The sequence below is a fragment of the Copadichromis virginalis genome, linkage group LG9, assembly GCF_057382275.1.
Source record: "Copadichromis virginalis isolate Kocher_CV1m ecotype Utaka linkage group LG9, C_Virginalis_male_GT1.1, whole genome shotgun sequence".
Taxonomy (NCBI): Eukaryota; Metazoa; Chordata; class Actinopteri; order Cichliformes; family Cichlidae; genus Copadichromis; species Copadichromis virginalis.
The window spans coordinates 31,754,866-31,812,771 of NC_140626.1; the positions used below are offsets into that span (position 1 = coordinate 31,754,866).

General features: G+C 44.1%; 3 protein-coding genes, 2 long non-coding RNA genes and 1 pseudogene across 8 annotated transcripts; 1 reads left to right on the forward strand and 5 right to left on the reverse strand.

Annotated features, from left to right (window-relative positions):
* Positions 1–700: 700 nt before the first annotated feature.
* Positions 701–3,940, reverse strand: LOC146702233 (uncharacterized). The gene is made up of 4 exons (XR_014922326.1): positions 3,339–3,940; positions 2,491–2,596; positions 1,511–2,093; positions 701–1,147 (listed from the first exon to the last, which is right to left on the reverse strand). It is a non-coding gene; the product is annotated as an uncharacterized LOC146702233 (long non-coding RNA).
* A 4,962-nt stretch (positions 3,941–8,902) lies between these two features.
* LOC146702234 (uncharacterized) lies at positions 8,903–10,802 on the forward strand (annotated as a pseudogene). Its single transcript, XR_014922317.1, has 2 exons — positions 8,903–9,689; positions 10,045–10,802. The product of XR_014922317.1 is annotated as an uncharacterized LOC146702234 (transcript).
* Positions 10,803–15,978: 5,176 nt separating this feature from the next.
* On the reverse strand, positions 15,979–20,852 carry LOC146702235 (uncharacterized). 3 transcript variants are annotated; one of them, XM_085468931.1, is made up of 4 exons: positions 20,124–20,852; positions 19,097–19,202; positions 16,377–18,819; positions 15,979–16,023 (listed from the first exon to the last, which is right to left on the reverse strand). In XM_085468931.1, exons 2-3 carry the CDS (start codon positions 19,112–19,114, stop codon positions 16,378–16,380), a joined length of 2,460 nt encoding a protein of 819 aa, XP_085325057.1. In that variant the 5' UTR covers positions 19,115–19,202; positions 20,124–20,852; the 3' UTR covers positions 15,979–16,023; position 16,377. The 3 variants fall into 3 exon arrangements, with proteins under 3 accessions (XP_085325057.1, XP_085325056.1, XP_085325058.1); XM_085468930.1 differs by having other exon boundaries at positions 15,982–16,026; positions 20,124–20,851; XM_085468932.1 differs by lacking the exon at positions 19,097–19,202 and having other exon boundaries at positions 15,982–16,026; positions 20,124–20,195.
* A 7,702-nt stretch (positions 20,853–28,554) lies between these two features.
* On the reverse strand, positions 28,555–56,589 carry LOC146702236 (uncharacterized). The gene is made up of 9 exons (XM_085468917.1): positions 56,420–56,589; positions 54,989–55,361; positions 50,688–50,790; positions 49,907–50,517; positions 48,500–49,822; positions 43,978–44,011; positions 35,482–35,553; positions 29,344–30,694; positions 28,555–28,993 (listed from the first exon to the last, which is right to left on the reverse strand). Exons 3-8 carry the CDS (start codon positions 50,700–50,702, stop codon positions 29,345–29,347), a joined length of 3,405 nt encoding a protein of 1,134 aa, XP_085325043.1. The 5' UTR covers positions 50,703–50,790; positions 54,989–55,361; positions 56,420–56,589; the 3' UTR covers positions 28,555–28,993; position 29,344.
* Positions 30,898–35,471, reverse strand: LOC146702237 (uncharacterized). The gene is made up of 2 exons (XM_085469028.1): positions 34,626–35,471; positions 30,898–30,989 (listed from the first exon to the last, which is right to left on the reverse strand). Exons 1-2 carry the CDS (start codon positions 35,098–35,100, stop codon positions 30,898–30,900), a joined length of 567 nt encoding a protein of 188 aa, XP_085325154.1. The 5' UTR covers positions 35,101–35,471.
* On the reverse strand, positions 46,058–47,079 carry LOC146702238 (uncharacterized). Its single transcript, XR_014922331.1, has 2 exons — positions 46,629–47,079; positions 46,058–46,392 (listed from the first exon to the last, which is right to left on the reverse strand). It is a non-coding gene; the product is annotated as an uncharacterized LOC146702238 (long non-coding RNA).
* Positions 56,590–57,906: the final 1,317 nt, after the last annotated feature.

The window sequence follows — 57,906 nt, forward strand, 5'->3', positions numbered from 1 at the left end:
TTTCATGTTTAGGTCAGTTATATTTCTTTGTGCAGTCATTTGGTTTGTTAAGTTTGCAGTTCTTTGCCTGAGTTCAGTTTTGTTTCTTTGACCTTTTTTATGAGCTCAACATTAATTACTTTTGTAAACATAATTTTTGGGTTAAATGAATAAAAACCCTGTTTTTCTAATAATTCTTGTGACTCCTGCTTTTCCAACTCGGTCCATCACACAGACCTAAATATTTGTTTAATGTCCTGGTCAAATATTACTCCAAGGTGTGACTGGAGGCCAAGGTAATGCAATCCAGAGCAAGTATCTGGTTAGATACCACATTTCTAGGTATTTTAGGGCCACGTATAATCAGCGGCAGAAAGTTGGTTGTTACCCAGGTCTTTATATCAAGCTCTGCTGTGTTCAAGCTATTAATTACTGCGCGCAGGAGAACCACAACACACATCAAACATTAAGGTTCAGTTATGCCAGCTTTACCCTTGGGATGCCTCAGCTTCTCCTTTATCCCCCCACACACAACTCTCTGGCACTGGTCATCCTGGGAGTTTCATCCTTCTACGCCCTAACAGTTAGCAGATAACATAGTGAAGCAGCGCCAAGCAGTTTTCACAAGGTCATGCTGACACATAATTTGACTATGACTTTAAACATTGGTAACTTCAGGTGTTGCTCTGATATACAGGAAATGACATCACGGCTCAAACTCTTTGTCAGTAAACCATTTCTTTATTTAACATGTAAAATTTTGGTTTAACTGTTGCAGGATCTCATATCACAAACAAGCTGAAAAAAAAAAACTGCAGAAAACATGGATCGATGCATTCATTAAAAACATGATAACAGGAAACAGATTTTTGATTCAACTGCTGGAACAAAGCTAACCACTCAACATGAACACTACAGTAGAACAGTTTAGAAAGCTTAAAATGTAACGAGGCACATTTTCATTCATATTGTTTGAAGTCCTTTGAAGTGGTGAAGCCTCTCCCACATTCTTTACAGTAGTTCAGTTTGTCTCCAGTGTGTCTACGTTGATGTATTTTAGGGTCTTTTGATGACTGAAAGTTTTTCCACAAAGGTTGCAAAAAAAGTCTTTCCCACCACCACAGTGATGACAGGGTTGAGAACTGGATCCATCTGTGTCGCTCTGCTTCTAAACAAAGACACAAACACAGTGTAAGTCAGTCCTTCAACATTTTCACCCTGAACGTTGCCTGAAATAAAGAGCATCTCTGCCAAAGTCCAATTACATTTTACTGTTTACATTATCACACTCAGCTCAATTTAATGTGCTATAAAAACGATAATAGTAAAAACATTAAATTAATACTAGTTTAATGCTACAATAACAATAATACAATCCTCAAACACTATCACTAAAAACCTGTGATTAGAGTCTGAATAATCATTCAGAGGTGTTTTTCCATGCAGTAAAATTGCTAACATGCTAACACAACTTGATAGGCAGAGTTGTTTCAAACAGTCAGGCTGACAAGATAACAATATAAATACATACCTCACAGTAACTGCACTTGTAGAGTCTTTCTGGTGTGGATCTTTTGGTGTGCTTTCAGGGAACGTGGAGATTTAAGTCTTCTCACATAGATCACATTTATAAGGTTGTTCCTCAGAGTGGGTAAACATGTGTTGTTGTAACTGTGTGTTTATAGCAAAGTGTTTGACACACTGACCACAGCTGTACACATGTCTGGTGTGAATGCGTAGGTGTGTATTTAGGCCGTCTATCCGGCTGAAAGTTTTGCCACAGATGTCACAGCTGTATGCCTTAATTCCAGAGTGGGTAACTAGATGACTCTGTAACTGGTTACTGTGGCTCTGCCACACTGATCACAGCTGTACGCTTTAACTCCACTGTGGATGAGTTGGTGTTTGTTTAAGCTTCCAGACACAGTAAAAGACCTTCCACACTCGTCACAGCTGAACGGTCTCTCTCCAGTGTGGATGAGCTGATGCATTTTTAGGGAAGCTTTTACGGTAAAATCTTTCCCACACTCGTCACAGGTGTGTTTCTCCTCTCTCTTTCTTCTGTGAGGTTTGTCGGCCTCCTGAGAGCGCTGACTTCTCGCTCCACGTTGGTCCTGCAGTGACAGAGATACAAACAGAGGCAGTGAGTTGTGGGAAACACATTCTTCTAACTGGGCTTTTATTAGTGGTACTTTGTGCAAAGCTTGTGTTAAATAAGTAGTTATACTCATTTTCATACACACATTGCAAATGTGCTCATGAGAGATGGCATTGAGTCTTTTGAGGGTCAAACACGCTTCCAGACAAAGATAAATATTCAACTTGTTTCTAGGGCAACGATTAGAGACATTTGGCCTGCAAAGTGCCCGTACACCTGTTCAGTGAGATGAGCACAGGAACACACACACACACACACACACACACACACACACACTTTCACCTCTGACATGGCTTTAAACTACATTAATTGACGTGACTGATTATTTGGTGAAACTGTGATATTTTCCTCACCTCCTGTGTTGAGCTCATTGTTTCCTCTGTAGTGACTCAGCTGAGTCCAGATGGCTGAAAATGTTCCTCTGCTGCTCCGTCAGACTCTTCTCCTCCTGCTGATCAGCTGGGACACAAAACAGATCTTTGTTAGGCTCCACACTGCACTGAAGAGTCAAAGTGTCTCATATGTTCATCTGACAACACAAAGTACAAATTTCACTCTGATTGCTTGTAGAAATCTTGTGAGACGTGTTGTGCTGCAAAGTGAGGAAACTCTCTCACTCACTTATACTTCAGGAGGAACTTTGTGACATTGGCTCTAATATTCTAAGCAGCCCTTTACTATGACAGGGCCAGAAAGTCCTATTTGAAGGTTTGGGAGAAGGACCATGTTAAAGGTGGATTGGGGTTTATACACTTTGTTATGATACAGGTAAGGCTGTAAGAGCCTGAGAAGGTGTCCTGAATGAACCTCTAAAACCAGTTTTCAGCTAACAACTCTGCTTCAGTCTGGAAAACAGCAACTACAAGTTTAAAGACTCCAACAATTCACACCCAGCAACAGCCTGAACAGCTCCTCCTGTGGTTTCCACAAACAGGGACAGACCTGTTACTCCCCCACCCCACACTTTCAACTCCTTCAGGCCCCCAGTCCCACCACCTCCACCATGTAAACAGACTCTTTAACATACAGACCCCAACAAAGCAGCTGAACCAGACTCAGGGTCTCCATCATAAACCATACAGTTGGTTTACACAGCTTTGTGTATGTATGTGTAATGTATATATAGACACGTGTGTGTGTGTGTGTGTGTGTGTGTGTGTGTGTGTGTGTGTGTGTGTGTGTGTGTGTTTGTTTGTTTTACATTGCTGTGCTTGAGAGCCTCCATCTACCGGAACCAAATTCCTTGCACAAGCTCCTCCAGTCCTCCTGTCAGGCCTGAGCCACTATGCTGCCCATTTTTCAACCCTGCAAACAAACGAGCTGAAAGCTGAACTCTACAGCTTGTTGTGGTCTCCTGTGGCTTTAGGTGCTGACAAGCCTTCCATCTGTTCTCCAGAATTTTCATTTACAGCCGTAAAATATTTCCACATGATGCTCCTCTTTCTCTCTCTCTCTGCAGCCCAAATGCGTTTTCTGGACATAGCTGAGTCACGTGACAGCACAGTAACAAATCCCAGCAGGGCAGGAAGAAGGGGGCGGAGCAAAGTGAGTCTGCCGCATAAGAAGCGGTGTTCAAACAGACAGCTGCTTCTTCATCCGCAGCGAGTAAAATAGTGAACTCGGAGGAGTATCGATCGTAAACCACTACCAACGTCCTGATCGATATCTGCATCGATCTGCCCACCCTTGTCTCCTGGATCGTAGCTGAGATCAGCGTGAACCACGTGGGTCTCTGCTCCCTGATCTGTTTCCTGTGTTTGGAAAGAGTTCCAGCTTCATCACGGAGTTTCTCTCGGTTTGTGGGCTCATCTAAAGGTAAGCACCGAGCTACTGTGAGTTCAGTTCATGTTGAGTTTAGCTCCTGAATGAGGTCTTCTGCTGCTCTCCTCGGTGTCTGTTGTTGAGTATTGCAGCATCGACAGCGATCAACTCGAAGGAAAATGATGACGGAGGCAAAAATGTCCTTAATATTTTATGAACTTTATTCCTCTTCAACACGCGGCAAAACTTTTCTCATAGGTGCCGTATCTATTTTCTTCTTCTGTTTTAGGAGCGCGATGATGCAACATCCGTGCTCTTACAATGAAACAGTGCCTCATTGTGGTGACAACTAAAATACTGTCTCTGTTAAACCACAGTAACCATAATGCTGTTAAACAATGTACAACATGAGTACACACAATGAATATCTTAACATCTGCTCACAGTTTATTGTGAACACGTTGAGAGAAGAGTGAGAGAGTGTTTGGAGAAAAACACCAGCTAATCATTAGCTCAACATGCTGGGAGAAGTTGGAGCAGAAAAGTCTTTTCATTGTCCCTGCAGCTGTTTTTCTGCCTGCACCAAACCTCTACAGCCTCGTTTCTATTTGAAGTGATAACAGGAAATGGATGAGAGCGATCTGCTGCAGTATCAGGGTCACAATAAACTTTATTGTCCAGCTGCTGTGGATGAACACATGAGAGGAAGTGAACTCCTACAAAGTCTCATTTTAATGAGTGTGGCTGCTGTAAAGTGATGCACAGGAAGATGTTAACAAAACCTAATGAAACAGAGATGAAAGTAAACAGTGTTCATATTTGAAAGCACAGAGAATAAAATATATTGTGGTGGTTAATGTGCAGCTCTTGGTGATTTGGGAGAATCATGTTTTTAATCATGTTGTGGATTGAATGTTGGGTTTTATTTATTTTGTTTACAGAAGTTTTTCCCACCTGTGATCGTTCAGATTGATTTGTTGGGTTGAGTTGAATCATGTAAAGGTTTAAAGCTGCACTTCCCCCAAAAAGAATAAAGTATAATATTGAAGAAATTAATAATGTCTTCCTGTGTCAAACACAGCTGCAGTCAAAGCAGGAAGGAAAGCTGGTTAAAACTGTTGAATGTGTAAGTTTAAAGGCCCCATCATTAAAGCACAGGTAGATCTGAGTATAATTACAATTCTTCTTTCTATGAAATGAATGTTCAGCATCGAGTGAATTCAGATGTTCTGTTCAGTTTTCTTTCTATAGTGAAAGTTCACAGCAACAATCGTCTTAAACTGCTTCATATTGTGATCCCCCTGTATGGTTTATGATGGAGACCCTGAGTCTGGTTCAGCTACTTTTTTTGAGATCTGTATGTTAAAGACGCTTTTTGCATCTTACTCCAAGATGGCGCCGCGTATGGATGCCCTGGTGCTTCAGTGCGTTACTTTTGTCTTGTTTTTGTGCATTTCTTCTGTGTCTGGGCACTCCTCTGGATATTCTTACACCAGAGAAGAGCTCCTTAACTGCAGGACTACAACGCCTGTGGATTTATTTCCAATATTTGTCGCATCTGCGGCAGATTTACTGCTGACTCTGATCAGGAAAGTGAGACGTCGAAAGAGAGGTAAGCGAGCCGGCGTACTCGTGCGTTTGAGGAAACGCGGACTGAGAACGGCCCTTCCTGGGATCTTCCTTTCTAATGTACGCTCACTCTGGAATAAGATAGACGAACTGGCCCTGATGAGAAGCATGAACAGAGACTTTGCCTCCTCCTGTGTCTTATGTTTTACGGAGTCGTGGCTCAGTGAGGACATCCCGGACTGCGCGCTCAAGCTGGAGGGCTTTCATCTGCTGCGCGCGGACCGGCAGGCCGCTCTCTCCGGTAAAACCAAAGGTGGAGGTGTCTGCTTCTACATCAATAGTGGCTGGTGCACAGATGTAACAGTGATTGCCCAGCACTGCTCTCCCTCTCTGGAATATATTTTTATTCACTGCAAACCGTTTTATTCTCCGCGGGAGTTTGCTTCATTCATCCTGGCCGCTGTTTACATCCCGCCAGACGCGGATGCGCAAGCAGCTCAGTGCGCACTCGCAGAGCAGATTCTCCACACGGAGCGGACATACCCGGACTCTCTCATCATTGCTCTTGGGGACTTTAACAAAGCCAATCTGAGCCATGAGCTTCCGAAATACAAACAGTATATTAAATGCCCGACCAGAGAGGAGAGGACATTGGATCACTGCTACAGCACGATCAGCGGGGCCTATCGCGCGGTGCCGCGCGCTTCACTCGGACTTTCTGACCACGTCATGATCCACCTAATCCCCGCGTACAGACAGAGGCTGAAGCTCTCCAAACCTGTCGTGAGGACCAAAAAACTGTGGAGCAACGAGGCTGTGGAGGAGCTTCGCACGTGTTTGGAGACCACAGACTGGGACACAATGAAGGCTGCTTCTAACAGCTTGGACGAGTTTACGGACACTGTCACCTCCTATATCCACTTCTGTGAGGACAGCATTGTGCCATCACGCACCAGGGTGAGTTATAACAACGACAAACCCTGGTTTACTCCTAAACTCAAAAAGCTGTGGCTGGAAAAGAGTAAGGCGTTCAGAAGCGGAGACAGGGACTGCTACAGAGAGGCCAAGTACAGGTTCACTAAGGAAGTGGACATTGCCAAACATCAGCACTCTGAGAAGATGCAGCAGCAGATCTCAGAGAATGACTCGGCCTCTGTGTGGAAAGGTTTTAGGAATATTACAAACTACAAGCCTAAAACCCCCCACTCCACTGATGACTTGCTCTTAGCCAACACCCTGAACGACTTCTACTGTCGTTTTGACGAGCCATCAGGCAGCCTTCACACCTCCAACGACCCCAACAATAGAGGCACTTTGGACACTCATTCCCCCACCTCTCCCCCCTCCATAGAGCCATCACCACCTTCAAACTGTTTACCTGCAACACCCGCCCCCTCACCCCACACAAAAGAGGATTTCACACCACCTCCTCCGACCACAACTCTTCATATTCATGAAGCAGATGTGAGGAAGCAGTTTAGGAGTCTGAATGCTCGGAAAGCTCCCGGCCCAGACGGTGTGTCTCCTGCCACCCTCAGACACTGTGCAAACGAGCTGGCCCCAGTGTTTTCTGGCATCTTCAACTCCTCACTGCAGGCATGTCATGTGCCTGCCTGCTTCAAGTCCTCTACCATAATCCCTGTCCCCAAGAAACCTAGGATCACTGGACTAAATGACTACAGACCCGTGGCTCTGACATCTGTGGTCATGAAGTCATTTGAGCGCCTAGTTCTCTCCCATCTCAAGACCCTCACGGCCCCCCTCCTGGACCCCCTGCAGTTTGCATATAGAGCCAACAGGTCTGTAGACGACGCCATCAACATGGCCCTACACTTCATCCTGCAGCATCTGGACTCCCCAGGAACCTACGCCAGGATCCTGTTTGTGGACTTCAGCTCTGCCTTCAACACCATCCTTCCAGACCATCTCCGAGGCAAGCTTTCCCAGATGAATGTGCCTGATCCCATCTGCCGGTGGATCACTGACTTCCTGACGGACAGGAAGCAGCACGTGAGGCTGGGAAAGAATGTCTCGGACTCCCGGACCATCAGCACCGGCTCCCCTCAGGGCTGTGTTCTTTCTCCTCTGCTCTTCTCCCTGTACACCAACTGCTGCACCTCCACCCACCAGTCTGTCAAGCTAATCAAGTTTGCAGATGACACCACCGTCATTGGGCTCATCTCTGACGGGGATGAGTCTGCCTACAGGAGGGAGGTTGAACGTCTGGTGTCTTGGTGCAGCCACAACAACCTGGTGCTGAATGCCCAGAAGACAGTGGAGATTATTGTGGACTTCAGGAAGCACACAGCCCCACTCCCCCCCATCATCCTGACTGACACCCCCATCACCTCTGTGGACTCATTCCGCTTCCTGGGTACCACCATCACCCAGGACCTGAAGTGGGAGCCCACCATCACCTCCGTCATCAAGAAAGCCCAGCAGAGGATGTACTTCCTGAGGCAGCTGAAGAAATTCAACCTGCCAACACGGACGATGATGCAATTCTACACTGCAATCATCGAGTCCATCCTCACCTCCTCCATCACCGTGTGGTACGCTGGAGCCACTATCAGGGACAAACAGAGACTGCAGCGTGTTGTGCGCTCTGCTGAGAAGGTGATTGGCTGCAGACTCCCATCTCTGCAGGACCTGTACACCTCCAGGACTCTGCGGCGTGCAGCCCGGATCTCAGCTGACCCTTCTCACCCTGGACACAGTCTGTTTGACCTGCTCCCCTCAGGCAGGAGGCTCCGGTCCATTCGCACCAGAACCTCTCGCCACAAGAACAGTTTCTTCCCCTCTGCTGTTGGACACATGAACAATAACCACATGACTGTCCCCGCCACTAACACATGACCCTACGCTGTGTCACTGCATCATTTCATGTCTGGCACTGATCACCACCTGCACTCATGTATATATCTTTCTACGTAGCACTCATAATTCTTATTCTCATGTATATATCTCATGTATATCTCATGCACATATCTTTCTTTCTACATAGCACTTTAATTCTTATTGTCTGCACTGAAGCACCGCAGCAATTTCCTAATGTTGTAAACCTCAACATCTGGCAATAAACCCATTCTGATTCTGATTCTGATTCTGATCTCTACTCTCCAGTATGGAGGGAGGCATAATGGGTCGTGGAGACACTAATGAAGTGGTGATCAGGTCCAGGCTATTTTGAATGGTGGAGGTGGTGGGTCTTAGGGGGCTGAAGATGTTGAAGCGGGTGGGGTCGGGGGGGAGATTATTTATCTCCTTGTGACAGAAGCCAGGTTGTCTCATTCGCTACAAAGAATCGAGTTTAAGGTTGAGTTTGTTCCACGACTGCATTTCACTCACTGCCTCTGTATCTTTGATACTGCAGGACCAGCGTGGAGCGAGAAGTCAGCGCTCTCAGGAGGCCGACAAATTTGTTGAAGATTGAAAGAGAGGAAAAAATATAGCTGTGACGAGTGTGGGAAAGATTTTACTGTGAAAGCTTTACTAAAAATGCGTCAGGTCATCCACACTCGAGAGAGACCATTCAGCTGTGATGACTGTGGAAAGTCTTATACGCAGATGTCAAAGTTAAAAAGACACCAACTCATCCACACTGGAGAGAGACCATTCAGCTGTGGCGACTGTGGAAAGTCTTTTACTCAGTCTGGAAGCTTAAAAAGACACCAACTCATCCACACTGGAGAGAGACCATTCAGCTGTGGCGACTGTGGAAAGTCTTTTACTCAGTCTGGAAGCTTAAAAACACACCAACTCATCCACACTGGAGAGAGACCGTTCAAGTGTGATATTTGTGGAAGGTCTTTCTCCTCAGCTTCATACTTAAAAAAACACCAGGTCATCCACAGTGGAGTTAAAGCGTACAGCTGTGATCAGTGTGGCAGAGCTTTTACTCAGCGTAAGAGCTTACAGAGTCATCTAGTTACCCACTCTGGAATTAAAGCATACAGCTGTGACATTTGTGGAAAAACCTTCAGCCTGAAACGGAGCCGAAATACACACCTACGCATTCACACCAGACATGATGTGTACAGCTGTAGTCAGTGTGGTAAACTATGTTTAACAGGCGCACACTTACAACAACACGTTTACCCACTCTGAGGAGACACCTTATAAATGTGACCTGTGTGCGAAGACTTTCAGATCTCCACGTTACCTGAGACGACACCAAAAGATCCACACCAGAAAGAGACTCTCCAAGTGCAGTTACTGTGAGGTATGTATTTATATTTTTATCTTGTGATTGTAGCCTGACTGTTTGAAACAACTCTGCTCATCAAGTTGTGCTAGCAATTCTATTGCATTGAAAAGCACCTCTGAGTGATTATTCAGACTCTAATCACAGTTTTTAGTGATAGTGAGAATTATATTGCTGTTATTGTAGTATTAAATTAGTATTAATTTAAGGTTTTTACTCTTATCATTTTTGTAGCATATTAAACTGACCTGAGTGTTATAATGTAAACAGTAAAATGTAATTGGACGTCTGCAGAGATGCTCTTTATTTCAAGCGACGTTCAGGATGAAAATGTTGAAGGACTGACTTACACTGTGTTTGTGTCTTTGTTCAGAAGCAGAGCGACACAGATGGATCCAGTTCTCAACCCTGTCATCACTGTGGTGGTGGGAAAGTTTTTTGTGACCTTTGTGGAAAAACTTTCAGTCATCCAAACACCCTAAAACTACATCAACGTAGACACACTGGAGACAAAATGAACTACTGCAAAGAATGTGGGAGAGGCTTCCCCAAACCAAGTATCTTAAAAAAACATGAACGTATTCACAGTGGCGTTAAAACACATCTCTGTGATCAGTGTGGGTCATCCTACATATCTGCATTTGAGCTCAAAGTGCATAGACGAGTCCACACAGGAGAGAAACCATACAAGTGCAGACACTGTGACAAAAGCTTCTCACATACAGATAGTCATAACTGTCATGAACGTACACACATGGAAGGAAACTACAGCTGTGACCAGTGTGACAAGAGCTTCAGGATTCTCAGTTCATACTCCAAACACAAACGATCCCACGTTACTAATAAACTGTTTCACTGTTACCAATGTGCCAAAATATTCACCACATTGTCTTCTCTATGCAAACATCAGCGTGATCACTCCCATCTCTGTGAATCTGCAGAGACAGAAAGATCCTCTTCTGGTTTCAGGGTCAGACTCAAAGCCCTTGAGATCAGGCTCCACAGAGTTCAGATGGAATCTCCTGTAAAGATCTGATGAGGCAGCTATGAATGAAAATGTGCCTCTCGTTACATTTTAAGCTTTCTAAACTGTTCTACTGTAGTGTTGGTGTTGAGTGGTTAGCTTTGTTCCAGCAGTTGAATAAAAGAAAAATCTGTTTTGTTGGGTTTTTTTTTTGTTTGTTCAGGCTGTTTGTGTTATGAAATCCTTCAACAGTTAAACCAAAATTTGAAATGTTAAATAAAGAAATAGTTTAATGACAAAGAGTTTGATCCATGATGTCATTTCCTGTATATCAAACCAAAAGCTGATGTGACAAATGTTCTCAGTGACACAGATGGAGGTTTATCAGAGGAGACTTGGCTGTTCTGACACTGAACAGGGTTCCTGCAGCTTACTGAAAATTCTGACCTGAAATTTATGAAAAAATAAGATCTTTAAAATCTTTTGTATTTTAACAAAGTTGCTGTAGGTATCAAAAATTCTGATTTGTGTTTGAGAAATAAAAAGATTAATTTTGGAAAATGATCTTTTAAAGTTGTGGTTTGATTTGCACAGCTTATCAGAGTTTCCTTTGTTGGCACTGCCTCTCAGAAGTTGTTGGTCTATATTGATATGACAGCTGATTTTTCAGCTGGACGTCCATGATGTGAATCTTATTTCACCACATCCCAAAGGTGCTCTATTGGACTGAGTCTCAGGTAGGCTGTGGTCTGTAAATGATGTCAGTTGGTACTAAGGGACCCAAATTGTGCCAACCAAACATCTCCACGCTATTACACCAGCAGCAGGATGGATCCATGCTTTATGTTGTTTAAGACAAATTCTGCCCCTAAAATCTGAAAGTTGCAGAGATTGAAAAAAGTTGCCTGGACTGATGGGTCTCAATCTTTTCTTGTCCACTTTTGTTGATCTCGAATGTAAAAGAGCCCACCCATCACGTTAATCACACTCTAGAATGGAAAGAAGCCAGGGAACACACACCAATTAATTAAATTGCTGAAATGTCTTAAAGATATAAAGACCTGGGTGATGTCTAACTTTCTGCTGCTGATTGTAGTTTGCCCTTAAAATTCTAGAAATATGTTATCTAACCAGCTCTGGGTGGCTACCTTGGCCCAAACATCGCAAAATATCCTGACGCTGAAAATCTACTTCATGCATTTATTATTTCTAGACTAGACTTCTTCACAGCGACGCGATGAAGGCTGTCCCAATTTAAAGGCTGCTCGAAATGCAGCCCTCAAAATCAATCTATCTATCTATCTATCTATCTATCTATCTATCTATCTATCTATCTCATAATGATCTGACAACACATATAATATTGACTATATTATATTTACATTACCACAGTGAGATGCTTTTAGTCTCAACAACATTAACTAATTGTTAGCACAGAAATGAAGCCCAACAATCATGTTTTACAGTCCCGTGGTCTCAGCCTCAGATACTCAACTAATCAGAGTGATGTCATGACTAAAACGAATGACTAACAAAACATTTTTCTCCTTCATTTCTGTCAAACAAAGCTGTATGTAACGTTTCTCGTAGTGAGTATCATGGTTGCTAGGCAACCTGAACAGCGCGACGAAGGCTAGACCGTCCCATTTCACAAGCCTCTCACTTCCGCACTTCTCGTTCTTATAGTACGCACCATATGTAGTACACGTAGTGCGCGTACTTCAAGCGAGCGGTCTCTTGATTGGGACACAGCCGTAGTTTTCCAGAGGCCTGGTAATGAGCTAATCATGTGATACAGGTGTGTTGACCCAGGGTGCGATCTAAAACCTGCAGGGACACTGGACTGAGATTGGGGACCCCTGCAGTAGATGCTATGCAGATGACAGTGAGCTTTGTCTATCCATAAAACCAGGTAACACACACCAATTAATTAAATTGCTGAAATGTTTTAAAGATATAAAGACCTGGGTGATGTCTAACTTTCTGCTGCTGATTGTACGTGGCCCTGGAATTCCTAGAAATATAATATCTAACCAGATACTTGCTCTGGATGGAATTACCGTGGCCTCCAGTATCACTGTCAGAATCTTGGAGTAATATTTGACCAGGACATTATACAAATATGTAGAGCTGCTTTATTTCATATGTGCAATATCTCTAAACATCTCAAAATATCCCGTCTCAGAGTGATGCTGTTCATTAATTTATTACTTCTAGACTGGACTACTGTAATTTGCTATTATCAAGATGTCCTAAAAACTTGCTTAGACGCCTTCAGTTAATCCAAAATGCTGCAGCAAGAGTACTGACAGGGCTTACTTCTTGTTCCTTGAGTATTTAAAAGTAGAATGGGAGGAAGAGCCTTGAGTTTTCAGGGCCCTCTACCACGGAACCAGCTTATTAGTTGGGATTGGTGAGGAAGACACTATCTCTAATTTTAAGATTAGGCTTGAAACATTCCCTTTTGATAAAACATACAGTTAGGGCTGGATCAGGTGGCTCCGAATTCTTCCTTATTTATGCTGCATTAGGTGTAGGCAGCAGGGGAATTTCCCATGATGTGTTGAGTATTTCTTCCTCAGTCACCTTTCTCACTCACTATGTGTTAATAGACCTCTCTGCATTGAATCATACTTGTTATTAATCTCTGGTTCCCTTCCACAGCATGTCTGTTGTCTTGTCTTCCTTCTCTCACCCCTGCCCGGTTGTGGCAGATGGTCGCCCCTCCCTGAGCCTGGTTCTTTGAGAGCTCTGCTTTCCTGTTAAAAGGGAGATTTTCCTGCCGTTTTCATCAGATTCCACTACACTGCATTTTCGCAGGAAATGCAACCTTTTCTAGTTTTTAACATTTAATTAACAATATATATTTTTGAATTTAAGCTAGAACAAGACTTGGCATTATTTAAAGGATATGCTTATGTCTGTGACGTTACCCCAAATAAATTGGACTCACGTCTTGAAAGTTGGTCTGCTAAAGGATTACCTACATTTGATAGTCTGATTAAAGTTGGGAATTTAATTAGTGTTGATACATTGAAACAAAAATACAATCTGGAAAGACAGGATTCATGCCGATACTTGCAAATAAGGCACTATATAAAGACGACAATTAGAGTGGCGACACTAATGTAGATTTGATAGCAACGCTCAAAAAGGCATATAGTGGCGAAGTCAACAAAAAACACATTTCCTCTTTGTATACATTTTTACAAATAAGATATTATGGGAGAAGGAGGGAGGAGTGTGCATAACACAGGATGAATGGACTCAAATATGGAAACAACAATGGAAATGCACTACCTCACAAAGATGGAGGGAATTTGGATAAAATTTTTTGATTAGGTTCTTTATCACCTCTTACCAAAAGACTCATTATGATGGGAATCCCCCGTATGCTGGAGAAAATATGGACACAGACGAGTACACCTCTGACATTTGCAGGCAGAATTTTAAACCTTGTGTGAAATGGGGTCAATGCAGTTCTTAAGCATGCATGCAAAGGTTCATTAGTCAGCTGTGAGCGAGTTTTCCCCATTCATCTTTAAATGCCAGATTTTCACTTCAGGAAGCACACAGCCCCACCCCACTGACGACTTGCTGTTGGCCAACACCCTCAACAACTTTTACTGTCGGTTTGATGATCCATCAAGCAGCTTTCACACCTCAATAGAGACACTTTGGTCCATCATCCCCCCACCTTCCCCGCTCCCCCCACAAAAGAGCCATCTACACTATCAAAGACTTCACCCACAGGAGCCCCCTCCTCACTTCACACCTATGAGGATTTCAAACCACCTTCTCCCACTACAGCCCTTCATATTCATGAAGCAGATGTGAGGACACAGTTTAACCCCTCTAGACCTACTAAAGAACCAATTCAATTCAATTTTTATCTATATAGCGCCAAATCACAACAAAAGTTGCCTCAAGGCACTTAATATTGTACAGTAGATACAGAGAAAAGCCCAACAATCATATGACCCCCCATGAGCAAGCACTTTGGCGACAGTGGGAAGGAAAAACTCCCTTTTAACAGAAAGAACCCTCCGGCAGAACCAGGCTCAGGGAGGGGCGGGGCCATCTGCTGCGACCGGTTGGGGTGAGAGAAGGAAAACAGGATAAAGACAAACCAGACTGTACTGCCATGTTTGTTGTTTACAATTGTGTTTTGTTTAGTTACTCCTCGTGTGTCATAGTGGTCTGATCAGACTTTATATATACCCTTCTGTGTCAGTTCATGTTTAGGTCAGTTATATTTCTTTGTGCAGTCATTTGGTTTGTTAAGTTTGCAGTTCTTTGCCCGAGTTCAGTTTTGTTTCTTTGACCTTTTTTATGAGCTCAACATTAATTACTTTGGTAAATATAATTTTTGGGTTAAATGAATAAAAACCCTGTTTTTCTAATAATTCCTGTGACTCCTGCTTTTTCCAACTCGGCCGATCACACAGCCCTAAATATTTCTTTAATGTCCTGGTCAAATATTACTCCAAGGTGTTACTGGAGGCCAAGGTAATGCAATCCAGAGCAAGTATCTGGTTAGATACCACATTTCTAGGTATTTTAGGGCCACGTATAATCAGCGGCAGAAAGCTAGTTGTCACCCAGGTCTTTATATCAAGCTCTGCTGTGTTCAAGCTATTAATTACTGCGCGCAGGAGAACCACAACACACATCAAACATTAAGGTTCAGTTATGCCAGCTTTAACTTTGGGATGCCTCAGCTTCTCCTTTATCCCCCCCACACACAACTCTCTGCATCAGGAAGGTCCTGGCACTGGTCATCCTGGGATTTTCATCCTTCTACGCCCTAACAGTTAGCAGATAACATAGTGAAGCAGCGCCAAGCAGTTTTCACAAGGTCATGCTGACACATAATTTGACTATGACTTTAAACATTGGTAACTTCAGGTGTTGCTCTGATATACAGGAAATGACATCACGGCTCAAACTCTTTGTCAGTAAACCATTTCTTTATTTAACATGTAAAATTTTGGTTTAACTGTTGCAGGATCTCATATCACAAACAAGCTGAAAAAAAAAACTGCAGAAAACATGGATCGATGCATTCATTAAAAACATGATAACAGGAAACAGATTTTTGATTCAACTGCTGGAACAAAGCTAACCACTCAACATGAACACTACAGTAGAACAGTTTAGAAAGCTTAAAATGTAACGAGGCACATTTTCATTCATATTGTTTGAAGTCCGTTGAAGTGGTGAAGCCTCTCCCACATTCTTTACAGTAGTTCAGTTTGTCTCCAGTGTGTCTACGTTGATGTATTTTTAGGGTCTTTTGATGACTGAAAGTTTTTCCGCAAAGGTCGCAAAAAAGTCTTTCCCACAGCGATGATAGGGTTGAGAACTGGATCCATCTGTGTCGCTCTGCTTCTAAACAAAGACACAAACACAGTGTAAGTCAGTCCTTCAACATTTTCACCCTGAACGTTGCCTGAAATAAAGAGCATCTCTGCCAAAGTCCAATTACATTTTACTGTTTACATTATCACACTCGGCTCAATTTAAATTGCTATAAAAACGATAAGAGTAAAACCATTAAATTAATACTAGTTTAATGCTACAATAACAATAATACAATTCTCAAACACTATCACTAAAAACCTGTGATTAGAGTCTGAATAATCACTCAGAGGTGTTTTTCCATGCAGTAAAATTGCTAACATGCTAATACAAGTTGTTTCAAACAGTTGGGTTGACAAGATAAAAATATAGATACATACCTCACAGTAACTGCACTTGTAGAGTCTTTCTTGTGTGGATCTTTTGGTGTGCTTTCAGGTCATATGGAGATTTAAAAGTCTTGTCACACAAGTCACATTTATAAGGTCTCTCCTCAGAGTGGGTAAACATGTGGCGTTGTAACTGTGTGCCTGTTAAACATAGTTTACCACACTGATCACAGCTGTACACATCATGTCTGGTGTGAATGCGTAGGTGTGTATTTCGGTGCTGTTTCAGGCTGAAGGTTTTTCCACAAACGTCACAGCTGTATGCTTTAATCCCAGAGTGGGTAACTAGATGACTCTGTAAGCTGCTACTCTGAGTAAAAGCTCTGCCACACTGATCACAGCTGTACGCTTTAACTCCACTGTGGATGAGTTGATGTGATTTTAAGCTTCCAGACTGAGTAAAAGACTTTCCACAGTCGCCACAGCTGAACGGTCTCTCTCCAGTGTGGATGAGTTTGTGTGTTTTTAAGTGTCCAGACTGAGTAAACGACTTTCCACAGTCATCACAGCTGAACGGTCTCTCTCCAGTGTGGATGAGTTGGTGTTTTTTAAAGGTTCCAGACTCGGTAAAAGACTTTCCACAGTCTCCACAGCTGAACGGTCTCTCTCCAGTGTGGATGAGTTGGTGTTTTTTAAAGGTTCCAGACTCTGTAAAAGACTTTCCACAGTCTCCACAGCTGAACGGTCTCTCTCCAGTGTGGATGAGTTTGTGGTTTTTTAAGCTTCTAGGCTGAGTAAACGACTTTCCACAGTCTCCACAGCTGAACGGTCTCTCTCCAGTGTGGATGAGTTGGTGGTTTTTTAAGCTTCCAGACTGGGTAAAAGACTTTCCACACTCATCACAGCTGAACGGTCTCTCTCCAGTGTGGATGAGTTGGTGTTTTTTAAAGGTTCCAGACTCTGTAAAAGACTTTCCACAGTCTCCACAGCTGAACGGTCTCTCTCCAGTGTGGATGAGTTTGTGGTTTTTTAAGCTTCTAGGCTGAGTAAACGACTTTCCACAGTCTCCACAGCTGAACGGTCTCTCTCCAGTGTGGATGAGTTGGTGGTTTTTTAAGCTTCCAGACTGGGTAAAAGACTTTCCACACTCATCACAGCTGAACGGTCTCTCTCCAGTGTGGATGAGTTGGTGTCTTTTTAAGTTTCCAGACTCAGTAAAAGACTTTCCACAGTCTCCACAGCTGAACGGTCTCTCTCCAGTGTGGATGAGTTGGTGGTTTTTTAAGCTTCCAGACTGGGTAAAAGACTTCCCGCACTCATCACAGCTGAACGGTCTCTCTCCAGTGTGGATGAGTTGGTGTTTTTTAAAGGTTCCAGACTCGGTAAAAGACTTTCCACAGTCTCCACAGCTGAATGGTCTCTCTCCAGTGTGGATGAGTTGGTGGTTTTTTAAGGTTCCAGACTGGGTAAAAGACTTTCCACAGTCTCCACAGCTGAACGGTCTCTCTCCAGTGTGGATGAGTTGGTGTTTTTTAAAGGTTCCAGACTCGGTAAAAGACTTTCCACAGTCTCCACAGCTGAACGGTCTCTCTCCAGTGTGGATGAGTTGGTGTTTTTTAAAGGTTCCAGACTCTGTAAAAGACTTTCCACAGTCTCCACAGCTGAACGGTCTCTCTCCAGTGTGGATGAGTTTGTGGTTTTTTAAGCTTCTAGGCTGAGTAAACGACTTTCCACAGTCTCCACAGCTGAACGGTCTCTCTCCAGTGTGGATGAGTTGGTGGTTTTTAAAGGTTCCAGACTCGGTAAAAGACTTTCCACAGTCTCCACAGCTGAACGGTCTCTCTCCAGTGTGGATGAGTTGGTGTCTTTTTAAGGTTCCAGACTGGGTAAAAGACTTTCCACAGTCTCCACAGCTGAACGGTCTCTCTCCAGTGTGGATGAGTTGGTGGTTTTTTAAGCTTCCAGACTGGGTAAAAGACTTCCCGCACTCATCACAGCTGAACGGTCTCTCTCCAGTGTGGATGAGTTGGTGTTTTTTAAAGGTTCCAGACTCGGTAAAAGACTTTCCACAGTCTCCACAGCTGAACGGTCTCTCTCCAGTGTGGATGAGTTGGTGGTTTTTTAAGCTTCCAGACTGGGTAAAAGACTTTCCGCACTCATCACAGCTGAACGGTCTCTCTCCAGTGTGGATGAGTTGGTGTTTTTTAAAGGTTCCAGACTCGGTAAAAGACTTTCCACAGTCTCCACAGCTGAACGGTCTCTCTCCAGTGTGGATGAGTTGGTGTCTTTTTAAGCTTCGAGACCCAGTAAACGACTTTCCACAGTCTCCACAGCTGAACGGTCTCTCTCCAGTGTGGATGACCTGATGCATTTTTAGGGAAGCTTTAACGGTAAAATCCTTCCCACACTCGTCACAACTGTATTTTCTCTCTCCCTTTCTTCTGTGAGGTTTGTCGGCCTCCTGAGAGCGCTGACTTCTTGGTCCACGTTGGTCCTGCAGTGACAGAGAAACAAACAGAGGCAGTGAGTGAAATGCAGTCGTGGAACAAACTGAACTCCCTCCATTAACCCTTTATGGGTGGTCCGAGTGTGCTATAGAGATTATCTATAGCACATTTGGACACACACACACACACACACACACACACACACACACACACACACACACACACACACACACACACACACACACTCTTTCACCTCTGACATGGCTTTAAACTACATTAATTGACGTGACTGATTATTTGGTGAAACTGTGATATTTTCCTCACCTCCTGTGTTGAGCTCATTGTTTCCTCTGTAGTGACTCAGCTGAGTCCAGATGGCTGAAAATGTTCCTCTGCTGCTCCGTCAGACTCTTCTCCTCCTGCTGATCAGCTGGGACACAAAACAGATCTTTGTTAGGCTCCACACTGCACTGAAGAGTCAAAGTGTCTCATATGTTCATCTGACAACACAAAGTACAAATTTCACTCTGATTGCTTGTAGAAATCTTGTGAGACGTGTTGTGCTGCAAAGTGAGGAAACTCTCTCACTCACTTATACTTCAGGAGGAACTTTGTGACATTGGCTCTAATATTCTAAGCAGCCCTTTACTATGACAGGGCCAGAAAGTCCTATTTGAAGGTTTGGGAGAAGGACCATGTTAAAGGTGGATTGGGGTTTATACACTTTGTTATGATACAGGTAAGGCTGTAAGAGCCTGAGAAGGTGTCCTGAATGAACCTCTAAAACCAGTTTTCAGCTAACGACTCTGCTTCAGTCTGGAAAACAGCAACTACAAGTTTAAAGACTCCATCAACAATTCACACCCAGCAACAGCCTGAACAGCTCCTCCTGTGGTTTCCACAAACAGGGACAGACCTGTTACTCCCCCACCCCACACTTTCAACTCCTTCAGGCCCCCAGCTCCACCTACATAATGACTGAAACTAGCACCACTGAAGGAACAATGGGCTGGGAGGTCAGTTCCTTGACCATTAATATGCAAATTCTCATGACCATGTGATTGCAGCCATTCCCCAAACTCTTCGTGAAAGGTACTCATGACCATTGATCAATGAGCTTCTATCAGTGAAAAGACTTTTCTACTCCAACTTTCTGCCAGCAAATGCTCAACTTCTCCCAGCGTGCTGAGCCAATGATTAGTTGGTGTTTTTCTCCAAACACTCTCTCACTCTTCTCTCAACGTGTTCACAATAAATTGTGAACAGACACCGAGGAGAGCAGCAGAAGACCTCATTCAGGAGCTAAACTCAACATGAACTGAACTCACAGTAAAGTTAGCTCGGTGCTTACCTTTAGATGAGCCCACAAACCGAGAGAAACTCCGCGATGAAGCTGCAACTCTTTCCAAACACAGGAAACAGATCAGGGAGCAGAGACCCACGTGGTTCACGCTGATCTCGGCTACGATCCAGGAGACAAGGGTGGGCAGATCGATGCAGATATCGATCCAAACGGTGGTAGTGGTTTATGATCGATGCTTTAGTTCGTCCCTCTCCTCTAAATTTAGAACTTTACTCCCTTTGGATGAAAAAGCAGCTCTGTCTGTGAAAACACCGCTTCTTATGCGGCAGACTCACTTTGCTCCGCCCCCTTCTTTTTGCCCTGCTGGGATTTGTTACTGTGCAGTCACGTGACTCAGATGCGCTCGGAAGACGCATTTGGGGTGCAGAGAGAGAGAGAGAGAGAGAGAGGAGCACCATGTGGAGATATTTTACGGTTGTAAATGAAAATGCAGGAGAACAGATGGAAGGCATGTCAGCACCTAAAGCCACAGGAGACCACAACAAGATGTAGAGTTCAGCTTAGTTTTTTCACATCTCAGTTAAATGCTTTGACTGAATTCTCACTGCACAGTCTGTCAAGTAAAATATTCACAGTCTTGGAGTAATATTCGACTCTTCTTTGGGCCTTGACTCTCATGTAAAATATTTTTCTCGTTCCTGTTTCTATCATTTAAGAAACATCTCTAAACTGCGACATGTGGTTTCCTCAGCTGAACTGGAAAAACTCATTCATGCATTTTTGTCATCACACTTAGATTACTGTAATTCCCTGTTTACTAGCTTGGATAAATCATCTCTCTGTCGCCTCCAGGCAATACAAAACGAAGCAGCCAGACAACTAACTCGCTCTACCAAGCGTGTTCACATCACTCCCATCTTATATTCTTTACATTGGCTCCCAATACAGTTTAGAATTTGCTTTAAAATTCTTGTTTTAACATACAGAGCACTAAATGGCCAGGCCCCAGATTATTTATCCAAGCTTCTTATAAAATACACTGCTGCTTGTCATCTCCGCTCACAGACTCAGAGTCTGTTAGTTGTTCCCCGTACACGACTGAAGACAAAAGGGGACAGCCTTTCAGTCAGTTGCACCAAGCCTGTAGAACAGTTTACCACATCAATTACGTTTGCTTGACTCTGTGGATTCTTTTAAAAAACAGTTAAAATCTTTTCTGTTCAAACAAGCCTTTTGTTGATCTACATATTTTATTTAATTTTTTTTACATTATTTACATTTGATCTTTTACATTGTATATAATGTCTATTGTTTTTATTGTTTATTTTAATATTTGTGTACAGAGGGGGAAAAAAGTTACCGGGCCACCGAGGAAATGCCCGATGGCCATTCCAGCATTGGTTGTGCCAACACTTAACCCTTCACGTGCAAACTGTGGCACGCGTGCCTAGGGTTGCTGACCCCTGATGTAGATGCTAAAAATGACAGCCTCAACATGATCAAACTATCTCTAATAATCAGCTATGTACCACAGGCCTTCAAGGTGGCTGTAGTTAAATCTTTACTCAAAAAGCCATCTGTAGATCCAGCAGTCTTAGCTAATTATAGGCCAATCTCCAACCTTCCTTTCATATCAAAAATCCTTGAAAGAGTAGTTGTCAAACAGCTAACAGATCATCTGCAGAAGAATGGCTTATTTGAAGAGTTTCAGTCAGGTTTCAACAGCTTTAGTGAAGGCTATAAATCAGGCGTGCCCAATCCCGGTCCTCGAGAGCTACCGTCCTGCAGCTTTTAGATGCATCCTTGTTCCCACACACCTGAATCAAATGAATGGCTTGTTATCAGGCCTTTGCCAAACATGATGGCATGCTGAAGAGATCAAACCATTTGATTCAGCTGTGTTGGAGTAGGGATGCATCTAAAAGCTGCAGGATAGTAGCTCTCGAGGACCGGGATTGGGCACCCCTGCTATAAATGATCTTCTTATGGCCTCTGACAGTGAACTCATCTCTGTGCTTGTCCTGCTAGACCTTAGTGCAGCGTTCGATACTGTCGACCATAATATCCTATTAGAGTGATTAGAACATGCTGTAGGTATTACAGGTACTGTGCTGCAGTGGTTTGTATCATATCTATCTAATAGACTCCAATTCGTACATGTAAATGGAGAGTCCTCTTCACACACTGAGGTTAATTATGGAGTTCCACAGGGTTCAGTGCTAGGACCAATTCTGTTTACATTATACATGCTTCCCTTAGGCAGCATCATTAGAAGACATAGCATACATTTTCACTGCTATGCTGATGACACCCAGCTCTATCTGTCCATGAAGCCAGATAACACACACCAATTAGTTAAACTGCAGGAATGTCTTAAAGACATAAAGACCTGGATGGCCGCTAACTTTCTGCTTCTTAATTCAGATAAAACTGAGGTTATTGTACTCGGCCCTGAAAATCTTAGAAATATGGTATCTAACCAGATTCTTACTCTGGATGGCATTACCTTGGCCTCCAGTAACGCTGTGAGGAACCTTGGAGTCGTTTTTTACCAGGACATGTCCTTCAACGCACATATTAAACAAATATGTAAGACTGCTTTCTTCCATTTGCGCAACATCTCTAAAATTAGAAATATCCTGTCTCAGAGTGACGCTGAAAAACTAGTTCATGCATTTATTACTTCCAGACTGGACGACTGTAATTCATTATTATCAGGAAGTCCTAAAAACTCACTGAAAAGCCTTCAGCTAATCCAAAATGCTGCAGCAAGAGTCCTGACAGGGACTAGAAAGAGAGAGCATACTTCTCCTGTTTTGGCTTCCCTTCATTGGCTTCCTGTTAAATCCAGAATTGAATTCAAAATCCTGCTCCTCACATACAAGGTCTTAAATAATCAGGCCCCATCATATAGTAATGATCTTGTAGTACCATATCACCCTATTAGAGCACTTCGCTCTCGCTCTGCAGGCCTACTTGTTGTTCCTAGAGTATTTAAAAGTAGAATGGGAGGCAGAGCCTTCAGTTTTCAGGCCCCTCTTCTATGGAACCAGCTTCCAGTTTGGATTCGGGGGACAGACACTATCTCTACTTTTAAGATTAGGCTTAAAACTTTCCTTTTTGATAAAGCATATGGTTAGGGCTGAACCAGGTGACCCTGAATCCTCCCTTAGTTGTGCTGCAATAGACGTAGGCTGCCGGGGGATTCCCATGATGCATTGAGTTTTTCCTTTCCAGTCACCTTTCTCACTCACTATGTGTTAACAGACCTCTCTGCATTGAATCATATCTGTTATTAACCTCTGTCTCTCTTCCACAGCATGTCTTTCATCCTGTTTTCCGTCTCTCACCCCAACCGGTCGCAGCTGATGGCCCCGCCCCTCCCTGAGCCTGGTTCTGCCGGAGGTTTCTTCCTGTTAAAAGGGAGTTTTTCCTTCCCACTGTTGCCAAAGTGCTGCTCATAGGGGGTCATATGATTGTTGAAGCACCTTGAGGCGACTTTTGTTGTGATTTGGCGCTATATAAATAAAATTGAATTGAATTGAATTGAATTGAATTGAACTATATGCCTTTTTGAGCATTGCTATCTGTCAGGGAATTCCTTTCTTCTTTTTTTTTGCCTGTCCCATTTGGTTCTTTAGCCGTCAGAATTGTTGTCTGAAGACCAACAAGGATACCCAATGGATTTACTTTGCCAAATGGGTCATCATGGCATTGCCGTATTGGTCCATTTGATCGACTTTTGTTTTTATTATTTATTTTATTTTATTTTACACACGGGACAGACATGAGTGAGGGATAGGAAAGGGAGAAAGAAAGAGGAAGGCAAAGAAAAACAGAAGGGGAAAGGGACAGTGAGAAAGGGAAAAAAAATCTCCTGGATCACCTGTTGAGAGAAAAAGAATAGAAAACAAGCAATAAAAAGCCAAAGCAACATACTAAACACAACACATTATTCTAGCATCGCATTAATCTAGCTAAGTGTAAACAGCAGTAAACACTAAATATTGAATGTTGTTGTGCAGCACGCAGGACAGACAGCGCACAATGTGCTTTGACGTAGCAGCCAAGAAAGGTGTAATTTAAGTCTACGAACTGTGAACACCCATGTGCACACCTGTGTGGATCAGCGCGCTTGTATTCAAATGGTTTCCCCATGTAATGGTCTGCAAGAGGCTGTAGAGAGCCATAACCCTGTCCCCCAGGGCATGAAGCAGGCATGGAGGAGATCCAGGCCCCAGACATCCAGAGGCCCCAGAGTGCGAGAGCCCAAGGAGAATGCATTGAGTATTTCTTCCTCAGTCACCTTTCTCTCTCACTGAGGTTGTATCCCAATTCAGGGTCTGCAGCCTTAAAGGCCGCATTTTAAGGCCGATTACATCACAGTGAAGGCTGTCCCAATTCAAAGGCTGCTTGAAATGCGGCCCTCAAATGCGTCCTTCACTTCCCTGAAATTTAAGGCTGTGGCGGTGTAGACTTTGTGGCCCAATATATCCCACAATTCATAGCACGGCAGTCGGTGTGGATAATTTTGCGGCAGACGGCAGAAGCGGAGTGGCCAAGGAGTAAACTGATAAAAGTAAGTACTGAATAATATATCACTTATTTATGTGCAAATGTTGAATAATGAAGAACATTAAAACATTACTGTTGGCCACATGTCGGCAAAGTTATGTGTCATTAGCGATGTTTGTACTTTCAGCATTTACTTGGTTTTAAAGCCTTTACTTTAAAATATACGCCGCTCAATAGTGGACCTTAATCTTACAGAGATTGTGATGATTTTGTGGATAATTAAAGTCAGTCATATATCCACAAACACAACAGGCTGAAAGTCAGTGATGCTGCTCGGTTTGCAGTCCTGAACATCACGGCACAAGCAGGATTCACTGCACTGTTAATGTTAGCTATGTTATATTGCTGCCTCTGTTCGGTGGTGTCGAGCCAAACAGACTTTAACGTGTGTTTGAACGAGCTGACGGTTCACTCGTTAAGCTGAAAAAAAGATGCTTTAATCACAGCAGTCACACATGTGTCCACTGTACCATCTGGGAACTCTTCTTGTTTAGCACTCGTAATAACACAAACACTAAATCCTGTTTGTAGCAGTGTGTACACCTGAGACTCTCACCTGTCTGTCTGTCCTGCTCTCTCTCTCTGTTTCTTTCTCTCTGATTGTGGAATAAAAGTATGAACATGTGTTTATAAGTTACACTTGTGTTTGAATCCTGCAGCTTATCACACATTTGATTTCCATGTGTGACGACTGCAAGTGTCCAGAGTGAGGACAGACTGAGGGACCCACTGCTGCACATCATCTGTGAGGCTTTGCACCCCTGATGATCCACCAGGACAAACTCAGCAGTGTGTGAGGAAGAGGAGGAGGAAGAGCCAGCAGCAGCTGACAGATGGAGAGAATAGACAGACTGTTCCCTGTTTGTGAAGGACTGCTAGGAAAGTTTAACATGTCCTGTCCTGAATCAGTCTAATTAGGTAATGTTCAAATAATGTGATCATTCCAGTGTTTTCAGTGTGGGAGAAAGTACTCAGGGCCTTCAAGTTACACACTATGAAAGGCAGCAACAAGTGTAATATTCAGAAACCTAAAGTCTGTATCAGCAGCAGAATGGAGCTAAAAACAAATGTTTGTTTCAGTTCTATGAAGCTTTGAGTATTTTGGATCAGTAACACTGCTGTGTTTGTTGCATCATATTGCTGTAATTGTGTATGCTTTATATATTCTGAGGTAAGTTGATCTATAGTGTTACATCATATTCTATAAGGATGTTATGTGTTTGTAGACTTTCTGCCCAGTTTGACCCATTTAGCAGAAGTCAGCCTGTTTAAGGCTCTGATCTCTCCCTCCCTCCCTCCCTCCCTCCAACATTAGCTAATTGTTATTTACTAACTAATCTTAAAATGACAGTTCAGCACAGAAATGAAGCCCAACAGTCATGTTTTACAGTCCCGTGGTCTCAGCCTCAGATACTCAACTAATCAGAGTGATGTCATGACAAAAACGAATGACCAACAAAACACTTTTTTTTCCGCCTTCATTTCTGTCAAACAAAGCTGTATGTAACGTTTCTCGTGGTTAGTATCATGGTTGCTAGGCAACCTGAACAGCGCGACGAAGGCTAGAACGTCCCATTTCACAAGCCTCTCACTTCCGCACTTCTCGTACTTATAGTACGCACCGTACGTAGTACACGTAGTGCGCGTACTTCAAGCGAGCGGTCTCTTGATTGGGACACAGCCGAGGTTTTCCAGAGGCCTGGTAATGAGCTAATCATGTGATACAGGTGTGTTGACCCAGGGTGCGATCTAAAACCTGCAGGGACACTGGACTAAGACTGGGGACCCCTGCAGTAGATGCTATGCAGATGACACTGAGCTTTGTCTATCCATAAAACCAGGTAACACACACCAATTAATTAAATTGCTGAAATGTTTTAAAGATATAAAGACCTGGGTGATGTCTAACTTTCTGCTGCTGATTGTACGTGGCCCTAGAATTCCTAGAAATATAATATCTAACCAGATACTTGCTCTGGATGGAATTACCGTGGCCTCCAGTAGCACTGTCAGAATCTTGGAGTAATATTTGACCAGGACATTATACAAATATGTAGAGCTGCTTTATTTCATATGCGCAATATCTCTAAACATCTCAAAATATTCTGTCTCAGAGTGATGCTGTTCATTAATTTATTACTTCTAGACTGGATTACTATTACTACTACTACTACTAGTGTGCATAACACAGGATAAATGGACTCAAATATGGAAACAACAATGGAAATGCACTACCTCACAAAGATGGAGGGAATTTGGATGGAAAATTTTGATTAGGTTCTTTATCACCTCTTACCAAAAGACTCATTATGATGGGAATCCCCCGTATGCTGGAGAAAATATGGACACAGACGAGTACACCTCTGACATTTGCAGGCAGAATTTTAAACCTTGGGTGAAATGGGGTCAATGCAGTTCTTAAGCATGCATGCAAATGTTCATTAGTCAGCTGTGAGCGAGTTTTTCCTATTTATGTTTAAATGCCAGATTTTCACTTCAGGAAGCACACAGCCCCACCCCACTGACGACTTGCTGTTGGCCAACACCCACAACGACTTTTACTGTCGGTTTGATGATCCATCAAGCGGCTTTCACACCTCAATAGAGACTTCCCCAACAATAGAGACACTTTAGTCACTCATCCCCCCACCTTCCCCGCTCCCCCCACAACAGAGCCATCGATGCTATCAAAGACTTCACCCACAGGAGCCCCCTCCTCACTTCACACCTATGAGGATTTCAAACCACCTTCTCCCACTACAGCCCTTCATATTCATGAAGCAGATGTGAGGACGCAGTTTAACCCCTCTAGACCTACTAAGGAACCAAGTCAATTCAATTTTTATCTATATAGCGCCAAATCACAACAAAAGTTGCCTCAAGGCGCTTTATATTGTACAGTAGATACAGAGAAAAGCCCAACAATCATATGAACCCCTATGAGCAAGCACTTTGGCGACAGTGGGAAGGAAAAACTCCCTTTTAACAGGAAGAACCCTCCGGCAGAACCAGGCTCAGGGAGGGGCGGGGCCATCTGCTGCGACCGGTTGGGGTGAGAGAAGGAAAACAGGATAAAGACAAACCAGACTGTACTGCCATGTTTGTTGTTTACAATTGTGTTTTGTTTAGTTACTCCTCGTGTGTCATAGTGGTCTGATCAGACTTTATATATACCCTTCTGTGTCAGTTCATGTTTAGGTCAGTTATATTTCTTTGTGCAGTCATTTGGTTTGTTAAGTTTGCAGTTCTTTGCCTGAGTTCAGTTTTGTTTCTTTGACCTTTTTTATGAGCTCAACATTAATTACTTTTGTAAATATAATTTTTGGGTTAAATGAATGAAAACCCTGTTTTTCTAATAATTCTTGTGACTCCTGCTTTTTCCAACTCTGCCGATCACACAGCCCTAAATATTTCTTTAATGTCCTGGTCAAATATTACTCCAAGGTGTTACTGGAGGCCAAGGTAATGCAATCCAGAGCAAGTATCTGGTTAGATACCACATTTCTAGGTATTTTAGGGCCACGTATAATCAGCGGCAGAAAGCTAGTTGTCACCCAGGTCTTTATATCAAGCTCTGCTGTGTTCAAGCTATTAATTACTGCACGCAAGAGAACCACAACACACATCAAACATTAAGGTTCAGTTATGCCAGCTTTAACTTTGGGATGCCTCAGCTTCTCCTTTATCCCCCCCACACACAACTCTCTGCATCAGGAAGGTCCTGGCACTGGTCATCCTGGGAGTTTCGTCCTTCTACACCCTAACAGTTAGCAGATAACATAGTGAAGCAGCGCCAAGCAGTTTTCACAAGGTCATGCTGACACATAATTTGACTATGACTTTAAACATTGGTAACTTCAGGTGTTGCTCTGATATACAGGAAATGACATCACGGCTCAAACTCTTTGTCAGTAAACCATTTCTTTATTTAACATGTAAAATTTTGGTTTAACTGTTGCAGGATCTAATATCACAAACAAGCTGAAAAAAAAAAAACTGCAGAAAACATGGATCGATGCATTCATTAAAAACATAACAGGAAACAGATTTTTGATTCAACTGCTGGAACAAAGCTAACCACTCAACATGAACACTACAGTAGAACAGTTTAGAAAGCTTAAAATGTAACGAGGCACATTTTCATTCATATTGTTTGAAGTCCGTTGAAGTGGTGAAGCCTCTCCCACATTCTTTACAGTAGTTCAGTTTGTCTCCAGTGTGTCTACGTTGATGTATTTTTAGGGTCTTTTGATGACTGAAAGTTTTTCCGCAAAGGTCGCAAAAAAGTCTTTCCCACAGCGATGACAGGGTTGAGAACTGGATCCATCTGTGTCGCTCTGCTTCTAAACAAAGACACAAACACAGTGTAAGTCAGTCCTTCAACATTTTCACCCTGAACGTTGCCTGAAATAAAGAGCATCTCTGCCAAAGTCCAATTACATTTTACTGTTTACATTATCACACTCGGCTCAATTTAAATTGCTATAAAAACGATAAGAGTAAAACCATTAAATTAATACTAGTTTAATGCTACAATAACAATAATACAATTCTCAAACACTATCACTAAAAACCTGTGATTAGAGTCTGAATAATCACTCAGAGGTGTTTTTCCATGCAGTAAAATTGCTAACATGCTAATACAAGTTGTTTCAAACAGTTGGGTTGACAAGATAAAAATATAGATACATACCTCACAGTAACTGCACTTGTAGAGTCTTTCTTGTGTGGATCTTTTGGTGTGCTTTCAGGTCATATGGAGATTTAAAAGTCTTGTCACACAAGTCACATTTATAAGGTCTCTCCTCAGAGTGGGTAAACATGTGGCGTTGTAACTGTGTGCCTGTTAAACATAGTTTACCACACTGATCACAGCTGTACACATCATGTCTGGTGTGAATGCGTAGGTGTGTATTTCGGTGCTGTTTCAGGCTGAAGGTTTTTCCACAAACGTCACAGCTGTATGCTTTAATCCCAGAGTGGGTAACTAGATGACTCTGTAAGCTGCTACTCTGAGTAAAAGCTCTGCCACACTGATCACAGCTGTACGCTTTAACTCCACTGTGGATGAGTTGATGTGATTTTAAGCTTCTAGGCTGAGTAAACGACTTTCCACAGTCTCCACAGCTGAACGGTCTCTCTCCAGTGTGGATGAGTTGGTGTTTTTTTAAGTTTCCAGACTCGGTAAAAGACTTTCCACAGTCTCCACAGCTGAACGGTCTCTCTCCAGTGTGGATGAGTTGGTGTTTTTTAAAGTTTCCAGACTCGGTAAAAGACTTTCCACAGTCTCCACAGCTGAACGGTCTCTCTCCAGTGTGGATGAGTTGGTGGTTTTTTAAGCTTCCAGACTGGGTAAAAGACTTTCCGCACTCATCACAGCTGAACGGTCTCTCTCCAGTGTGGATGAGTAGGTGTTTTTTTAAGTTTCCAGACTCAGTAAAAGACTTTCCACAGTCTCCACAGCTGAACGGTCTCTTTCCAGTGTGGATGAGTTGGTGGTTTTTTAAGCTTCCGGACTGGGTAAAAGACTTCCCGCACTCATCACAGCTGAACGGTCTCTCTCCAGTGTGGATGAGTTGGTGTTTTTTAAAGGTTCCAGACTCGGTAAAAGACTTTCCACAGTCTCCACAGCTGAACGGTCTCTCTCCAGTGTGGATGAGTTGGTGGTTTTTTAAGGTTCCAGACTTGGTAAAAGACTTTCCACAGTCTCCACAGCTGAACTGTCTCTCTCCAGTGTGGATGAGTAGGTGTTTTTTTAAGTTTCCAGACTGGGTAAAAGACTTTCCGCACTCATCACAGCTGAACGGTCTCTCTCCAGTGTGGATGAGTTGGTGTCTTTTTAAGCTTCGAGACCCAGTAAACGACTTTCCACAGTCTCCACAGCTGAACGGTCTCTCTCCAGTGTGGATGACCTGATGCATTTTTAGGGAAGCTTTAACGGTAAAATCCTTCCCACACTCGTCACAACTGTATTTTCTCTCTCCCTTTCTTCTGTGAGGTTTGTCGGCCTCCTGAGAGCGCTGACTTCTTGGTCCACGTTGGTCCTGCAGTGACAGAGATACAAACAGAGGCAGTGAGTGAAATGCAGTCGTGGAACAAACTGAACTCCCTCCATTAACCCTTTATGGGTGGTCCGAGTGTGCTATAGAGATTATCTATAGCACATTTGGAGAGACACACACACACACACACACACACACACACACACACACACACGGACACACACACACACACACCTGTGTTGAGCTCATTGTTTCCTCTGTAGTGACTCAGCTGAGTCCAGATGGCTGAAAATGTTCCTCTGCTGCTCCGTCAGACTCTTCTCCTCCTGCTGATCAGCTGGGACACAAAACAGATCTTTGTTAGGCTCCACACTGCACTGAAGAGTCAAAGTGTCTCATATGTTCATCTGACAACACAAAGTACAAATTTCACTCTGATTGCTTGTAGAAATCTTGTGAGACGTGTTGTGCTGCAAAGTGAGGAAACTCTCTCACTCACTTATACTTCAGGAGGAACTTTGTGACATTGGCTCTAATATTCTAAGCAGCCCTTTACTATGACAGGGCCAGAAAGTCCTATTTGAAGGTTTGGGAGAAGGACCATGTTAAAGGTGGATTGGGGTTTATACACTTTGTTATGATACAGGTAAGGCTGTAAGAGCCTGAGAAGGTGTCCTGAATGAACCTCTAAAACCAGTTTTCAGCTAACGACTCTGCTTCAGTCTGGAAAACAGCAACTACAAGTTTAAAGACTCCATCAACAATTCACACCCAGCAACAGCCTGAACAGCTCCTCCTGTGGTTTCCACAAACAGGGACAGACCTGTTACTCCCCCACCCCACACTTTCAACTCCTTCAGGCCCCCAGCTCCACCTACATAATGACTGCAACTAGCACCACTGAAGGAACAATGGGCTGGGAGGTCAGTTCCTTGACCATTAATATGCAAATTCTCATGACCATGTGATTGCAGCCATTCCCCAAACTCTTCGTGAAAGGTACTCATGACCATTGATCAATGAGCTTCTATCAGTGAAAAGACTTTTCTACTCCAACTTTCTGCCAGCAAATGCTCAACTTCTCCCAGCGTGCTGAGCCAATGATTAGTTGTTTTTCTTTTGCTAATTAAAAAACAAGAAAACCACTTCCTGTCATGTGTTCATCCACAGCAGCTGGACAATAAAGTTTATTGTGATCCTGATACTGCAGCAGATCGCTCTCCAAGTTCCAAGTTCAACTTTATTGTCACTTCAACCATATACAGTTTAAAAATACACAGTGAGGCGAAACAACGTTCCTCCAGGAACCAAGGTGCTACAAGACAAGTTAGTGCAAAAAAAAAAAAAAAAAAAATAATAATATATAATATATCTAGTAATAATATTGTGCAAAAGAGCATTTACAGGTTGGTGTGTGTGATGGTTTGGTGGTGTAGGTCAGTGTGTTTGCGCTTTGTGTTGGTTAGTCAGTCCAGTCTCAATGTTTTGAGGTATTTGAGTTAAGCTGAGTGATAATGTTAGTGTATGTGTGTGTGTGCGTGTTTATCAGTCAGTCCCTTTTTGCTGAGGAGACGGATGGCTTGTGGAAAAAAGCTGTTGCACAGTCTGGATGTGCGTGCCCGAATGCTTCGGTACCTTTTTCCAGATGGCAGGAGTGTAAAGAGTGTGTGAGAGGGGTGTGTCCGATCAGCCACAATGCTGGTGGCTTTGCGAATGCAGCGTGTGGTGTAGATGTCCTCAATAGAGGGTAGAGAGACCCCGATGATCCTCTCTGCTGTTCCCACTATCCGCTGTAGGGTCTTGCGGTCTGATATGGCACAGCTCCCAAACCAGACAGTGATGCAGCCGCTCAGGATGCTCTCAATAGTTCCTCTATAGAAGGTGGTCAGGATCGGTGGTGGAAGCCGGGCCTTTCTCAGTCTTCTCAGAAAGAAGAGACGCTGTTGGGCTTTCTTGTGCAGGGAGCTGGTGTTGAGGGACCAGCCGAGGTCCTTCTCCAGGTGTACACCCAGGAATTTGGTGCTGTCAACGATCTCCACAGAGGAGCCGTTGATGCTCAGCGGTGAGTGGTCGCCTCGTGTCCTCCTAAAGTCAACAACCATCTCTTTTGTCTTGTCAACATTCAGAGACAGGTTGTTGTCCTTACACCAGTCCGTTAGTCTCTGCACTTCCTCTCTGTACGCTGACTCGTCGTTCTTGCTAATGAGACCCACCACGGTCGTGTCATCAGCGAATTTAATGATGTGATTTGAACTGTGTGTTGCTACACAGTCATGAGTCAGCAGTGTGAACAGCAGAGGACTGAGCACACAGCCTTGTGGGGCCCCAGTGCTCAGTGTGGTGGTGCTGGAGGTGCAGTTCCCGATCCGTACTGACTGAGGCCTTCCGGTCAGAAAGTCCAGGATCCAGTTGCAGAGGGAGGTGTTCAGGCCTAACAGGCTCAGCTTTCCGATCAGTTGTTGGGGGATGATCGTGTTAAATGCTGAGCTGAAATCTATGTACAGCATTCGGACGTGTGAGTCCTTCTTGTCCAAGTGTGTCAGGGCAAGATGGAGTGCAGTGGAGATGGCGTCGTCCGTTGAGCGGTTATGGCGGTATGCAAATTGCACTGGGTCCAGTGAGGGGGGCAGCAGGGTCTTGATGTGTCTCATGACGAGCCGTTCGAAGCACTTCATGATGGTGGGTGTAAGTGCGATAGGGCGGTAGTCATTGAGACAGGACACAGAAGACTTCTTGGGCACGGGGACGATGGTGGTGGCCTTGAAGCACGTGGGGACAACGGCACTGCTCAGAGAGATGTTGAAGATGTCGGTGAGAACATTTGCCAGCTGATCAGCACATTCTCTGAGCACTCTGCCTGGGATGTTGTCTGGTCCAGCAGCTTTACGTGGATTGACTCTGCGTAGAGTTTTCCTCACCTCAGCTGTAGTGAGACACAGGACCTGGTCGTTCGGAGGAGGGGTGGTCTTCCTCGCCGCCACGTCGTTCTGCCTGTCGAACCGAGCATAGAAGTTGTTAAGCACATCTGGGAGGGAGCCGTCACTGTCACAGGCAGGTGGTGTCGTCCTGTAGTTAGCGATGGCTTGTAAGCCCTGCCACATGCGTCGTGTGTCGCCGCTGTCCTTAAAGTGGTTGTGGATTCTCTGGGCGTGTGCGCGCTTCGCCTCTCTGATGGCCCGAGAAAGTTCAGCCCTCGCTCTTCTAAGCGCCACCTTATCTCCCTCTTTGAAGGCAGAGTCTCGGGTCCTTAGAAGTGCACGCACTTCCGCAGTAATCCACGGTTTCTGGTTGGGTCGTGAGATGATGATCTTGGAGACAGTGACGTCATCGGTGCACTTGTTGATATAGCTGGACACTGATGATGTGTACTCCTCCAAGTCAGTGAAGTCGCCGTAAGTTGCAGCCTCTCTAAACATGTTCCAGTCAGTGCTCTCAAAACAGTCCTGAAGAGCAGAGATGGCTCCTGCTGGCCAGGTTTTCACCTGCTTCAGAACCGGTTTTGATCGCCTGACGAGTGGTCTGTATGCTGGAATTAGCATAACAGAGATGTGGTCTGAGTAGCCGAGGTGGGGGCGGGGCTCTGCCCGATATGCGCCGGGGATGTTTGTGTAAACAAGATCCAGCGTGTTTTCTCCCCTCGTTGCAAAGTCCACATACTGATGGAATCTAGGAAGCACTGACTTGAGATTTGCATGGTTGAAGTCCCCAGCAACAATAAACAGTCCATCCGGGTGTGTATTTTGCAGTTCACTGATCTTTGTATACAATTCCCATAGCGCTTCCTTAGCATTAGCGCTAGGTGGAATGTACACTCCGATAATGAAAACAGTGGTGAATTCCCGTGGTAAGTAAAAAGGTCTGCATCTAACAGTCACAAACTCCACCAGCGATGAGCAATAACTAGAGACTAGCACAGAGTTCTTGCACCATTTCTCGTTGATGTAAACACACAAGTCGCCACCGCGAGTCTTACCGCACAGAGCTGCATTTCTGTCGGCGCGAAACGAGGCCAGCCCGTTTAGCTGAATAGCGGCGTCCGGTACTCTTTCGCTGAGCCATGTTTCCGTGAAAACAAAGACACAGCAGTCTCTAATCTCACGCTGTGTGGCCTGCTGGAGTCGGATGTAATCCAGTTTGTTATCCAGGGAGCAGACGTTGGATAAGATGATGGACGGTAGAGCTGGCCGGCTAGGGTTTGTTTTTAGCCTAGCACAGACTCCCGCCCGCTTGCCGCGCTTCCGCTTCCTCGCGCAACGCTTCCGATGTCTCCACCTCCGTCCGCCGGCATCAGGCAACGCCGAGGCTTCGAGGCCTGGTTCGCGGAGCAAGCCGAGTTCACGCAGCGTTTCCCGCAGCCCCTCCTGGATGTCGTCAACTAGGTTATTTAGGTTGAAAAGTGTCTGGCTGTTGTATGCACGAACACCGACACCAGTTGCGACGTTATCCATACATAGTGCAAAATAAGCACGCTACACACAAAAACGTAAACAATAAACAATGCAGCACCAGTTTTGGCTCCGGAGTGGCCGCTGCGTGCTACTGCCGCGCCGCCATTTCCTGTTATCGCTTCAAATAGAAATGAGGCTGTAGAGGTTTGGTGCAGGCAGAAAAACAGCTGCAGGGACAATGAAAAGACTTTTCTGCTCCAACTTCTCCCAGCATGCTGAGCTAATGATTAGTTGGTGTTTTTCTCCAAACACTCTCTCACTCTTCTCTCAACGTGTTCACAATAAACTGTGAACAGACACCGAGGAGAGCAGCAGAAGACCTCATTCAGGAGCTAAACTCAACATGAACTGAACTCACAGTAAAGTTAGCTCGGTGCTTACCTTTAGATGAGCCCACAAACCGAGAGAAACTCCGCGATGAAGCTGCAACTCTTTCCAAACACAGGAAACAGATCAGGGAGCAGAGACCCACGTGGTTCACGCTGATCTCGGCTACGATCCAGGAGACAAGGGTGGGCAGATCGATGCAGATATCGATCCAAACGGTGGTAGTGGTTTATGATCGATGCTTTAGTTCGTCCCTCTCCTCTAAATTTAGAACTTTACTCCCTTTGGATGAAAAAGCAGCTCTGTCTGTGAAAACACCGCTTCTTATGCGGCAGACTCACTTTGCTCCGCCCCCTTCTTTTTGCCCTGCTGGGATTTGTTACTGTGCGGTCACGTGACTCAGATGCGCTCGGAAGACGCATTTGGGCTGCAGAGAGAGAGAGAGAGAGAGAGAGGAGCACCATGTGGAGATATTTTACGGTTGTAAATGAAAATGCAGGAGAACAGATGGAAGGCATGTCAGCACCTAAAGCCACAGGAGACCACAACAAGATGTAGAGTTCAGCTTAGTTTTTTCACATCTCAGTTAAATGCTTTGACTGAATTCTCACTGCACAGTCTGTAGTGGAGATATCAAAGATAGGCACGGCTGTGGCACTGATTCAGTCTTTGAGCACTACGGTCACCCCGGTGTGTCGGCCAGAACACCACTTAAAGCCAAATTGCCCAGAGCACGAAAGAAGGAGAGAGCTTAAGGTTCCGTTTGAGGCACTTTATTGTCACCGCTTAATTTCTGGGGCTGTAACACAGCGGGTGTACATAAGTGTGTGTCTGGGTGTGTGTGTGGTTTCCTACAAAGGAAATAAACAAGGGAAATAACAATAAATAAAGAGAATGGAAAAGTCAAATACTCAAATATAAACATAATACAACATAGTTAACATAATCAAATATAAAGATCAGAAAAATATAATACACTTCAAACTGCTCACACTATGCAACTAAATAGCATTAGTGCGAGGTTAAGCAACCGTCAGTACATGTGAACTACTTCCGGTAGTTATACAAAATAAAAGCGTCCCCCATTATATTCCGCTATAATGCTCTTATTGTGAAGGGCAAGCGGGACGCCATACTTCCGGTTATACTACGTTTGCTATTTTATTAATCCACGTACCTAATTGTTCGCTACAAACTCCGCTACTTCAAAGTAAACAATCACAAGCATCACATACAACATATAGAGAAGGTCTGATAACACAGGAATGACATTATGGACATACGAGCGACCGTACATGCGTCAACAAGCTAAACCGGGGCCAAGCTAACAACATAAGTTAGCATATGAAATGAGGGTGAACTCACGCGTTGCATGCGTGGCCTACCGCTCCAACTATGGACTACATTAGCTCCTAAATGGTAACATACTACAGTACTGACACAACAAAGGCAAAATACGACACAGGTCACTACTTACTTGTCATTTACGCACACCTAACATGCCCCAGGAATCAGTGCACCCCCTCCGGACCAACACTGCTCAGCCGCCATTAAACTGCCCACCTTACTAACCGGATGATGTCACTAGAAGGTGGGCTGGCCCAAACTGACAGAAGATGGAACATTACATGAACTTATATAAACTTATAAACACCAGTAAAACTATTATATGAACTTTGGGCAGGGATAGCTCAGTAGGTAGAGTGGTTGCCCCATGATCGGAAGGTCGGGGGTTCGATTCCCCTTAACAGCTACCCTGAGGTACCCCTGAGCAAGGTACCGTCCCTACACACTGCTCCCCGGGCGCCCAATGGCTGCCCACTGCTTCACTGAGTGAATGGGTTAAATGCAGAGAGCAATTTCCCCACGGGGCTCAATAATGTACACACTTTCTTCTTCTTCTTGGGGCCTTTTATACACAGTCTGTCAAGTAAAATATTCACAGTCTTGGAGTAATATTCGACTCTTCTTTGGGCCTTGACTCTCATGTAAAATATTTTTCTCGTTCCTGTTTCTATCATTTAAGAAACATCTCTAAACTGCGACATGTGGTTTCCTCAGCTGAACTGGAAAAACTCATTCATGCATTTGTGTCATCACACTTAGATTACTGTAATTCCCTGTTTACTAGCTTGGATAAATCATCTCTCTGTCGCCTCCAGGCAATACAAAACGAAGCAGCCAGACAACTAACTCGCTCTACCAAGCGTGTTCACATCACTCCCATCTTATATTCTTTACATTGGCTCCCAATACAGTTTAGAATTTGCTTTAAAATTCTTGTTTTAACATACAGAGCACTAAATGGCCAGGCCCCAGATTATTTATCCAAGCTTCTTATAAAATACACTGCTGCTTGTCATCTCCGCTCACAGACTCAGAGTCTGTTAGTTGTTCCCCGTACACGACTGAAGACAAAAGGGGACAGCCTTTCAGTCAGTTGCACCAAGCCTGTAGAACAGTTTACCACATCAATTACGTTTGCTTGACTCTGTGGATTCTTTTAAAAAACAGTTAAAATCTTTTCTGTTCAAACAAGCCTTTTGTTGATCTACATATTTTATTTTATTTTTTTACATTATTTACATTTGATCTTTTACATTGTATATAATATCTATTGTTTTTATTATTTATCTTAATATTTGTGTACAGAGGGGAAAAAAAGTTACCGGGTGTTGAAAGATTTTATTATGTTTATGTATAGAAGTAGATTTCATTTAAGGTTCTCTAGATGTGTTTGCTCTTTTTACTAGAGAAGTTACACTGTGCAAGCTCAGCACGAAGTCTCTATCGTTGTATGTTATCTCTTCCACTCATGTGTCTGTGACAAAGTCTCTACCTTTGTATGTTATCTCTTCCTGCATGTGATGAAGTCTCTACCTTTGTATGTTATCTCTTCCACTCATGTGTCTGTGACGCAAACATGCTTGAGTATAAATAAAGGGTGGCAACTGCTGCGGAGTGTGAGTCTCCGTTTGAACTCTCACCCGTGTGCACGTTAAACCTGCAAACCTGTCTCAGTGTCATTTATTCTGACCTGAGTTGCATTACAGGAAAACTCCTGACACCGGGCCACCGAGGAAATGCCCGATGGCCAGTCCAGCATTGGTTGTGCCAACACTTAACCCTTCGCGTGCAAACTGTGGCACGCGTGCCTAGGGTTGCTGACCCCTGATGTAGATGCTAAAAATGACAGCCTCAACATGATCAAACTATCTCTAATAATCAGCTATGTACCACAGGCCTTCAAGGTGGCTGTAGTTAAATCTTTACTCAAAAAGCCATCTGTAGATCCAGCAGTCTTAGCTAATTATAGGCCAATCTCCAACCTTCCTTTCATATCAAAAATCCTTGAAAGAGTAGTTGTCAAACAGCTAACAGATCATCTGCAGAAGAATGGCTTATTTGAAGAGTTTCAGTCAGGTTTCAACAGCTTTAGTGAAGGCTATAAATCAGGGGTGCCCAATCCTGGTCCTCGAGAGCTACCGTCCTGCAGCTTTTAGATGCATCCTTGTTCCCACACACCTGAATCAAATGAATGGCTTGTTATCAGGCCTTTGCCAAACATGATGGCATGCTGAAGAGATCAAACCATTTGATTCAGCTGTGTTGGAGTAGGGATGCATCTAAAAGCTGCAGGATAGTAGCTCTCGAGGACCGGGATTGGGCACCCCTGCTATAAATGATCTTCTTATGGCCTCTGACAGTGAACTCATCTCTGTGCTTGTCCTGCTAGACCTTAGTGCAGCGTTCGATACTGTCGACCATAATATCCTATTAGAGTGATTAGAACATGCTGTAGGTATTACAGGTACTGTGCTGCAGTGGTTTCTATCATATCTATCTAATAGACTCCAATTCGTACATGTAAATGGAGAGTCCTCTTCACACACTGAGGTTAATTATGGAGTTCCACAGGGTTCAGTGCTAGGACCAATTCTGTTTACATTATACATGCTTCCCTTAGGCAGCATCATTAGAAGACATAGCATACATTTTCACTGCTATGCTGATGACACCCAGCTCTATCTGTCCATGAAGCCAGATAACACACACCAATTAGTTAAACTGCAGGAATGTCTTAAAGACATAAAGACCTGGATGGCCGCTAACTTTCTGCTTCTTAATTCAGATAAAACTGAGGTTATTGTACTCGGCCCTGAAAATCTTAGAAATATGGTATCTAACCAGATTCTTACTCTGGATGGCATTACCTTGGCCTCCAGTAACGCTGTGAGGAACCTTGGAGTCGTTTTTTACCAGGACATGTCCTTCAACGCACTTATTAAACAAATATGTAAGACTGCTTTCTTCCATTTGCGCAACATCTCTAAAATTAGAAATATCCTATCTCAGAGTGACGCTGAAAAACTAGTTCATGCATTTATTACTTCCAGACTGGACGACTGTAATTCATTATTATCAGGATGTCCAAAAAACTCACTGAAAAGCCTTCAGCTAATCCAAAATGCTGCAGCAAGAGTCCTGACAGGGAGAGCAGATTTCTCCTGTTTTGGCTTCCCTTCATTGGCTTCCTGTTAAATCCAGAATTGAATTCAAAATCCTGCTCCTCACATACAAGGTCTTAAATAATCAGGCCCCATCATATAGTAATGATCTTGTAGTACCATATCACCCTATTAGAGCACTTCGCTCTCGCTCTGCAGGCCTACTTGTTGTTCCTAGAGTATTTAAAAGTAGAATGGGAGGCAGAGCCTTCAGTTTTCAGGCCCCTCTTCTATGGAACCAGCTTCCAGTTTGGATTCGGGGGACAGACACTATCTCTACTTTTAAGATTAGGCTTAAAACTTTCCTTTTTGATAAAGCATATGGTTAGGGCTGAACCAGGTGACCCTGAATCCTCCCTTAGTTGTGCTGCAATAGACGTAGGCTGCCGGGGGATTCCCATGATGCATTGAGTTTTTCCTTTCCAGTCACCTTTCTCACTCACTATGTGTTAACAGACCTCTCTGCATTGAATCATATCTGCTATTAACCTCTGTCTCTCTTCCACAGCATGTCTTTCATCCTGTTTTCCGTCTCTCACCCCAACCGGTCGCAGCTGATGGCCCCGCCCCTCCCTGAGCCTGGTTCTGCCGGAGGTTTCTTCCTGTTAAAAGGGAGTTTTTCCTTCCCACTGTTGCCAAAGTGCTGCTCATAGGGGGTCATATGATTGTTGAAGCACCTTGAGGCGACTTTTGTTGTGATTTGGCGCTATATAAATAAAATTGAATTGAATTGAATTGAATTGAACTATATGCCTTTTTGAGCATTGCTATCTGTCAGGGAATTCCTTTCTTCTTTTTTTTTGCCTGTCCCATTTGGTTCTTTAGCCGTCAGAATTGTTGTCTGAAGACCAACAAGGATACCCAATGGATTTACTTTGCCAAATGGGTCATCATGGCATTGCCGTATTGGTCCATTTGATCGACTTTTGTTTTTATTATTTATTTTATTTTATTTTACACACGGGACAGACATGAGTGAGGGATAGGAAAGGGAGAAAGAAAGAGGAAGGCAAAGAAAAACAGAAGGGGAGAGGGACAGTGAGAAAGGGAAAAAAGATCTCCTGGATCACCTGTTGAGAGAAAAAGAATAGAAAACAAGCAATAAAAAGCCAAAGCAACATACTAAACACAACACATTATTCTAGCATCACATTAATCTAGCTAAGTGTAAACAGCAGTAAACACTAAATATTGAATGTTGTTGTGCAGCACGCAGGACAGACAGCGCACAATGTGCTTTGACGTAGCAGCCAAGAAAGGTGTAATTTAAGTCTACGAACTGTGAACACCCATGTGCACACCTGTGTGGATCAGCGCGCTTGTATTCAAATGGTTTCCCCATGTAATGGTCTGCAAGAGGCTGTAGAGAGCCATAACCCTGTCCCCCAGGGCATGAAGCAGGCATGGAGGAGATCCAGGCCCCAGACATCCAGAGGCCCCAGAGTGCGAGAGCCCAAGGAGAATGCATTGAGTATTTCTTCCTCAGTCACCTTTCTCTCTCACTGAGGTTGTATCCCAATTCAGGGTCTGCAGCCTTAAAGGCCGCATTTTAAGGCCGATTACATCACAGTGAAGGCTGTCCCAATTCAAAGGCTGCTTGAAATGCCGCCCTCAAATGCGTCCTTCACTTCCCTGAAATTTAAGGCTGTGGCGGTGTAGACTTCGTGGCCCAATATATCCCACAATTCATAGCACGGCAGTCGGTGTGGATAATTTTGCGGCAGACGGCAGAAGCGGAGTGGCCAAGGAGTAAACTGATAAAAGTAAGTACTGAATAATATATCACTTATTTATGTGCAAATGTTGAATAATGAAGAACATTAAAACATTACTGTTGGCCACATGTCGGCAAAGTTATGTGTCATTAGTCATGTTTGTACTTTCAGCATTTACTTGGTTTTAAAGCCTTTACTTTAAAATATACGCCGCTCAATAGTGGACTTTAATCTTACAGAGATTGTGATGATTTTGTGGATAATTAAAGTCAGTCATATATCCACAAACACAACAGGCTGAAAGTCAGTGATGCTGCTCGGTTTGCAGTCCTGAACATCACGGCACAAGCAGGATTCACTGCACTGTTAATGTTAGCTATGTTATATTGCTGCCTCTGTTCGGTGGTGTCGAGCCAAACAGACTTTAACGTGTGTTTGAACGAGCTGACGGTTCACTCGTTAAGCTGAAAAAAAGATGCTTTAATCACAGCAGTCACACATGTGTCCACTGTACCATCTGGGAACTCTTCTTGTTTAGCACTCGTAATAACACAAACACTAAATCCTGTTTGTAGCAGTGTGTACACCTGAGACTCTCACCTGTCTGTCTGTCCTGCTCTCTCTCTCTGTTTCTTTCTCTCTGATTGTGGAATAAAAGTATGAACATGTGTTTATAAGTTACACTTGTGTTTGAATCCTGCAGCTTATCACACATTTGATCTCCATGTGTGACGACTGCAAGTGTCCAGAGTGAGGACAGACTGAGGGACCCACTGCTGCACATCATCTGTGAGGCTTTGCACCCCTGATGATCCACCAGGACAAACTCAGCAGTGTGTGAGGAAGAGGAGGAGGAAGAGCCAGCAGCAGCTGACAGATGGAGAGAATAGACAGACTGTTCCCTGTTTGTGAAGGACTGCTAGGAAAGTTTAACATGTCCTGTCCTGAATCAGTCTAATTAGGTAATGTTCAAATAATGTGATCATTCCAGTGTTTTCAGTGTGGGAGAAAGTACTCAGGGCCTTCAAGTTACACACTATGAAAGGCAGCAACAAGTGTAATATTCAGAAACCTAAAGTCTGTATCAGCAGCAGAATGGAGCTAAAAATAAATGTTTGTTTCAGTTCTATGAAGCTTTGAGTATTTTGGATCAGTAACACTGCTGTGTTTGTTGCATCATATTGCTGTACTTGTTTATGCTTTATATATTCTGAGGTAAGTTGATCTATAGTGTTACATCATATTCTATAAGGATGTTATGTGTTTGTAGACTTTCTGCCCAGTTTGACCCATTTAGCAGAAGTCAGCCTGTTTAAGGCTCTGATCTCTCCCTCCCTCCCTCCCTCCCTCCAACATTAGCTAATTGTTATTTACTAACTAATCTTAAAATGACAGTTCAGCACAGAAATGAAGCCCAACAGTCATGTTTTACAGTCCCGTGGTCTCAGCCTCAGATACTCAACTAATCAGAGTGATGTCATGACAAAAACGAATGACCAACAAAACACTTTTTTTTCCGCCTTCATTTCTGTCAAACAAAGCTGTATGTAACGTTTCTCGTGGTTAGTATCATGGTTGCTAGGCAACCTGAACAGCGCGACGAAGGCTAGAACGTCCCATTTCACAAGCCTCTCACTTCCGCACTTCTCGTACTTATAGTACGCACCGTACGTAGTACATGTAGTGCGCGTACTTCAAGCGAGCGGTCTCTTGATTGGGACACAGCCGAAGTTTTCCAGAGGCCTGGTAATGAGCTAATCATGTGATACAGGTGTGTTGACCCAGGGTGCGATCTAAAACCTGCAGGGACACTGGACCCCTGCAGTAGATGCTATGCAGATGACACTGAGCTTTGTCTATCCATAAAACCAGGTAACACACACCAATTAATTAAATTGCTGAAATGTTTTAAAGATATAAAGACCTGGGTGATGTCTAACTTTCTGCTGCTGATTGTACGTGGCCCTAGAATTCCTAGAAATATAATATCTAACCAGATACTTGCTCTGGATGGAATTACCGTGGCCTCCAGTAGCACTGTCAGAATCTTGGAGTAATATTTGACCAGGACATTATACAAATATGTAGAGCTGCTTTATTTCATATGCGCAATATCTCTAAACATCTCAAAATATTCTGTCTCAGAGTGATGCTGTTAATTAATTTATTACTTCTAGACTGGATTACTATTACTACTACTACTACTAGTGTGCATAACACAGGATAAATGGACTCAAATATGGAAACAACAATGGAAATGCACTACCTCACAAAGATGGAGGGAATTTGGATGGAAAATTTTGATTAGGTTCTTTATCACCTCTTACCAAAAGACTCATTATGATGGGAATCCCCCGTATGCTGGAGAAAATATGGACACAGACGAGTACACCTCTGACATTTGCAGGCAGAATTTTAAACCTTGGGTGAAATGGGGTCAATGCAGTTCTTAAGCATGCATGCAAATGTTCATTAGTCAGCTGTGAGCGAGTTTTTCCTATTTATGTTTAAATGCCAGATTTTCACTTCAGGAAGCACACAGCCCCACCCCACTGACGACTTGCTGTTGGCCAACACCCACAACGACTTTTACTGTCAATAGAGACTTCCCCAACAATAGGGCTTCGGAGCATGATGTCACGGGGGTGGGCGTGGAAAGGATTTTGGCCCGATTCACCATTTTGGGGGTGTAAGCTAGGAGCGATAGCATAGCCATGGTTCGTACTTGCTGTGTGCTCGGCTGCAATGTTCGATCTTACGACCGGCACGGGAATAAGGTTGGATTGTCTTTTTATGCTTTCCCAACCTGGAAGCAACGTGAAGGAGCTCATGTATCGGATGTTACCAAACGAAGGCGTCTAGCCTGGATAGCAGCCGTGAGACGAGCTGATATCAAGTTCTGTTACGTCTCCAGATATCAGCTGGTGTGCTCACGACATTTTCATTCCGGTAAGTTCTAAATATGTTCTTATCACAAAATAAAGTACTATTTGGAGGTAAACGACAACCGCACCCCCAGCCACAGTCTCTTATTTTAAAAGTTGATCTTAGTCAATTAACACAAACATTTTTGAGTATTCATACGGCCTTAATGTATAAACCATTTAAAAGTTCCCTTGTGTATTTGCACTCTTTTTATTGGACAGGCTTTGACAATGGAGCAGCAGAGTGTGAAGGTGAAGCCTCAGCAGAAGTTACCACAGAAGAGCAGCCAGAGATGGACACCACCGAAGAGCAACACCATAACAACCTTGTTATTTTGGCTGAGGGACAAATTTGTGCTGGACAAGTAGAAGCAGAGGTAACGGGTGCAGATGCAGAAAACATTGATATCAGAGAGAAACAGACAGAAGATCAACAACTGACAAATGATTGTGTGCACTGTGTACAGAGCAGAGCAGAAATAAACCGGCTGCTGGAGGAGAACAGAAAGCTTAAATCAAAGTTGGATTTAAGCTTTAAGATCCCAGCATTTACAAGGGGCTTCTGTCAACTAGATGCCAAGGACATAGAAAATACATGAGCCATTGCACACCTAAGAATCCATGTTGAACGAGTAATTGGCAGTTTGCGCAACAAATTCAAAATGCTACATACTACCATGCCCATCCGTTCTCTTCTTCCATGTGAGGGTGAAGACGTTACCTTCCTTGATAAAATTGTGAGGGTGTGTTGTGTTTTGGTTAACATGTGCCCCAGTGTGGTAGTGAAACCAGGCACACATGAGACTTGTACTTGTTAATTAATAATTGTTTAAAAAAGGAAAACCTTTTTAGTTTTTTGTATGTGTGACTGTATGAACACATTGACATTGCGTTATGTAACCATTTCTGTACCTGTATACTATAAGCGAAAGTTTATCATCACTTTGGACTCTTTGTTTCACTAAAATTACGTTATAATAAAAGCAAGATAACAAATAACTGCTTTGCACTCTTTATTTCACACTTTGACAATTGGTACATGGTAAGTGCTGCACGTTTGAAATCAAGTTATACATATTTCAATGCACTTCTGACAAAAAACTAGACACCAGAAGAAAAAACGTTGTGACCACTCGGGGCTGCATTTCGCTTAGAGAAATGTTTTCCTACAAGTTCAGGAAGGCACACCTTCTGAAACAACTCCTGAGCTTTCTTTAAATGTGATTCCTGTTCTTCAGTTACTTTAGCTGTGTTTATGTACTTTACGCAGTGCAGTTGTAGCTCGGTAAGGCCAAGAGACTGTGCACCTGTGCTGTGCAAACACGCCAGAGACAGTGGTAATGTGGATGACTGTACAGTGTGTGATGTGTAGTATTTCTCCAATCCAGACAAACACACTGCTTTATTGTGTTTTTGAAGTGTGTCTAACACTGGTGACAACTCCTCAAACGTAGCAGAGGGAATCTTTCTTTTTGAAGGACGGCTTCTTCTGCCTTTCACCACAGACGGTCCGTTTATATTTTCATCAAGAGTCTTTTTTTGTGCTGCTGAAGATGTAAAGTCAATGTTATGGCCAACCTCTGGCTGTATCTTGGTTGTGTTCCCCGGCAAAACCCAGTAGGCTGGTTCATCTGTGACTGTCTTTGTGCCACGTATCCTCACTGTTGCCTCCACTTTAAACAGAAGTGCAGCGACATGGGTGCAGGTCTCAGCAACTCCGGCCATACAGGTGCAGTGTGCAGTTTCGACCTTCCCTGTGGTGCTTACAATTACCCATGGTCGTAATGCAGGTTCATTCAATCTTTGGGAGTGCAGTACCTGTAACATGCAAGGACAAGGTTGATGTAAAGACAATAAATGAAATGAGACAGGGAGGACACTGATTGGCGTTAATAATTTGCCCGATTATCAATGTGTTAATTTGCATCTACTATACAATTATGGGCACATAATATGATAACGATATTTTAACAGTTCAATGATAAAGATTTAACATTAATTATGGTGGGGGGTGGAAAATGGCTATGTCACTCGATGCACTCCAGCTGACTTACCTTGGTATGAATGACGACGTACTCAGATTTTGGCGGCTTGAAAATAGCCAAATCTTGCACCCAGCCATTTGTAAATTGGATGTGCGCCTCCAGTGACTTGTAATTACGAAACTGGTTCGCAGTGTAAGCACTTACTCCACAAACAAGATAGGTGAAGATATCGGGGTAGGACAGTGGCGGTAAGTCGTCTGGGTCTTTACTCCACTGCCGTATGTCGTATGGGTCCAGATTTGCGATGCACTCTATTTTTTTTTCAAATACTGCTGCTTCGCCTCTGGACGCAATCGATCTCTATACCGTCCGTTTTCTTTCGAGCTGCTTTTAAGCATGTTTCTTGTCGTAGTCGCCGTTCCAATACAGTGTTTGTGTTTGGATCGTAGACCCCGAAAATGGAGCTGCGCTCCCACAATGCATTGCGGCGTGACGTCAACTCCGAAGCCCTATAGAGACACTTTAGTCACTCATCCCCCCAACTTCCCCGCTCCCCCCACAACAGAGCCATCGATGCTATCAAAGACTTCACCCACAGGAGCCCCCTCCTCACTTCACACCTATGAGGATTTCAAACCACCTTCTCCCACTACAGCCCTTCATATTCATGAAGCAGATGTGAGGACGCAGTTTAACCCCTCTAGACCTACTAAAGAACCAAGTCAATTCAATTTTTATCTATATAGCGCCAAATCACAACAAAAGTTGCCTCAAGGCGCTTTATATTGTACAGTTGTCACCCAGGTCTTTATATCAAGCTCTGCTGTGTTCAAGCTATTAATTACTGCGCGCAAGAGAACCACAACACACATCAAACATTAAGTTTCAGTTATGCCAGCTTTAACTTTGGGATGCCTCAGCTTCTCCTTTATCCCCCCCACACACAACTCTCTGCATCAGGAAGGTCCTGGCACTGGTCATCCTGGGAGTTTCGTCCTTCTACGCCCTAACAGTTAGCAGATAACATAGTGAAGCAGCGCCAAGCAGTTTTCACAAGGTCATGCTGACACATAATTTGACTATGACTTTAAACATTGGTAACTTCAGGTGTTGCTCTGATATACAGGAAATGACATCACGGCTCAAACTCTTTGTCAGTAAACCATTTCTTTATTTAACATGTAAAATTTTGGTTTAACTGTTGCAGGATCTCATATCACAAACAAGCTGAAAAAAAACTGCAGAAAACATGGATCGATGCATTCATTAAAAACATAACAGGAAACAGATTTTTGATTCAACTGCTGGAACAAAGCTAACCACTCAACATGAACACTACAGTAGAACAGTTTAGAAAGCTTAAAATGTAACGAGGCACATTTTCATTCATATTGTTTGAAGTCCGTTGAAGTGGTGAAGCCTCTCCCACATTCTTTACAGTAGTTCAGTTTGTCTCCAGTGTGTCTACGTTGATGTATTTTTAGGGTCTTTTGATGACTGAAAGTTTTTCCGCAAAGGTCGCAAAAAAGTCTTTCCCACAGCGATGACAGGGTTGAGAACTGGATCCATCTGTGTCGCTCTGCTTCTAAACAAAGACACAAACACAGTGTAAGTCAGTCCTTCAACATTTTCACCCTGAACGTTGCCTGAAATAAAGAGCATCTCTGCCAAAGTCCAATTACATTTTACTGTTTACATTATCACACTCGGCTCAATTTAAATTGCTATAAAAACGATAAGAGTAAAACCATTAAATTAATACTAGTTTAATGCTACAATAACAATAATACAATTCTCAAACACTATCACTAAAAACCTGTGATTAGAGTCTGAATAATCACTCAGAGGTGTTTTTCCATGCAGTAAAATTGCTAACATGCTAATACAAGTTGTTTCAAACAGTTGGGTTGACAAGATAAAAATATAGATACATACCTCACAGTAACTGCACTTGTAGAGTCTTTCTTGTGTGGATCTTTTGGTGTGCTTTCAGGTCATATGGAGATTTAAAAGTCTTGTCACACAAGTCACATTTATAAGGTCTCTCCTCAGAGTGGGTAAACATGTGGCGTTGTAACTTTGTGCCTGTTAAACATAGTTTACCACACTGATCACAGCTGTACACATCATGTCTGGTGTGAATGCGTAGGTGTGTATTTCGGTGCTGTTTCCGGCTGAAGGTTTTTCCACAAACGTCACAGCTGTATGCTTTAATCCCAGAGTGGGTAACTAGATGACTCTGTAAGCTGCTACTCTGAGTAAAAGCTCTGCCACACTGATCACAGCTGTACGCTTTAACTCCACTGTGGATGAGTTGGTGTGTTTTTAAGCTTCCAGACTGAGTAAACGACTTTCCACAGTCTCCACAGCTGAACGGTCTCTCTCCAGTGTGGATGAGTTGGTGTGTTTTTAAGTGTCCAGAGTGGATAAAAGACTTTCCACAGTCTCCACAGCTGAACGGTCTCTCTCCAGTGTGGATGAGTTGGTGGTTTTTAAAGGTTCCAGACTCGGTAAAAGACTTTCCACAGTCTCCACAGCTGAACGGTCTCTCTCCAGTGTGGATGAGTTGGTGTCTTTTTAAGTTTCCAGACTCGGTAAAAGACTTTCCACAGTCTCCACAGCTGAACGGTCTCTCTCCAGTGTGGATGAGTTGGTGGTTTTTTAAGCTTCCAGACTGGGTAAAAGACTTCCCGCACTCATCACAGCTGAACGGTCTCTCTCCAGTGTGGATGAGTTGGTGTTTTTTAAAGGTTCCAGACTCGGTAAAAGACTTTCCACAGTCTCCACAGCTGAACGGTCTCTCTCCAGTGTGGATGAGTTGGTGGTTTTTTAAGCTTCCAGACTGGGTAAAAGACTTTCCGCACTCATCACAGCTGAACGGTCTCTCTCCAGTGTGGATGAGTTGGTGTTTTTTAAAGGTTCCAGACTCGGTAAAAGACTTTCCACAGTCTCCACAGCTGAACGGTCTCTCTCCAGTGTGGATGAGTTGGTGTCTTTTTAAGTTTCCAGACTCGGTAAAAGACTTTCCACAGTCTCCACAGCTGAACGGTCTCTCTCCAGTGTGGATGAGTTGGTGGTTTTTTAAGCTTCCAGACTGGGTAAAAGACTTCCCGCACTCATCACAGCTGAACGGTCTCTCTCCAGTGTGGATGAGTTGGTGTTTTTTAAAGGTTCCAGACTCGGTAAAAGACTTTCCACAGTCTCCACAGCTGAACGGTCTCTCTCCAGTGTGGATGAGTTGGTGTTTTTTAAAGGTTCCAGACCTGGTAAAAGACTTTCCACAGTCTCCACAGCTGAACGGTCTCTCTCCAGTGTGGATGAGTTGGTGTCTTTTTAAGTTTCCAGACTCGGTAAAAGACTTTCCACAGTCTCCACAGCTGAACGGTCTCTCTCCAGTGTGGATGAGTTGGTGGTTTTTTAAGCTTCCAGACTGGGTAAAAGACTTCCCGCACTCATCACAGCTGAACGGTCTCTCTCCAGTGTGGATGAGTTGGTGTTTTTTAAAGGTTCCAGACTCGGTAAAAGACTTTCCACAGTCTCCACAGCTGAACGGTCTCTCTCCAGTGTGGATGAGTTGGTGGTTTTTTAAGGTTCCAGACTGGGTAAAAGACTTTCCGCACTCATCACAGCTGAACGGTCTCTCTCCAGTGTGGATGAGTTGGTGTTTTTTAAAGGTTCCAGACCCGGTAAAAGACTTTCCACAGTCTCCACAGCTGAACGGTCTCTCTCCAGTGTGGATGAGTTGGTGTCTTTTTAAGCTTCGAGACCCAGTAAACGACTTTCCACAGTCTCCACAGCTGAACGGTCTCTCTCCAGTGTGGATGACCTGATGCATTTTTAGGGAAGCTTTAACGGTAAAATCCTTCCCACACTCGTCACAACTGTATTTTCTCTCTCCCTTTCTTCTGTGAGGTTTGTCGGCCTCCTGAGAGCGCTTACTTCTTGGTCCACGTTGGTCCTGCAGTGACAGAGAAACAAACAGAGGCAGTGAGTGAAATGCAGTCGTGGAACAAACTGAACTCCCTCCATTAACCCTTTATGGGTGGTCCAAGTGTGCTATAGAGATTATCTATAGCACATTTGGACACACACACGCACACACGGACACACACACACACACACACACACCTGTGTTGAGCTCATTGTTTCCTCTGTAGTGACTCAGCTGAGTCCAGATGGCTGAAAATGTTCCTCTGCTGCTCCGTCAGACTCTTCTCCTCCTGCTGATCAGCTGGGACACAAAACAGATCTTTGTTAGGCTCCACACTGCACTGAAGAGTCAAAGTGTCTCATATGTTCATCTGACAACACAAAGTACAAATTTCACTCTGATTGCTTGTAGAAATCTTGTGAGACGTGTTGTGCTGCAAAGTGAGGAAACTCTCTCACTCACTTATACTTCAGGAAGAACTTTGTGACAGTGGCTCTAATATTCTAAGCAGCCCTTTACTATGACAGGGCCAGAAAGTCCTATTTGAAGGTTTGGGAGAAGGACCATGTTAAAGGTGGATTGGGGTTTATACACTTTGTTATGATACAGGTAAGGCTGTAAGAGCCTGAGAAGGTGTCCTGAATGAAGCTCTAAAACCAGTTTTCAGCTAACGACTCTGCTTCAGTCTGGAAAACAGCAACTACAAGTTTAAAGACTCCATCAACAATTCACACCCAGCAACAGCCTGAACAGCTCCTCCTGTGGTTTCCACAAACAGGGACAGACCTGTTACTCCCCCACCCCACACTTTCAACTCCTTCAGGCCCCCAGCTCCACCTACATAATGACTGAAACTAGCACCACTGAAGGAACAATGGGCTGGGAGGTCAGTTCCTTGACCATTAATATGCAAATTCTCATGACCATGTGATTGCAGCCATTCCCCAAACTCTTCGTGAAAGGTACTCATGACCATTGATCAATGAGCTTCTATCAGTGAAAAGACTTTTCTACTCCAACTTTCTGCCAGCAAATGCTCAACTTCTCCCAGCGTGCTGAGCCAATGATTAGTTGGTGTTTTTCTTTTGCTAATTAAAAAAAAAGAAAACCACTTCCTGTCATGTGTTCATCCAGAGCAGCTGGACAATAAAGTTTATTGTGATCCTGATACTGCAGCAGATCGCTCTCCAAGTTCCAAGTTCAACTTTATTGTTTATCAGTCAGTCCCTTTTTGCTGAGGAGACGGATGGCTTGTGGAAAAAAGCTGTTGCACAGTCTGGATGTGTGTGCCCGAATGCTTCGGTACCTTTTTCCAGATGGCAGGAGTGTAAAGAGTGTGTGAGAGGGGTGTGTCCGATCAGCCACAATGCTGGTGGCTTTGCGAATGCAGCGTGTGGTGTAGATGTCCTCAATAGAGGGTAGAGAGACCCCGATGATCTTCTCTGCTGTTCCCACTATCCGCTGTAGGGTCTTGCGGTCTGATATGGCACAGCTCCCAAACCAGACAGTGATGCAGCCGCTCAGGATGCTCTCAATAGTTCCTCTATAGAAGGTGGTCAGGATCGGTGGTGGAAGCCGGGCCTTTCTCAGTCTTCTCAGAAAGAAGAGACGCTGTTGGGCTTTCTTGTGCAGGGAGCTGGTGTTGAGGGACCAGCTGAGGTCCTTCTCCAGGTGTACACCCAGGAATTTGGTGCTGTCAACGATCTCCACAGAGGAGCCGTTGATGCTCAGCAGTGAGTGGTCGCCTCGTGTCCTCCTAAAGTCAACAACCATCTCTTTTGTCTTGTCAACATTCAGAGACAGGTTGTTGTCCTTACACCAGTCCGTTAGTCTCTGCACTTCCTCTCTGTACGCTGACTCGTCGTTCTTGCTAATGAGACCCACCACGGTCGTGTCATCAGCGAACTTAATGATGTGATTTGAACTGTGTGTTGCTACACAGTCATGAGTCAGCAGTGTGAACAGCAGAGGACTGAGTACACAGCCTTGTGGGGCCCCAGTGCTCAGTGTGGTGGTGCTGGAGGTGCAGTTCCCGATCCGTACTGACTGAGGCCTTCCGGTCAGAAAGTCCAGGATCCAGTTGCAGAGGGAGGTGTTCAGGCCTAACAGGCTCAGCTTTCCGATCAGTTGTTGGGGGATGATCGTGTTAAATGCTGAGCTGAAATCTATGTACAGCATTCGGACGTGTGAGTCCTTCTTGTCCAAGTGTGTCAGGGCAAGATGGAGTGCAGTGGAGATGGCGTCGTCCGTTGAGCGGTTATGGCGGTATGCAAATTGCATTGGGTCCAGTGAGGGGGGCAGCAGGGTCTTGATGTGTCTCATGACGAGCCGTTCGAAGCACTTCATGATGGTGGGTGTAAGTGCGATAGGGCGGTAGTCATTGAGACAGGACACAGAAGACTTCTTGGGCACGGGGACGATGGTGGTGGCCTTGAAGCACGTGGGGACAACGGCACTGCTCAGAGAGATGTTGAAGATGTCGGTGAGAACATTTGCCAGCTGATCAGCACATTCTGAGCACTCTGCCTGGGATGTTGTCTGGTCCAGCAGCTTTACGTGGATTGACTCTGCGTAGAGTTTTCCTCACCTCAGCTGTAGTGAGACACAGGACCTGGTCGTTCGGAGGAGGGGTGGTCTTCCTCGCCGCCACGTCGTTCTGCCTGTCGAACCGAGCATAGAAGTTGTTAAGCACATCTGGGAGGGAGCCGTCACTGTCACAGGCAGGTGGTGTCGTCCTGTAGTTAGCGATGGCTTGTAAGCCCTGCCACATGCGTCGTGTGTCGCCGCTGTCCTTAAAGTGGTTGTGGATTCTCTGGGCGTGTGCGCGCTTCGCCTCTCTGATGGCCCGAGAAAGTTCAGCCCTCGCTCTTCTAAGCGCCACCATATCTCCCTCTTTGAAGGCAGAGTCTCGGGTCCTTAGAAGTGCACGCACTTCCGCAGTAATCCACGGTTTCTGGTTGGGTCGTGAGATGATGATCTTGGAGACAGTGACGTCATCGGTGCACTTGTTGATATAGCTGGACACTGATGATGTGTACTCCTCCAAGTCAGTGAAGTCGCCGTAAGTTGCAGCCTCTCTAAACATGTTCCAGTCAGTGCTCTCAAAACAGTCCTGAAGAGCAGAGATGGCTCCTGCTGGCCAGGTTTTCACCTGCTTCAGAACCGGTTTTGATCGCCTGACGAGTGGTCTGTATGCTGGAATTAGCATAACAGAGATGTGGTCTGAGTAGCCGAGGTGGGGGCGGGGCTCTGCCCGATATGCGCCGGGGATGTTTGTGTAAACAAGATCCAGCGTGTTTTCTCCCCTCGTTGCAAAGTCCACATACTGATGGAATCTAGGAAGCACTGACTTGAGATTTGCATGGTTGAAGTCCCCAGCAACAATAAACAGTCCATCCGGGTGTGTATTTTGCAGTTCACTGATCTTTGTATACAATTCCCATAGCGCTTCCTTAGCATTAGCGCTAGGTGGAATGTACACTCCGATAATGAAAACAGTGGTGAATTCCCGTGGTAAGTAAAAAGGTCTGCATCTAACAGTCACAAACTCCACCAGCGATGAGCAATAACTAGAGACTAGCACAGAGTTCTTGCACCATTTCTCGTTGATGTAAACACACAAGCCGCCACCGCGAGTCTTACCGCACAGAGCTGCATTTCTGTCGGCGCGAAACGAGGCCAGCCCGTTTAGCTGAATAGCGGCGTCCGGTACTCTTTCGCTGAGCCATGTTTCCGTGAAAACAAAGACACAGCAGTCTCTAATCTCACGCTGTGTGGCCTGCTGGAGTCGGATGTAATCCAGTTTGTTATCCAGGGAGCAGACGTTGGATAAGATGATGGACGGTAGAGCCGGCCGGCAAGGGTTTGTTTTTAGCCTAGCACAGACTCCCGCCCGCTTGCCGCGCTTCCGCTTCCTCGCGCAACGCTTCCGATGTCTCCACCTCCGTCCGCCGGCATCAGGCAACGCCGAGGCTTCGAGGCCTGGTTCGCGGAGCAAGCCGAGTTCACGCAGCGTTTCCCGCAGCCCCTCCTGGATGTCGTCAACTAGGTTATTTAGGTTGAAAAGTGTCTGGCTGTTGTATGCACGAACACCGACACCAGTTGCGACGTTATCCATACATAGTGCAAAATAAGCACGCTACACACAAAAACGTAAACAATAAACAATGCAGCACCAGTTTTGGCTCCGGAGTGGCCGCTGCGTGCTACTGCCGCGCCGCCATTTCCTGTTATCACTTCAAATAGAAATCAGGCTGTAGAGGTTTGGTGCAGGCAGAAAAACAGCTGCAGGGACAATGAAAATACTTTTCTGCTCCAACTTCTCCCAGCATGCTGAGCTAATGGTTAGCTGGTGTTTTTCTCCAAACACTCTCTCACTCTTCTCTCAACGTGTTCACAATAAACTGTGAACAGACACCGAGGAGAGCAGCAGAAGACCTCATTCAGGAGCTAAACTCAACATGAACTGAACTCACAGTAAAGTTAGCTCGGTGCTTACCTTTAGATGAGCCCACAAACCGAGAGAAACTCCGCGATGAAGCTGCAACTCTTTCCAAACACAGGAAACAGATCAGGGAGCAGAGACCCACGTGGTTCACGCTGATCTCGGCTACGATCCAGGAGACAAGGGTGGGCAGATCGATGCAGATATCGATCCAAACGGTGGTAGTGGTTTATGATCGATGCTTTAGTTCGTCCCTCTCCTCTAAATTTAGAACTTTACTCCCTTTGGATGAAAAAGCAGCTCTGTCTGTGAAAACACCGCTTCTTATGCGGCAGACTCACTTTGCTCCGCCCCCTTCTTCTTGCCCTGCTGGGATTTGTTACTGTGCGGTCACGTGACTCAGATGCGCTCGGAAGACGCATTTGGGCTGCAGAGAGAGAGAGAGAGAGAGAGAGAGAGGAGCACCATGTGGAGATATTTTACGGTTGTAAATGAAAATGCAGGAGAACAGATGGAAGGCATGTCAGCACCTAAAGCCACAGGAGACCACAACAAGATGTAGAGTTCAGCTTAGTTTTTTCACATCTCAGTTAAATGCTTTGACTGAATTCTCACTGCACAGTCTGTAGTGGAGATATCAAAGATAGGCACGGCTGTGGCACTGATTCAGTCTTTGAGCACTACGGTCACCCCGGTGTGTCGGCCAGAACACCACTTAAGGCCAAATTGCCCAGAGCACGAAAGAAGGAGAGAGCTTAAGGTTCCGTTTGAGGCACTTTATTGTCACCGCTTAATTTCTGGGGCTGTAACACAGCGGGTGTACATAAGTGTGTGTCTGGGTGTGTGTGTGTGTGGTTTCCTACAAAGGAAATAAACAAGGGAAATAACAATAAATAAAGAGAATGGAAAAGTCAAATACTCAAATATAAACATAATACAACATAGTTAACATAATCAAATATAAAGATCAGAAAAATATAATACACTTCAAACTGCTCACACTATGCAACTAAATAGCATTAGTGCGAGGTTAAGCAACCGTCAGTACATGTGAACTACTTCCGGTAGTTATACAAAATAAAAGCGTCCCCCATTATATTCCGCTATAATGCTCTTATTGTGAAGGGCAAGCGGGACGCCATACTTCCGGTTATACTACGTTTGCTATTTTATTAATCCACGTACCTAATTGTTCGCTACAAACTCCGCTACTTCAAAGTAAACAATCACAAGCATCACATACAACATATAGAGAAGGTCTGATAACACAGGAATGACATTATGGACATACGAGCGACCGTACATGCGTCAACAAGCTAAACCGGGGCCAAGCTAACAACATAAGTTAGCATATGAAATGAGGGTGAACTCACGCGTTGCATGCGTGGCCTACCGCTCCAACTATGGACTACATTAGCTCCTAAATGGTAACATACTACAGTACTGACACAACAAAGGCAAAATACGACACAGGTCACTACTTACTTGTCATTTACGCACACCTAACATGCCCCAGGAATCAGTGCACCCCCTCCGGACCAACACTGCTCAGCCGCCATTAAACTGCCCACCTTACTAACCGGATGATGTCACTAGAAGGTGGGCTGGCCCAAACTGACAGAAGATGGAACATTACATGAACTTATATAAACTTATAAACACCAGTAAAACTATTATATGAACTTTGGGCAGGGATAGCTCAGTAGGTAGAGTGGTTGCCCCATGATCAGAAGGTCGGGGGTTCGATTCCCCTTAACAGCTACCCTGAGGTACCCCTGAGCAAGGTACCGTCCCTACACACTGCTCCCCGGGCGCCCAATGGCTGCCCACTGCTTCACTGAGTGAATGGGTTAAATGCAGAGAGCAATTTCCCCACGGGGCTCAATAAAGTACAATAATGTACACACTTTCTTCTTCTTCTTGGGGCCTTTTATACACAGTCTGTCAAGTAAAATATTCACAGTCTTGGAGTAATATTCGACTCTTCTTTGGGCCTTGACTCTCATGTAAAATATTTTTGTCGTTCCTGTTTCTATCATTTAAGAAACATCTCTAAACTGCGACATGTGGTTTCCTCAGCTGAACTGGAAAAACTCATTCATGCATTTGTGTCATCACACTTAGATTACTGTAATTCCCTGTTTACTAGCTTGGATAAATCATCTCTCTGTCGCCTCCAGGCAATACAAAACGAAGCAGCCAGACAACTAACTCGCTCTACCAAGCGTGTTCACATCACTCCCATCTTATATTCTTTACATTGGCTCCCAATACAGTTTAGAATTTGCTTTAAAATTCTTGTTTTAACATACAGAGCACTAAATGGCCAGGCCCCAGATTATTTATCCAAGCTTCTTATAAAATACACTGCTGCTTGTCATCTCCGCTCACAGACTCAGAGTCTGTTAGTTGTTCCCCGTACACGACTGAAGACAAAAGGGGACAGCCTTTCAGTCAGTTGCACCAAGCCTGTAGAACAGTTTACCACATCAATTACGTTTGCTTGACTCTGTGGATTCTTTTAAAAAACAGTTAAAATCTTTTCTGTTCAAACAAGCCTTTTGTTGATCTACATATTTTATTTAATTTTTTTTACATTATTTACATTTGATCTTTTACATTGTATATAATGTCTATTGTTTTTATTGTTTATTTTAATATTTGTGTACAGAGGGGAAAAAAAGTTACCGGGCCACCGAGGAAATGCCCGATGGCCATTCCAGCATTGGTTGTGCCAACACTTAACCCTTCACGTGCAAACTGTGGCACGCGTGCCTAGGGTTGCTGACCCCTGATGTAGATGCTAAAAATGACAGCCTCAACATGATCAAACTATCTCTAATAATCCTCTATGTACCACAGGCCTTCAAGGTGGCTGTAGTTAAACCTTTACTCAAAAAGCCATCTGTAGATCCAGCAGTCTTAGCTAATTATAGGCCAATCTCCAACCTTCCTTTCATATCAAAAATCTT

Coding starts and splice junctions, on each gene's coding strand:
- LOC146702237 (XM_085469028.1), bottom strand. CDS start 35,100: ATGGATAACGTCGCAACTGGTGTCGGTGTTCGTGCATACAACAGCCAG. Junction 30,990..34,625: donor CAGAAATGCAGCTCTGTGCG/GTAAGACTCGCG, acceptor TTTGTGTCCCAG/CTGATCAGCAGGAGGAGAAG.
- LOC146702236 (XM_085468917.1), bottom strand. Junction 49,823..49,906: donor TGTGGAAAGTCTTTTACCGA/GTCTGGAAACTT, acceptor GTCTTTTACCAG/GTCTGGAACCTTTAAAAAAC. Junction 30,695..35,481: donor GTTTGTGGGCTCATCTAAAG/GTAAGCACCGAG, acceptor CTGTCACTGCAG/GACCAACGTGGACCAAGAAG.